Source organism: Cannabis sativa, chromosome 5 (assembly GCF_029168945.1).
Source record: "Cannabis sativa cultivar Pink pepper isolate KNU-18-1 chromosome 5, ASM2916894v1, whole genome shotgun sequence".
NCBI classification, from domain to species: Eukaryota; Viridiplantae; Streptophyta; class Magnoliopsida; order Rosales; family Cannabaceae; genus Cannabis; species Cannabis sativa.
The window spans coordinates 19,350,748-19,411,695 of record NC_083605.1 but is presented as its reverse complement, the minus strand read 5'-3'; the positions used below and the strand labels follow the sequence as shown (position 1 = coordinate 19,411,695).

Genomic DNA, 60,948 nt, shown 5'->3' with positions numbered 1-60,948 from the left:
TGAAGGCAATCCGGCCCTGTGGAAGAAATCTCTCAATGTTTTAATTAGCCTCAATGTTAACCTTCCCCTGTTTTCTGGTTGTTATTTTACTCTGGAATCGAGTGTCCAAAGGTGGGTACAATTCAAATATGGAAAACTGGGGATCTTTTGTTATAACTATGGCAAATTGGGTCATCAAAGAAGAGGTTGTTCTCTTACTTTTCCAGTCACGGTGTCAAGTGAGAATGGGGTTCCTTTCCCCTTGTTTGGGCCATGGCTGTCAATGGATTCTTCATACATGGATGTCTTCTCGGGTGCCCATTCCTTCTCTCCGGCTTCGCCTTCGGCGGCTCAGGTGGGCACTGGTTCGGTTCGTGGGGGGAGTCGACCGTTGGCCATGGTCCCTGGTGTGATGGGTTCAGTTCGACGTAGCCCAGCGTCTCGGTCACTGAGTCGCTCGATGATGGTGACGTGGCGTAGATCGCAGGGAGGTGGTCAGGCTTGCATCAGGGAGTGGGTTCCCAAAGCTCTCCCTGGCTCGAGCATGCCAAATATTGTCGTTCTGGGTAAGAAGGTACTTGGTCGTAGCCTGGATGATAGAAAGTCGACTGAATGCTTGCCTCTTTTTAATTCAAACACGGCTGAACTCAGAAAAAAGAGTGGGAAAGAGAAAGGTAATTTTGAAAGGGCTGTTGGGCCGGCTCACTCTTCTAATGGCCGATTTCAAAAGTGGGAATTTTTAATGATGGAGCTTCTTCTCATGGGCCTTTTATTAGGTGTAATGTCTCCAATTTATCTATTCATGGGACCAAGCCCAATTTGGAGAACCAAAATTCAGCTTTGCCTTTGCTTAAGGTTAGGGGGCCGTGTGCTAATATTGGGCCGAGTGGGCTTCCTGGTTTGAAAAGAAACAATAGTGCTTGTTGTGAAAGGCCAACCAAGACCATTTCCATTGAGAGTTCAACTTGTGGCCAAGAAGTGAATTTTCATCATGATGAATCTCTTGCCCTGTCCAATTTTTTTCAGGCACAAGAAACTCTTATTCATGAGCTCAAGAAGTTTGGAAACCTGGACTTATATGAGATTAAAGCCATAGGTGGTGACATTGGGGTCCCAAATGCTTCGGAGGTTAATGAAAGAACCACTCCTTTCAAAAAGAGAAAGTTTGACGGGGCCTCGGCGTCTCTTTGTTCTCGGCCTTGGAAGCTTCCTCGCCACCATCCAGGGGTTGTCAGGGATTTCCCCTGGGACTCAGATGCCAAGGTTACTGCTACCAATGATGTGGAGGAGGAGCCCACTAAAGATGCCTCCTTATCGAACAGTGCCTTTTTGGGATCGGACGAGTGGTGCTCTAAAGGTAAAAATGTGATCTCATCAAGGCCGATGGTCGGTACATTTGTGGTTGACGATTCTGGATCGTTTGGGTCTGCCCATTCTCATACCCCTGTGGAGGAGGCTACTACTCCTCCGCAGGAGCCATGAGAGGCATCGCTTGGAACTGTAGAGGGTTAGGGCAGACCTCTACAGTTTGGGAATTGAAGTCCCTGATTCGGTTGCGCTCCCCGGATTTCATTTTTCTGACCGAACTTAAAGTAGATGCTTCTTCCTTGGTACGTACTCTTCACTCGCTACATTTTTACTTTCATATTGTTGTTCCAGCTATTGGTAGTGCGGGAGGTATTATTTTGGCCTGGAAAATAGGTTTCGAGTTTGAATGTATTGCTTGCTCCCAAAATCATATCTCGGGTATTGTCTACTCAGATGCCCCAACACAGCCATGGCTTTTGTCATGTGTTTATGGTCCTCCTTACTTCCATGCTAAGAAATCTTTTTGGGAGAGCTGTATGAAGATAGGGGACAGATTTGGAGGTCCGTGGCTCATCTTGGGTGACACGAACTTTGTCCTGAGTGAATCTGAACGAGTTGGATCTAGAGGAAGAGACTAATTCATTCCGGTTATATCCAGTTTGGTGAATTCCAGGGGTCTGGTCAGCTTGGCCATCCAGGGAGACTGTCTGACCTGGGATAACCACCGCTCTGGACCCAACCACGTCAAATCGGCCCTGGATAAAGGGCTCGCGAATGGAGCATGGATTAGTCTATTCCCTAAGGCGACTCTCTGCTCTTCCCAGACTTCAAATTCGGATCACCGTCCTCTGTGTTTGCTCTCTGAGGGTTTAGAGGATAAAATCCGAAGGAGCTTCAAGTTTGAGGAAGCCTGGACTAGGGATGAAAGGAGTCAATTAGTGGTGGACTCTGCTTGGAAGTCAGTTAGCTACCCCTGGGCGCCGGCTCGGATCTTCAAGAAAATTGGGGCTACCCGAGTCGCTCTCTTACACTGGAACAGATCACAATTTGGAAAAATTGACTTTTTGATTTGTGATCTGGAAAGGAGACTGGATCTTATTCAAAAGCTCCCGGTGGGCTCTAGAGATTGGGAGACTGAAAGAAATTTGCGGAGCTCGCTTAATGAGGCCCGTGTTCGGAAGGACCTGCACTGGAAACAAAGGGCCAGGGTCTCTTGGCTGAAAGAAGGCGACAAATGCTCTAAGTTCTTTTTCCTCTCTGCCTTTATCAGAGGGAGAAGAAATGCCATTGAGTGCATTCTCGATAAAAATAATTTGTGGATCAATAAGAGACAGGAAATAGGTAATGAATTCATGGACTTTTTCTGAGGAATCTTCACCGGGGTGGAAACTAGTATTGAGATGAATTGCAGCGACTTAATCCAAGATAGACTCTCTTTAGAAGACCAGGCTGAGCTCACTAGAAGACCCTCCCGCGAGGAAATTAAGGCTACTCTGTTTTCCATCAGTAATAACAAAGCGCCGGGACCAGATGGAATGTCAATTTTGTTCTTCAAACACTATTGGGCATCTATTGAGAATGACTTCTGCGAAGCGGTTTTGGATTTTTTCCACTCCGGACGTATGCACAAAGGTGTCAATGCTACCAATATTGTCCTTATCCCTAAGGTTCAGAACCCTAAGAGACCGAGCCAGTATCGACCAATCTCACTCTGCAATGTGGTTTATAAGGTCATATCCAAGATTATTGCTAACAGAATCAAGCCAGTGTTACCTAGACTCATCTGCCCTACTCAGGCCGCCTTTGTGCCTGGGAGGAATATTCAAGATAATAATGTGATTGCCCAGGAAATTATCCACTTGTTTAATAGGAAGAGAGGCAGAGAAGGCCTGTTTGCTATTAAGATTGACCTCATGAAAGCTTATGATAAGATGAGTTCGCGATTTATTGAGCATGTTATTGATTGCTTTGGGGTGCCAGTGGAATTTTGGAATTGGGTTTCTCAGTGTATATCTACCACCACCCTCAACATTTGCATTAATGGCGGCCCCTTTGGAAAGATTATCCCCTCGTGTGGTCTTCGTCAAGGGGACCCCCTTTCCCCCTACCTTTTTATTTGGGCGGCGGACATCTTGTCTAGGCTTCTGGAAGATGCCCAAGCTAAGAAATCTATTAGTGGTATCAGGCTGAGTAGAGGGGGCCCTATTATATCCCATATCTTCTTTGCTGATGACCTCATTCTGGTTGGTAAAGCCAATCTAGAGGAGGCCAAGGGATATTGGGATTGTCTTGAGAAATTTTGCTCTTGGTCTGGTCAGAAGGTGAATAAAACGAAGACTTCCATTTTCTTTAGTAAGAATACCCCCAACAGCGTGAAACAAGGTATCAAGGCTATGTTGGGTATTGGATCGCCGGAAGGAAATGTCAGGTACTTAGGCCTCCCTCTTTTCAGATCGAGACAAAAAGATGCTGATTTTAACTTCATTCTGGATAACTTGACTTCAAAATTGCATGGGTGGAAAGCTAAGACTCTTTCAAAAGCGGGAAGAGCGACTCTTATCAAATCGGTAGGCCTGTCTCTCCCTATGTATGCTATGCAAACTACTAAGCTTTCCAACCGCCTAGCTTCGAAGATTGACGGCTTGGTACGTGACTTCTGGTGGGGCTCTGAGAAGGGTAATCATGGGCTGTACCTGAAAGCATGGGACAAACTGTGCCTCCCCAAGTCTTTAGGGGGGCTGGGGTTCCGTAAATCAAAAGAAATGAACCAGGCTTTCCTGGCTAAATGGGGGTGGAACCTTCTGAAAGGAAACCAATCCTTATGTTGTCGGATTTTGGAAGCTAAATATCTTAAAGGCAAGCACTTTTTGGACCGCAAACCGAAGGCCACAGACTCGTGGTTTTGGAAGAATGTGACTCAATCAAGAGCTACTATTCGCAAGGGTGCCTGTAGGCGTATAATGGATGGTAAGGACACTAATGTTTGGCATGACCCTTGGATAGCCCATAAGAAAGGCTTCTTACCCCGGCCAAGAGGTCCCTTTCAGAATGAGGATTTAAAAGTCGCTGATCTCCTGCTGGCAAATGGGGGATGGGATATCCAAAAGCTTAAAAGCTTGTTTGATAATGAGACTGTTTCGGCTATCTTGAATGGAGGCAATCCTTCAGGCATAGGTGAGGACAATTGGTTCTGGACCCTAAAATCCAATGGTAACTTGTCTAGCAAATCAGCTTATAGGGCCCAAGCTGCAGATCGAGTGACTTCTTGTGAGGTTGCCCCGACCTTGTGGAACAAGCTGTGGAATAGTAAAATCCCTGAGAGGCTCAAGGTTCTTTGGTGGTGTATCCTCTCTAAGGCTCTCCCTGTCCGCGCGGTCATAGCAAGAAAATTTCCTATTGAGGATGACAGTTGTCCGTTGTGTGGAGTGGAAGTCGAAACCATGGAGCATCTCTTTCTATCCTGTGACTTTGCCTCTCGTTTGTGGAGATCTACCCCTTGGGGTATCTATCCTATTTGTGATACTGGAATTAGAATGTGGGATTGGGTCAAGTTCTTATGGGACCTAAAAAGCAAAGGCATAAATGATGGGGAGGCCTTCCTTTATGCGTCAATAATAATTGATAAGATTTGGCAATCGCGAAATGATAAGGTACACAACAACAGCTTTGCTGATATTTTTAAATGCATTGACTCTATTCGCTTTTCTTTTGCAGATCACCAAGCTTACTTACTCCCTTGCCCCAAGTTGAACTCGTCGGATGTTTGGCGTCCTCCCCCTCAGGATTGGCTGAAGCTGCACTGTGACATCAGAGTAGGGTTGGATAGCATGTGTGCAGCTGTGGTTGCAAGGGATCATGTTGGCAAGGTGATCGGGGTTACTACTTCTAAACTGGAGTTTGCTGATGCTCTCTGCGGGGAAGCGGCGGCGTGCTGCTTAGCTTTAGAGGCGGCTAGGACTCTAGGTTTTCATTATATTATTGTTGAGAGTGATTCGAGGGTAGTGATCAATGCCCTCAATGGGAAAGATTCCCCTTGGGAGCTTGAGAACTATGTCTCTTTTTGTAACAGAATCTCTCCTTCTTTTATCGGTTGTAGTTTTGAACATGTTAGTAGACTTTGTAGTTTTGCGGCCCATAATGTGGCCAAGTGAGCCTTTTCCCATCAGAGGTTCGGATCTGTGCCTCTGACCTCCTTGCCCGACAATATTTTCTGTAATGACTGACAGGTCTAACTGATTATGCTAATATATTGCACGCTTTTCTTCAAAAAAAAAAAAAATATGTGTATAGTAGTTTGACCAAATTAATATCAAGATATTTTGTAGTCAAAATACAAAAGAAAAAAAAAATACAAAACAAAACCAAAAAAAGTAAAATAAAATATAAACAAAAAAAAAATGGCAAAATACAAAGGTCAAGAAAATAAAGTCAAAAAGTAATTGCCACAAAACAAAGCCAAAAGAATGATACGAAAATAAAATAAAATATTTTCCTTCTTTTAACATTTCCCTCTAATCAAAATCAAATCTTCTACCACAAAATAGGTTTTTGTTTTGGGCTTTCACCTACCACAAAATCAAATCTTCTGGAGTTGTAAATTCTGAGAACCCAACCCAAACTTAAGATCCCCTTTTCACATATTCACAAGTGAAGGTTGTTCTGCCATTCTGCAACAACCACAAGGCAATCTCTTTCCTTCAATTCTTCGCTGACTCACTTCCATGAATGACATTCCTGCATCCAATGAATTATTCATTGATTAATAAGGTTGTAAAATCCAATATAAGCAACACAAGATAGAAAAACCTTCTAACAATAAACTTTGTAAGATCACACAACCTTGTAACAATATAAAGATATTCATTAATTGTCTAAAAGATCTCTATAATTACCTACCAATATTAATAGCCAAGTCACCGCGAATGGTTCGGGGGCACAATCTGTAAGGTTTGTTGCTCCAATGATCTTCCTACCTGTGATTATAACATTCTTACCCTCCCAAACCAAACTACCAAAAAGGGGCTTGGTAAAGAGATCAACATAGTGCTTCTTGAAAAATGCACCATCAGCATGAAGAACTTCAAACCTAAAACAAAACAAAATAAATAAATCAAGCCCTCGACTTAGAAAACATCAATTACAGTTCTCAAATGTATGTATGAATTACAAACTTGGAAAGAAAAAGGTTTTTTTTAGTAAAAAAAAAAAAAAGCATTTTTGATGATATGGAAAGCTTACCTCTGAAAGTGAATCCCTTCTTCTCAAATCTGTTAATGAGTTCACCAATCTAAGTAATAATAATTTGCAAAGATTAATCAAATCTCGGTGAATTTAATTTCAAAATCTCACTAGCAAATTATTAATTTATTTTATCAAATCCTTAATTTTTGTTGTACTATCAAAAATTCAATTCAAATACATTGAGAGTAATCATTTTTTTTTCTAGGCCCAACCAAAAAAAAAAATTTCTAACCAAACCGAGATGCTTGCTAATCATCAAGATATTCTAGAAATATGAGAAATCGCAAAAAAAAAGATATGAAAGTCAAATCCCTAAAGCTAAAACAATAGTGAAAACAACAAGAAACATACCAATCCTCTTTGGACACCATCAAGCTTGATCATAATGAAAGGATGATATTAAGAATTTTCTATTAATTAAATGGAAGGATGATATCTTTACAGGGGATAAGTTCATCTTTAGATTTTCTATTGATGTTGTAGGATGGATCATGGTGTAAATGTGATGATGGAGGAGATGGGAAATCATGACAAGAAATTCGGTTGGGAAATGTCGGTACAAACAGAGTTAACTCCTTAGGTTTCCATAAAAAAAAAAAAAAAAAAAGAGTAAGAGATACAGACAGAGTTACCTTCATCATAAAATCCCTTTTGGCTGTCGAGCCTAGGTGAAATCGGCATCGAAAGACCGCTCCAAGGAAAATTCAGTTGTGTCCATCTCCATTCTAAGGTAACAAAGATTTGAATTCCAACCCTCCATTATCAAAGATAGCAAAGATTTCTGAGAGAGAGAAGAAGAAAAAGAAGCGATTGATTTTTGGGTCAAAGCTACAAAAATGAAAGTCGTAGAATAAAAAAATGAATTGATTGATTTTTGGGGGAAATACCAAAAACATGGGTTTCAATTGAAAGAGGAGAAGCAGCTGCCACAGATGCTTGGAGTTATTGTCGCAGAAGAGAAATTCATAATTGAATTGAACTATCGGAGACTTCCTCAGCCGAAATCTCCATCTGGGTAATCTGTGTGACACATAATCTTCGGCCAGCTCGAATAATCGCCGTTTAGGGGCGTAATTTAAAAGAGGAAGAAGAAGGTGTTGGGTTTTATGCCCTAAATAAAACTCTATTTCAATGTAATCCATTTTATTCAATATCAATAAAGAAACATAAGTATTTTTCATTCATTTGTATGTTTTGGTTCATCTTAGTCTATTTGATTTATAAATTCATCCAAACCCTTTTCACATACTTGATCCTGTTTATTGTGTTGTCAACACAGTGGAAAGTAAACATGACTATATGAATAAAGATTCCTAGATTTATCAGAACACAGGGTTTTACTGATATGATAATCTACAACAGAGTTTACTTGTATTTGGAAAATTGTTATGTTCTTTCCAGAGCATTGGTTAAAGTAAAGCTTGGGTTGGGTGCATGGAGTATGCATCGGAAGGGACCGATATTGAACTTTGACATAGATTTATTAAACTTACCGTAATATCTATTCAAGTCAATATCGCCTAGTTGATCCTAGATCAAATGATCTTAATCCTAATATGATTAGGTTCAATCTCAAGAGTGTTATTCGTGTTCTTTGATTTGTTATTTAAGCCTACTTTTGGGTCAGGGTGATATGTACATTTTGGGAACACGGTAGTGCAATTGAGTTGGAGTGCTAACATAAATATGGAATCTATAGCTTCTATCTGGCAAATAGAAAGTAAAGGATGATTTCCTTCGAGCTTGACCAAACGAAAATAAATGGTGGAGTACTCATTTCACTTAGCTGAAATATCATTTATACAGGTTAAGTGTTTTAAGGAAAAAATACATTGTAGGAGTAATCTAATCCCTTTACAGTGTAGATCATGTTGGGTTTTATGCCCTAAATAAAACTCATTTCAATATAATCAGATTTACTTATTAATAAAGATCAGAAATAACATTTTATGTTGCATGGTTCACATGATTTATTTCATGATTATATATATATAATGTATGAATTCTATTTAAGTCCAGAGCATATGAATTTGTTAATGATTATAGTGTTGTCAGCACAGTGGAATATAATCTTAATTATATGTTCGAAAGTTTATTCCCTGATTTATCAGTTCACTGGATTTAGACTGACATGATAATTAGCGATAGGTATTCTTACACCTTGGATAAGTGTTATGTCCTTTCCAGGGCATTGGCAAAGTTTACCAGTATCGAATGTATGGAGTATACATCGGAAGGGACCGATATTGAACTTTGATTAGATTTGTTAAAATTTATCGTAATATCTATTCAATTCAATATCACCCGTTGATCCTAGATCAAATGATCTTAATCCTGATATGTTTAGGTTCGATCTCAAGAGTATTATACATGTTCTTTGATTTGTTAGTTAAGCCTACTTTTGGGTCAGGGTGATACGTACATTTTGAGAACATGATAGTATAATTGAGTGGGAGCGCTAACATAAATATGGAGTCTATTACTTCTATAGGAATTTAGAAGTGAAACGATGATATCCTTCGAGCTTGGCTAAACAGAGATAAATGGTGGAGATCTCATTTCACTACGCTAAAATATCATTTATACGGAGCTAAGTGTTTTAAGGATAAAATACATTGAAGGTGTAACGGTAACTTAGTGCCTATTCAATGTAGATCATCTATTAGAGGGTCATTGATCAAATTAGGATTATAACAATGGATAACTAATGATGTATCTATATCGTGGAACATATAGAGCGTTCTATATGACTGAGAATGCAATTCCAAGTTATATGAGTGGATGCAATAAGTAATTAATAAGTTAGGGAATTTACTTAGTAGATTCTAGTTTTGCTTATTGGAAGCTCGGTTGTATAGGCCCATGGTCCCCATACTAGTTGAGACCATACTGCTTGTAAGACTCAGTTAATTGATTTTGATTAATCAATTATAATTCTAAAATTAGACTATGTCTAGTTTATGAATTTTCACTATGTTATGGCTTGATTGTGAAGAAATAGTGTTTTGGGGTTTATTTGTTAATTAAGAGACTTTATGGAGTCTAATTAATAAATATTATAAATGACAATTTTATTTGATAGTTATTTTAATTATTAAATAAATAGTTTGGCATTTATAAGGTTGAATTGAAAAATATGGTATTATTGAAAAGAAGAATAAGTGGTTGAAATAAAGTGGAAAAATTGTAACTAGAGATTGGTCCACTTATTGTATACGACCAAGAGGTATTTTTGCCCAATATTTTATTCTTTTTTTAATCAATTTAATTCAACCCTAACCCTATTGAAGAATAGTATAAAAGGAAGGTTATGGTCTCATTATCCAACTAATGCCTCCAAAGCTAAAAACCTAGATGAGACCTCTTCCTTCTTCTTTCTTCTTCAATTCGAAACACTAAGCCTTTCTTCACACTAAATAATTTCAGCCATTAGTGATAGAGTAGTGCCCACACACATCAAGTGGTATCTCAATCATAGTGTGTAAGACTGTAGGAGATTCCAAACAACAAGAAGGAGATTCAGCATCAAAGGAATGAGAGAAAGAGATCCAGATTCAGATCTTGATAATGCTCTGCTACAGAAAGGAATCAAGGGCTAGAGATCTGAATGGAAGGAGTCATTATATTCCGTTGCACCCAATGTAAGGTTTTCTAAACTTTATATGTGTTTATTTCATTGTTTTAGAATTCATATTAGGATGTTAATGAAACATACATGGTAGTAAATCTAGATCCTGGTAAAATATTTCCAACAGATCATCTATTTAGAGGATCATTGATCAAATTAGGATTATAACAATGGATAACTAATGACGTGTCTATATGGTGGAACATATAGAGCGTTCTATATACTGAGAGTGCAATTCTAAGTTCTATGCGTAGATTCAACGAAGAATTAATAAGTTAGTGAATTTAGGATATAAATTCTTGATCTGCTTATTAGAAGCTCGGATATATAGACCCATGGTCCCCCCACCAGTTGAGACAATATTACTTGTAAGACTCATTTAATTGGTTTTGATTAATCAATTATAATTCTCAAATTAGACTATGTCTATTTGTGAATTTTTCACTAAGCAAGGGCGAAATTGTAAAGAAAGAGTTTTTAGGGCATATTTGTTAATTAAGATACTTTGTATGGTCCAATTGATAAATATGATAAATGACAATATTATTTAATAATTATTTATAGTTATTAAATAGTTGAAATTGACATTTAAATTGTTGAATTTGGAAATTGGCGTTTTTGAGAAAATGAGATGCAGAAATGATAAAATAGCAAAATTGCAAAAGTGAGGCCCAAATCCACTAGCCATGGCCGGCCACCTTTGTAGGGTTTATCATTTAATATTTTCATTATTTTAATGTCAAACAATTCAAATCTAACCCTATGTCGCATGCTATAAATAGATAGTGATGGCTTCAGGAAAAAGTGACTTTCACATCTTGTTTCCTTCAGAGAAAAACCTGAGCCTTTCACTCTAACCTAGCCGCCACCTTCCTCTCCTTCTTCTTCATTGTAAATTTCGAACCTCTTAGTGATAGAGTAGCGCCCACACACAGCAAGTAGTACCTCAATCATAGTGAGGAAGATCGTGAAGAAAGACATTCAACAAGAAGGACATTCGGGCTCAGATCTTAATAATACTCTGCGATAGAAAGGATACAAGGGTTAGCAATTTGAGTGGAAGGAGACATATTATTCCGCTGCACCCAATGTAAGGTTTCTCATACTTTATATGTGTTTATTTATAATCGTTTTAGAAGTTCATATTTAGGGTGTTAATCAACATACTTGTGAGTAGATCTAAGATCCTGGTAAAATAATTTCCAACAGAAGGTTGCAATGAAAGAGGAGCGCAGCGCGGCTGCAATGAAAGAGGAATTCTTATTCTCGAAATTAGTTGAGTTCATCGTGGAATTACAAAAGTGCCAAAAATCGGCAGATGAACATGAAAAGAGAATGGACCATGTCAATGAGTCAATGACAAGACTAAAATGTATCGTTCATTAACTTGAGTACACTGCCAACGCCATGAGCATGCACAAGATTGTTTGCTCAAATATCCTCTCTGTATCAAATCTCCGGTTGTTTTCTTTTTAAATGGGTTGTGATTCTCGAATATTTAATATCAGTTCAAATATCAATTCAAATATTAATGGGATTGGTTTTATTATTATTTTATTATATATAAATAATATTTTATTATTTTATTAAATAAAAATAAAAAAGTCACCTATGAATTTCTCATAAACCAAGAATTTCAGTTATATAGGCACACTTTATATAGAATAGATATATATAAAGGAGAAGTATAAGGCAGTGACGTGACGCTCTAAAATCATCTCAAATACATCTATCTCTTCTCTCCTTATTTCTCTTTTTTTTTTAAATTTTTTATTAGATTTATAAATATTATTAAATTAATTAACTAATTATAAAAATATGTAGTATCGTAAATATCTCCAATTTTCTATCTTTTTATATTTTCTAAAAATTTAGATAAAAAAAATTGATTTTTTCCTATTTAGCCGTCCAACTCACCAAAATTACCATATTCACATTTTTTTCTCATTTTTTATTCTATATATTGATTTTATTAAATATCTATATCTATTCTATATAAAGTGTGCCTATATAATTGAATTTCTTGGTTTATGAGAAATTCATGGGTGACTTTTTATTTATATTTAATAAAATAATAAAATATTATTTATTTATAATAAAATAAAAATAAAACAAATATCATTAATATTTGAACTGATATTTGATGCTAATTATTCGAGAGTCACAACCCTCCATCACAAAAAGGTACGTGCTGAGGCATTAATATAGCTATTAATATTGCCCAATAGGTACTAACCACACAAAAAATCGGTTTTGGGTTTGTAATTTGTTTCTGATTTAATTTTTATATATATATTTATATATGTGCAAAAATAACATAAATAGACTATATATATTTAATAAACACACATAATATTCACGTACTTAATTAATATATTAATTACTTGATATAAATTAATATCATTTATTTAATTAATTTATTCTTTTGGGAGCTATATATCAAATAATTAAATTAAATCGGACAAATATATTATCATTTATGGAAAAATTAATTGTTCAATATGACAATGAGCATAGTTTTTTCTTTAAATTGTCTATAGCTAGCTACGTCTTTTTAATCTTTTTTCTTTTAAAAAAAAAATAGATGATCAAACCGTGGACTCTCTAAATTAATATAGGTAAGTTTTGATTATATAGTCATTAATATTTGAACTGATATTATTTATCTTTTTATTAAAATTTTTTTTTTTTTTTTGACTAACTGGAAAACTTCATTAATCAAAGAACAAACAAGCTACAACAAGGCCACAACAAACCAGCCCCAACCACACCCCAGCTGCAACAAGCAGCCCCTACAACATAAGGCGTAAAAACATGCCTTTTTCAGCTTGAAAAAACTTCCTATTCTTTAGACTATACAACCTGTATTTGACTAAATCTTTAATCTCATTTACAATCTTCAAAATGGTTAAACAACTACTATTATGCACACAATAATTCCTATTTTTCCAAATCAAATAAACAGTGGCAGCAAAGAGCACATTAACCACACCAGAAATCCTGTTAGAGATCCAACAACGCCACCTATTATAGTCCAGCGACCAAGCAGCAATACCACACCAATCAAAAATCCTCCTCACCACTTCCCTAGAGACACAACAAGAGAAAAAAAGGTGATGGTGACTCTCCTCTTCGCTCCCACATACTGGGCAGAGAGTAGAGACTAAATCAATGTGAAACTTGTGAAAGTTGTCTCTAGTTAACAAGTGTCCATGAACCACCTGCCATAAGATGAATCTATGCTTGGGCAGAGCAAAATTACACCATATAGAATTGTAAAAACTATCAATATTCAGAGTTATTGATCCCAAATACAATCTTGCAGCAACATATTTACCTTTCCTAACCGCTGCTGTCACCATAGGCTTGCTGAAGTGATTTCTCAGATGACAAAGTTTCCTCCAATACCAACTTACATCCCCTCTCAGCTCATAATCCCAAAAATCAGCACCTTTCAGATAGATATTGTTGACCCATTTGACCCAAAGAATGTCATGCTTATCCATAATAGCCCAAACAAACTTCCCAAGAATAGAACGATTCCAAGAGGCACCATTCTTGAACCCGAGACCACCAAACGACTTGGGAAGACAAACCTTATCCCAAGAAGCCAAATGAATTTTACTTCGGTCCCCCTTAACTCCCCAAAGAAAGCCCCTACAAAGCCTCTCAACCTCCTTTATAACACTTTGCGGAAGGATAAAAATACTCATCCAATAGTTACGAAGACCAAACAACACCGAATGAATAAGTTGAATACGCCCCGCATAAGATAAGTGTTTTGTTGCCCAAGTGACCAGCCGCATTTTTATCTTCTTTATAATAGCATCACAGTCCTCCCGCCTCCACTTAGTTGGTCTAAGGGGCACCCCAAGATACTTGAGAGGAAAAGAGCCCTCACTAAATTGTAAGTCATCCAAGATCATCTCTTTTTCAAGCAAACTAACACCCCCAAAATACACTAGAGATTTATCCTTGTTAGGAAATAAACCTGTAGTTTCAGAAAAACAACCCAAGGCAATCTTCAAATGGTGGGCCGCCAAAACAGTGCCCTTGCTAAACAGAATAAGGTCATCTGCAAAGCACAGACTAATCAACTGGAGACTTTTGCACATAGGGTGGAATTTGAATGTCTTCTCCGAAGCTTCTTTTAGCAATCTCCTTGAAAGATATTCCATTATTAGCACAAATAAGAGAGGAGACATCGGATCCCCTTGTCGAAGCCCTTTTATTAAAATTTCTTCAAACTAGAATTCTAGATTGCATTACTGAGAACAAAAAAAAAAATAATTTTAAGCTTTAAGTTGTAATACATATAAAATGTATAAGATTTTTTCTAAACCTAAAATTTTTAATTTCATAATAATTAACAATTATTTATCTGTTTTTATTTTTAAAAAAATACTTGAGCTTACCAAAATCTAGAAGAACAAAACCAATGAAGAAAATTTTAACAAAAAAAATGAACGAAGAAAAAAAGTGTCATAAACATTATTGAATAATGGCAATTGGCAATACAAGAATTTCAGCACAAAAATTATACTTGACCCCTAGATAAGATTATCATGATCTTCCAATCCTAATAATATAAATAATTGAACAACACCTCATTAGTTATTCTAGGAGAATGATGCATGGTAATGTCAAAAAAATCATTAGATGATAATAATATTTCTCTAACAATGATACCCTAAGTAAGAACTAAGAAGTATTGTAGCGTTTTATTTTTAAGAGCATGAATAATATTAAGACAATTGGATTCCACAATCAAACTCTTATTCTCCTATTAAAAAAACACATTAATATACATGTAAATGATTTTTAGTTTTACAATAATAAATTATTAATAAACTCACAATTTCATAAAATTATAAAGTAGTAATTTCAATTAATTTTTAAAAATAATTTATAATTTTTTCAAAATATTGGTTATAATTATTATTTCCAATTTTATAAAAAATAAATATAATTTTTTTTTTTAAAAAAAAAAAATAATTATTAGAAACTTGCCATAAAAGGTTATTAGATTGTTACCTTATTAATTTTTTTTAGTGCCCATCTATGGTTATTACCCATTTAGAAGTGTTTCATATATATATATATATATATATATATATATATATAAAGTATTTTAACTAAAACATTTCACATTATAATTTGTGAAAAAGAGATTTTTTATCTACAACTTTTAGATAGATGTTATCTTCAATTGTCAATAATTTAGAGATTGATTTTTAATTTTCTTTTTTATTTCACACACATTTAAGTTGTGTTTTCTTTAGTATTTGAACATAAATTTTTAGTTTATTTTTGGATTACCTTAAGAACATATTACACTTAAATTATCAAGTTTTCTTAAACACTATAATATATTACATCCAGTATTTACTTTTAATTGTCAAAATTATAAATTACATTATTTAGATATACATAATAATAATCTCACCTAATAAGTAAAAATATTTTTTCTTTAATTGTTAATTATATTTTTTTAAATAAAGTAAAAAATACCTAACATAAAATTAGTATACGTGCCTCGCACGTAACTTTTTACTAGTATATATATATATGTATACTAGTTAGAAGTTACGTGTCGAGGCACGTAAATATTAGTTTTATTTAGAGTTTAGTTTTTTGTTGTTTTATTTAGATTGTATCTAAATATATCATCATGCGAATGATTTATTTTATTAAAATAATATATATGCTATCATATTTGGTTAGTAAAATATAATTGAGTATATTTAAGTCATAACAAAATAATACTTATTATTTACTTATAGAAAATTTAGAGGACACAATTTGTTTCTCAGTATGTAATTTTTTGTAGCATCATTAAAGATTTGGCATCATCAATCTGTTTTGATGAATCACAAAATCCCAGAGACGGATTAAGACTGGCAGGTGCTTTAACCTCAGAAATATTCGCCAAAGAATCAATTAAATCTTCAGATATTTCTTTCAGTGTTGAACGATCATTGGTCGCAGGAATTTAGTCACTTTCCCAAGAGCTGCTTGCTTCTGATATCTCCGTTGCACGCTGTACAACAAACTATGATAAGTATGGTATACCCTACTTTAAAATTTGAAGATTTGAACAATAAAACTATTTCAAGGATAACATGAGCAGCAAAGGAAACATCTTTCTTAGCTAGAAACAGTGGGAAAATGTATATGTATGCTGAACTTAAGCAAACATCTTTCGCAAGTTGTTCATCAAGACGGTGCAGATTCAACGAGATAAATGATGCCTGAATAGCGATAACGAGCTGCTCGACGAAGATCAGGAATGCCGTCTCTTTCTCTCAAAATCTTCACAAAGCCATTGACTATTTTAAAATAAGCTTCTCAGAAGTAAAACATTTATCACTGTGATAGATACATTTTTCTTCTGCTATATATAAAAATATAAAAAGAAGTGATGAGATAAAATCTTTCTTCTTTTTTTTCTTTCATAATCTTAAGCCAATCACAAGTTGAAAAGGGTCAGAAACATTATGAAATTAGTTATTATAGCCAATGGCTATGGCTATGGCAAGAATATGAAGTTTTGAATATGAAAGCCTGTAAAGTAATTAATAAGCCAAAAGAGCTTGTGTCTTGCCTCGGGTCGGATATCAATGAGCACAGAATTATCTTTCCCTGTCAGGACCTCCAAAGTCAATTGAGGAGACAAATCTCCCGCATAACCGCTGTATGTCGACACTCAAAAGAAGACCCTGCCACCAAATCTGATAAGAAATATAAAATTTCTTACACAATAGGCTAGTACATATTCCTGGTAAACATAAAAGAAGAAAACAAAAAACTAAGCAAAATAAATAGCAATTTGGATCATTCATACCATAAAGTGGCAGAGGCACCAGCCAACAAAACAAATGGAACGATTGCATCATTTGGATCAAAGCCAAGAGTTTTCTCAAAACCCTCAATAGCAATATAAACCTGATTAATAAACACAGTTCACTCAGCATGTAGAAGAAGTAAAACAAAGATTAAAAACAAAAGGGTGCTAAAATCTATGATCACCTTTTGAAAAGCAATCTTGGCAGGTGTCAAGATATTTCATAGATTAATTTTGTAAAGTTGAGAACTTTACTAAGAAAGTGTGTAAACTTTACTAATACCTAAACAAGTTAAGTTTTAAGGAACTGACCTGAGAATGAGAAGAACAAGTTGGAGTTGCAGAGCATAGAGGCAACATTGTCATTAACAAATCTCAAACATTCATTGTTCGATCAAAAAAGAAATTAAATTGATATAAAACAAAGATAAATATCTAATTTTGGATTAAGAGGATTGGAGTGGCAAATCGTGTTGCTTCGTTGGAAACTTAAAGCTCTTAGCTTGATCCTCTTCAACTACTCCTTGCCTCTCGTTCTTCTTGTGGGGACAAACGTTTTCATTTTCATACGAAGTGAGAATTTGTTATTGCATGGCAGTTCAATTAGTACAAATTCAAAATACTTCTCCTAAATAATAAATAGAGAAAAATATCAGTGATTATCACAATGAAATTTGTTCTGTTTCTTTTTCAATATAAAGTTTAATTTTGTTCTTAATTAAGTTAATGTCCCTTTATCTTTTCCTCCAAAATGTTTTCAATTAAATATGATAGTGATTGCAATATTGGGTAGTCACCCACATCTATGGCAACCCTAAATACTAATCCTAAGTCATCTTGCTCATGTCCAATTATACATTCATAGTCAATGATCAATTATGCCTTTAAATTTATTAAAGATTAAACTCTTAGAAAAAGAAAAAAAAAACCAGACAATCCCTAGAATAATTAAAGAAAATATCAAGAACAAATACGAAAAAGAAAGTCATAGAGAGAAGGTACTCCGATTTACCGAACGAGAATCGCTGTAACGAGCGGATTGAGGAAGAAATTGAAGGAGTTGATGATCGATTTCCAATCGCTTCGGCAGAGGATGATGTCGGAGTATAAAGAAACCGTTGGGAGAAGATACTACACCGTTACAGGGGAAACTTCAAGAGATGAGGTGATTGAGAAGATCATTTTCGATGGAGGAGATCAGCAATTTTTGGTGAGGGATTATATTTTCAAATATCCTGGTACACTTTTCAAGATCGGCACGAATCGGCTAAGGAAATTAAGCCCCACCTAAACACTTTTCAATAAATAGTCACCTGCACAAAATCAAACGATCCAACACCGAAATTCTCTTTTAATGATCAACCACTTGAAAACCATTTCAAACTCAACAAGATTCCCCAAACCACTTCAATTTAAGGAGCATACAGATCAAGAACAGAGTACAAAATTTCAACGACAATTTTTTTATTTTATTTTTTTCATTTTTTCCTCCTAATGGGTAAGACTAAAATTGAGATGAGCATGGATCAAAATCAAAACGAATTCAATTACGATTGAAATTGAAGAAAATCAAAAACAAAAAACCTGATTGTTATCAAAAACAAAATCCCACTTTAAAATCAGCAGCTCTTACTGCAAGATAATCAGTTTCTCTGCCAGAAATGTGTTGCTACTCAGTTCTATAAGAAAAACATTACCATCTAACATAGCTAACTGTCCAAAGACTATCACCAGTAAAAAAAAGGCCAACTTCCCCAAGGAAAGGGAATAACGAAATGAGATGTTCATTTAAGATGAAAACCTAACTCAGATTAATCAAACGTTTCTGTCAAGAAACAACTAATTTGCAGTCAAACGTATAAGATTAGAGAAAAAGAGTACCTGGCATTCCCATCAAGAGAAGCAGATTGCAATGATTGTGACTTCAATAATTGTTCTTGCCGAAGCAGAACTACCTGATCAATCCGATCATAAATCTCACTCTGTCACAATATATAGCAGAAAAAATATAGAAATATTAAATATTTAAAATCTGGCAAGAAGCAAAAATCGATGAAAAGAAAGAAAAAATAATAACCAAAAAGGAATGAGAATATGAGAAGAGTAAAAATCAGAAAATATAGCTAAAAAGTGATGTGAATACAGTACCTGATGTGCGAAACTGATAGAATCAGCATATCTTCCAGTTGATTCATTTTGCAAGTCCCTTCCCATATATGAACTTTGTCTTTCCCCATATTGTCTTCTGTCTATAACAGGATAATCAGGAACCTTTTCCCCATATAGTTGACCCCCTTTATGAGCATACCCATGGGTTGAAGAGGAGACATAGTCACCAGAGGAGAATTTCGGTGAATCATTCAAGATCTGACATACACAGTCTCAATTCTTGAATTCTTGTTATTTTTTTAAAAAAATAAATAAAAAAAATTATTAATAAAAAAAATTATTAATATTCTCCCAAGATAAGTTTGTTAGAGAGATATATGGTTAAGATGATTTTTTTAATTTAAAAAGAGATTATTAATATTTAGAAGATTGTTTAATTTTTTGGGTTTAATTATTGGGTTTATTTGTTAATCGTTAAATTTAACAGAATATTCTTTTATTTTTAAGTATATTCTGTTAAACCAAGAATCGTTAAACCAAGAATTGCCGTTAGATAGGCATTTTTAATATATAAAGATATTAAAAAAAAATCATCTCAACTTAGACCTATACTCTAATTTTTTTCTCTCAGCGAGTATACATTCTTGCTCATTTGTGGTAAATTATTTCCCTAATTTTTTATTTATATATGTTTTACATATTATTGTTGTCTTCTTTTAATTCATTTGATGGGATTTTGTGAGAATTTAGTCTTTTCTATTTCTCATCAACACAATAATGCTTTATATTTTACAATTTTTTAATAAAATTTCTATAAAATATTTACTATAAATCAGTTATTAAAAAAAAAACTATATATCTTTATAGATCTATAGCATGTTTTACTTATTATTATATATAAATCTTCATATACATATTTATAATATCTCTATTCTCATCCTAAAATCTAATCTTCATTCTTTGCAGATATTTTATTTTTTTTGTTGTTCTCCATTCTATAATTTTTTTATTAATTCTTTTCTTCTCTCCCAGTATAATTTTATGATATATTTTGTCATATGTTGTTTTACCTCTAAGTATTATATATATATATATATATTAGGTGGATGTTACGTGCCGAGTCACGTATTGTTAGTTTTATTTAAAGTTTTAGTTTTTTTTAAGATTTTGCTAAATAAAGTAATATGATTATTTGAACGATTTGTTTTATAAAGGTAAATTGTGAGTCAATGTATTTGGTAAGTAAACATAGCTGTGTCTATAAACGTGTGTGATATGTACATTATTATTAATAATAAAAAGTACTTCTAACCCCAAAAGATAACATTGAGTAAAAGATTTGGCCACAAAGTGAAGCCAGAAGAGAACAATGAATAAGCCCACCAGTAAACAATAAGTTAAATTTGGTTTTGATGCACATAATTTGATGTTAAGGGCATCGTAGTGATGTCAGATGATGAAACATATGCTCCAAAACTTGCAAATCCACAGCCATGCAACATTAAGAATTGTTCTTAATCTTCCTCCATTATTCAAAATATTGTTTGAAAAGTTAATCATCTGCCATTTTAAATCACAGAAGCTTGATAATTATTTAAAAATTGCAGCAGAAGTAGAGGAAGATCGTGTGTATGTTTATATGTAAGGTCAAGACTACAACATGTGTAATAAATTGCAAGCTTTTTACAAAATTATTGCAAGAGCAATCAACTAATAACTAAGTACAAAATAGAAATCATGTTATATAGGGGAGCAAACAAAATTTTAGAATAAACTCACAAGAGATCTTATATGCGAAACCAAGAGGAATACTAAGATCTAAAGCATTAAGCATGTATATATGGGATTATATATCCAAAAACTCAAAATATCATCTTCAAAAATTGGAAAAATTCCATATATACCAAGGAAATATAAAAACCTGAAAAACTCCAAAGAGTTTTTAGTGTTGGCACTTTCTTTCCACTGATATGCTACCTTTATTGCATCTTCTCTCAAGTGAGATTCAATTCTTGAGATGAGATTCCCCCAATAGCTGCTCAACAAAAAAAGATAAATCGTCATGACACTTTTGTTTTTTTTTTAAATCAACATCTCTACTCTTCCAAAGTTTAGAAAAATACATGTATATGCTTAGTTTTATTTATATAATATAGTATTTAATTTTATACATGATGATATAAAGAAGAGTGGTAAGCACTCTCTATTTGTGTCAATTCATTAAGGAAAACATGGTCAGAACTCCTTTGACTTGTGGTTGAACTGGATAGAAAATTTGGATGTTTTCTCCATGTCAACTACTGATTGAAAAAAAAAAAAAATTGGAACAAAAAAATAAATCATAACAACACCACAAATTACTTGCACTACATCGTGTATTTTTAGTTCTCTTTTGTCATTTATGAGATGTTTTAACTTTTGAGCATTTCTGATATCTAACAATATTAAAACTATATGGCACTTCACTGAAGATAGTATAACTAAAACCATAAAAATTGTAATTAACTATTATAATTGCAATTACCGAATAATGAAACAAATTAATAAAAAATAAACCAGAGCAATTTTCATCCTAATGTTAATACAATACACACATTCACATGATAGTCTCACTAATAATTGTTGAATTTTAATAGTGACATTCATGTTGATTAACTTTTCAATTTATCTTCAACTCTCAAACAATGACTATTACAAAAATCATCACAAAATAAGATAAATAATTAAGTTTACCAATGTCTTAAAATGGAAGAGCATTAACCCTAAGCTATTAAATAAATAGATTACATTCTGGCTATAATGTAATGAGTATCCTCATCTCAAATAGATTATGCTAAAATAAGTTCTAAATTTTTGGAAGAGAGGAAATTCTAATATGTTGATGTTCTGCTAGTATAACTAATGAATTAAGATTTAGAAGTAGAGAAAAGCACTGATGAAGAAAATAGATGAGTAAACTTACATTAAGTCAGATACTACTCCTAAGATACCAAAGAATATAGAGACTCCAGTTCCTACCCAGAGAGACAACACTATGTGTTCTCCACTCACACCGTAATATGCAAGCTCCATTTCACCAAAAACTGACCATAATCCTTCAACAACTGCCAGTAGTGGTTTATAAATAAAACATCATTAATAGAAGAAAACTAATTGAAACACACTCTGCTTTTCTGTTTGGTAGCCGAGAAAATTTAAGGAAGAACCAAGAAATTTCAAAAACCTCAAATCATCCAGTCTTACTGCTTGCGATGCTCAAATTTTCATTTCATTATCATGTCAAATCAATTCAACTTTCAAAGATTCAACAAACTTTCTACATTGCCTACATGTTGTACGACACCCAAATTTTTGAAAGATGGATCAATATGTGAAGTTAAGGAAGTGTGCACAAAATCAATTCAACTTTCAAAGATTCAACAAACTTTCTACATTGCCTACATGTTGTACGACACCCAAATTTTTGAAAGATGGATCAATATGTGAAGTTAAGGAAGTGTGCACAGACCTGAAGCAAGAGAGTAAAGGAGAATAAAGTTCCTCTAGAAACGAGGAAATGAAGAGGAAGACGACTCCATGGTCGAAAACAACAGGAGTTCTGCTACTGCTGCTGAAATTCTTAGAGGCGTAAGGGAATAAAGCGATTGAGAAGACATAGGCCAAGAATAAGAGAGTATACAGCGATGGATTTGGCTCCCAAATGGAGCTCTCAATAACCACGACCATTGATTCTCTCCACTGAACCTCTTTTGTCTGGAAAATCATCCCCAATTGTTTACTAAATTTACGATTCACGTACCTAAACATCAATAACAAAAATAGATTATCAAAAAAATCTTTCAAGTAACAAAATTTAAGCAGGGAGGTATATGATCTAGGTTTAAAGAAAGTACGGATTCATCAGCGATGTCTTCCCAACCCTGACAAAAGAATTATACAAACCATATTTCAATACAATGATCAACCCTTCATTATTTCAAATCAAAACGCAAAATTCATTCTAATCAATACATATATAATAATAATAATAAAAATTACTCGCTGTCGCCAAGGATGATCACCTTTAGGAGCATACGCCTACGAGAAGCCATTGATGGAATTAAGGTTTTATGAAAATCGAAATAAAAAATGAGAGAAAGAGGGGTTTGAACAATGCCAAAGAGTATTTACCAATCGATGTATATTTGTTACCTTCGTAGAATTTGTGGAATAGGAAGAAGAATGCAGCAGAGATAGAAGGTAAAAAAATCGCAGAATTAATGGAACTTTGATTGTGAAGAATTGTCTCCTATTATATAATTCAGGTCTATACATTTAAATATTAATAGGTTTTAACGGATCAGGATCGTTATTTTGGGGTTAAATTTAACAGAATATTGTTTTATTTGTAAAGTATATTCTGTTAAATCAAGAAATACCGTTATATAGGCACTTTTAATATATAAAGATATATATATTAGTATATATATATATCCATAATATTAGGCGTGTTCATAAATTGGTTTGGTATGGATTTTCAATTTTTTCAAACCAAATTATTATTACGGTTTTTAAAAATTCAAAACCAAATCAGACTGATCAAACTAAATCAAACCACACAAATCTTCTTAAAAAGAACACTGTAAATTATCTATCCTTTTTTTTCTCGCTTTTCAATTTTCATCCATATTTATTTTTAAAAATAATTTTTTTATAACTAAATTTCAAAGTAATGATTTTTTCTAATAGAATGTGAACAATTTATATGTTAATAGTTACGTTTTCTACTATATTTTTAAATTATTAGTTGTGATTTTTAATTTATAGTTATCATAACAATTATGATTAGTTAGTCCAAAATTATTTTATTAAAAAAATTATGATTATTAATTAATTTAAATTGGATTAGATAATTTATGTAAAATATTATTTAATTAAATTATAAAAATAAGACTATGGATCATTGACTACTAAGATGAACATGTAAATATGACAACCCTATAATTAGAAACTAAAATTTTGAATTTTAGATGCTTATCAAATATAATAAAATCAACTTTATATACTATCATTAAATTATAGTTATTTAAATTCATAAAATTTAAAATTTATAAAACAAATGAATGATATTATACACTACAAATTAAAATTTTTAAAATTTTAGATATTTATACTGAAATTTAACTTCATATAATATCCTTAAATTATTATCATTTAAGTTTATTAGTTATTATTGTAGGTGGTATTAAGTTTATTAGAATTATTTAAAGGAAAAGAAAACAGAAGTTTGTAATAAATTATTAAATTCAAAATATAATCAAGAAATATGAATTCTACAATATTAATTCCTTTTAATTTTATAAAAAAAAAATAAAATTTGACAGGTTACTCATATTAATAAAAAACATTGTATAAAAATATTAATTAAAATCTTATTACATTTTAGTAACTCAATTATCATAAACTAAAAAAATATATTTTCTCCACTTATTAGTAGTTAACTCATAATGACTAAGACATAAAGTAATTGGGATAATAATTTTCTTTTATGACATAAAGTAATTGACATAATATTAATTAAAATCTTACTACATTTTAGTAACTCAATTATCATAAAGTAAAAACATATATTTTTTCTACTCATTAGTAGTTAACTCATAATGACTGAGACATAAAGTAATTGACATAATAGTTTTCTTTTATAGAAGTTAGCTTATTATTTGATTTATTTTATGTGGAGAACAAACCTAATTGCAATGATAGTGACAACTATAAGTAAGATACGGTGATGACATCAATTTTGAATGTAATGGCGACTATACGTGACATATAGTAATGGCAACAATCTTGAATATAGTAGCAACAACAAATGAGATACGGCGATGACAATGATTTTGAAATCATATGATGAGTTTTCTATAAATTTATCAATTTTTATTTTATATTTCTATTTTATATATACGAGGATTTTTCAATGTTTGATCTTTTTTTTTTTGTGTGTTTTAATTTTTTAATTATAACATTTGATGTCTCTTTGTTTACTTTATGAATTTTTCTAAGCAATTTTTTTTATTATTATTAAAAGAAATTATATCAAAAATATTAAAATTTAAAATTTGATATTCAGTTAAGACTTAATGATTACTAAACAAAATACAACCGCACGCGAAGCGCGGTTTGTTTCCTAGTATATATATAAAGGAGAAGTATGGGACGGTGACATGACACTCTACCATCATTCCAATTACTTTAATTTATTCTCTCCTTCATTTTTTAATTTTTTTTTTAATTTTTTAATACATTTTTAATTTTTTTATTAGGTTTATAAAATTTATTGATTAATTAATTACGATCTATCTATATATATCTATAAAGGAGAAGTATGAGACGGTGATGTGACACTCTATAATCACTCCTAATAGGCTTTTTCGATCTCTCCTTAATTATCTCAATTTTTTAATTTTTTATTAAGTTTATAAATATTAAATGATTAATTAATTTTAAAAAATATATAATTATTTTTTAATTTATATATATATAACATACATTTTTTTAATTTATATATAATATACATATATACACGTTAATTATATCTTTATATATTAAAAGTGCCTATCTAACGGCATTTCTTGGTTTCTTGGTTTAACAGAATATACTTTAAAAATAAAAGAATATTCTGTTAAATTTAACGATGTTAGTAGGTTTGATCTCCTGTTGACTTTAAAAAATGTATAAATAATTAAACCTAAAAAATTAAACAATCTTTTTTTAAATTAAAAAAAATCATTTAGCCACACATCTGTCTAACCTAGCAAACCGTATATTCCCAATTTGAGAAATTATTGGGTGATTTTTTATTTATATATAATAAAATATTTGAGAACAAATATTTGAGTATATACGATTGAGAACAAATAGCGACTGAGTGACTTTTTTAATTTATATTATTTTAAATATGCATTTAAAAATAATATAAGAAATATGCACGATACTCTCATCTCTTTCAGTCCTCTTTTACAATTTTTCTCAATCTTTTGTCAATTTTTTTTTGAAGATTACTTGTTACAGTCGTAAGGTTTTGATCAGAAATAATGGTAGATGAAGCAGGTTCCCTCAAATCGATGAAGCCAAGGATTCATATCCAATCAGGCGACATCAAATCTGGCGCATTCAAATTCGAGAAGTATTTGCCTTTGGTTTTATCAAAATGTGATGTTCCCCCAAGACCCATTCCTGGAACAAACCCTCCCCAAGAATCTCAAATCCATATGCCCAACTTCGACGCCTTCACCTTCCAAGATCTCCGAACACCTAACATCTTTAAATTTCTGCGATTGAGCTGCAAATCGAACCAATCAGACGAATTTAGATGAGGTTAGTGCTAAGAAATTTGAATTTTGTCATGGAAAATTCTAGAATAATAGCTGACATTCCAAATCATTGGTGGCGAAACTTGAACTATTCGAGTTCTTCTTGATGTATTTCATCCTTACTGTGATCTTTATTGAAGAATTGATTTTCCATGTAATGGTGATGTGTCACATTGAACTGTTCTATTTGGCTTGTAGATTTGTCCCATTTTTAATTCTAAACCATTTGAACCGAGTGGGTCGAAGTACAACAGAGTCGTTTGGTAAGATTTATTGGTCCGCTTGGTCGATTCGTTCAAGTATAACACGGTGAGCAGTCGATTAGTCGAGGCTCTTCAATAGGATGGAGCACAATTGCTACGGTTGGTCCGATTCGTTCAAGGTCAGGACGATGAGTGGTCGATTGGACAAGGCGAGCGAGTCGAACTACAACAAAGTCGTTCGGTAAGAGTTTAATTTCAGATTGAGCTTCACTGTTCAGTGTATGAATAGACTTTTTAGTTTTTCCTCTGCAATGCATTCCCTGTTAGAACACTCTCTTGGTGTATATTGGTTAGCTAGGGAAATTTTCAGAAGCTAAAAACTTATGTTTTTTTTTTGCTTTCTAATCATTTAATGTTTGCAGTTCAAGCTGAAAAAAGATTTTTTTCTCTTTTTGTTTTTCTTCACGATTTAAAGCTTGATAAACTAAGTAATAGGCACTCTTGTAATTAACTTAAAGCTTATTGTAATTATGACTGAAATAGCTTATTATTTTTCTATTTACTTGACTATTTGGCCATGAACTTGTGTTTTGGCCAGGTTGCAGGCGGTGATGGTACGGTTGGTTGGGTATTGGAATGTCTTGTAGAACCTAACAAAGAGAGTCGAAATCCAATTTCTTCCATAGGAATAATTCCACTTGGTATAGAAAATGACCTATCTAGGAGTTTTGGCTGGGTAAGCTTTCTTCTCTTGAATGTTGAATTATGTAAATTGTTGCTCTCCTTGTCTTGTTGAGCATTGATTGTTTGGATTGGATGTTTTTAACAGGGTGGTTCTTTTCCTTTCGCATGGAAATCAGCCATTAAAAAAACACTCAACAATGCTACTTCTTGTCAAATTTGTCGTTTGGATAGGTAGATGTTCTCTTCTTGTTATTCAATTAGAGATATGGTCTTGATTTGATGGCATTATCGAATTCTTTTGTTAAAGTGTTACCACATATGTAGTCTTTATGTCCCGTCATCTTCAAGAGTTTTTCCATATCTCTAATTTCAGTTTTTCTTGTTGAATTTGTCATTGTATTGGTCTTTAGATGTAGGTATTGGTGAGGATTGTGGTTTATGTATAATTTTGATCTTTAATTTAACTTAACGGTGGAATGATATTAATGAGTTTTTGTGGAATGTATATGTAAGACCTCATTTTTATCTCATACTTAAATAGTGATATTTGTGTGCATTCCTTTTGTTATTTTTGTGTTGAAATAGTTCTTGTATCAGTTGATTATTGGAAAGTATTGCTTTCAAGGACTATAGTTAATTGTATAATTGTTTTATTTCATTGTGCATATTATATTCTTCTTCAGGTATGTTTTAATAATTGTAACATAGAAAAGTTTTTTCTCTTATTTTTTCTTACAGTTACACAATTGTAATGGAGTTGTAAGGACCCTCTTTTATTAGTGTATGATATAGGGTAATGAAACATAATTTGTAGACCATCAAAATTAATGATTTTGAAATTTGTATTTAACTATCATTTTATGAAATGAGTAGTTATGGAGATGCTTTTCTTTGTCATTGGTAGGACATTTTGTGATACTTGATTAGACTTGAAACTATTTGATAAGAGAATTTTTTTCTCTTGTTGTCGCACTAGGCTCTTTAGAGAATATGTTAAAGTGCTATGAATTCATGAAGCAGTAAGACAACTTTCAAAGATACTGCATTTGAACTTATCATTTAAAATTTAATCATTTGATCCTCCCTAAATAGTTATTCTACTACTTGCAACATTTCAGTGAAATCCTTATTTGAATTGTTTTATTTTTGTTTCAGGAACATAGTTTTGGTCAAGGTAGTGACTACATGTGCTACGTTTTATTTTATGTTTAGGTTTGATAGAATCTCTCGACACTTATTTACGGTAGAAGGCTAATATGAATTTTGATGAAGCAGTTGACAAAGTTCTATTGTCAATCCCTACTAGAGAAGTTGTGGATCCGCCTCCCTCTCTGAAGCATACAGAAGAGTGTGCTCTTGATGAGGTTGAAAATTTACAATATTATTTTTCTGTTTACTTGAGTTTATTGTATGATTTTTACCTGTATAAAGTAATTACTAATCTGAGCCATTATATGTGTCATGAATAAAAAGGATGTATTCGTTTAATCGACATGAATTATAAATAAGAGAAAAGTTGATTAGATTTTATCCTTAAATATCTAATGTCAAAGTATATCTTCCAACAATTTTATTTTGGGGATGTGATAATCATTCTTTGCATTCGTTTTCTCTTTTTTAGCTTACTATATAGTTATATACGTTTATAGTGATTATCGCTTTGAAAAAATGACCTTTAAACAAATCCTTCAATCAATAGTTTTTTTAGCCCTGCAATTTATAGTATATTTTCCTTATTAGCTAAATTATTACATTTGGTATCATTATACTATTGGTTTATTGGTTTATTATTAATAACAATTTACATATCATAAATTTGCAGAAACAACTATGTTTTACTAACCAAATACATTGACACAAATTTAATTTTTATAAAAACAAGTCGTTCATATAATCATTCCTTTAGTTACAGAAACAAAAATAAAAAAAAAACCATAAAAACCAACCCTTAAATAAAACTAACATTTACGTGGCTCGGCACGTAACTCACATCTAGTTATATATTCTAAAAATCTATACAACATCTAATTTCTCTCTCTTTTTTTTTTTTTTCTTTTTTTCACTCACACAAAACATCTAATTTCTCTTCTTTTCTTTTTTTTTTACTTTTTTTTTCACTCACACAAATATTTATTGATTATTGGATACTTTCTCAGTAGTGCTCTCTAATTCTTCTACAATTTTTTTTTCATCGTTGAATCGTATTTTATCTAGATAGCTAGAGTCCGGTTCAAAGATGAGTTCTAGCTAGAGTTCGGTTCAAGGATGAGTTCTAATAATTATTAATTGTTCGATGTATGAACATGCACTTCGAAGAACAATAAGTGATTTGGATGGATAGACGATATCATGACAATAATAAAATCGTAATTTTTGAGGTGAAGGCTAAAGTGATAAATATGGTGGCAGAGCAATATGAATGGATGGACGACATCATGACAATGATAAAATTGTAATTTTTGTGGTGAAGAAGGCTAAGGTGATAAATATGGTGGCCAAAGAGGTCTAACTCTTATCATGTGGTATCTTATGTTAGTCTCTCTATTCTTTATCTATATATATGTCTTAGCTAGATATGTATTATAAGTGTTTGTTTTCTGTTTTGATGAAGAATGAATGTCTAAGTTTTGTGTTGGGTAAGAATAATTTAAAAAAAAAAAGTTAAGATTTGGTATAGATATGTTTTTTACTTACATGTAAGGATCATAAGTTTAGATTTGAAATCTGATTTTTTAGTAAAAGAATTGTTTTAGGTTATAGTTAGAGATCTTGAAATAGTATTCTTGACATTGGGTAGTTCTTTTCATGTTTTAGGTTCTTTTCTAATTTATCTCATCATGTTTTTATATTTGAAATTAATATCTTTAGTTTTTTTATCGTGCTAGGTAAATATTTACAATATTTTTTTAAGTGTATTAATTTTTACACAATTTAATCATTTGTTGTGAGTGAATTTATTTTTAAAATAAAATTGTGAAATTTTGGTACTGTTGACTAATAATATATATTTAAAATATCACAAATTTATGAATATATACCTTACTTACGAAAATAGTTACAATTATCATAATTATTAATATTATACATTACAAAATTTTGAACACTAATTATATTAAATAAAATATCTCTCATATTTTAAAAAATTATAATCATAAATATCTTCCACACTTTATGTTTTTTTTTCTTTACTTTAAAAAAGATTCTTTACATATATATAATTTTTTTTATAGGAATTACCCACATATATCAATTTTTACCATACATATATAATTAATTAATAATGTAATTTATTCTTTTTTCTCCTTAATTCTTTCATTTTTTATTTTTAATTCTATTTAAATCAATTTAAACCTATATTATAATCACTATGAACCGTATAAATGAAATTAAAAAAATCTCTCTTTAATTCTGTCATATTTTATTTTTTATTTTATTTAAATCAATTTACACCTACATAATCACTATATATGAACAGTATAAATTAGTATAAATTTATAAAATATTTTACTATTATTTTAATAATTTTTCTATAAAAATATCTATCTTAAATTAATTATTTTTTTAAAAAATACATAATAATAAATATAAACTAAATTAATAATATTAAAATTAAATAATTATTCAATTATTTATATATATATATATTCATAACTATATATATGTGAAGTTTTTTTTTTACTTTGCAGAATATATGAAAAGTATTTTTTTTATAAAAAAAAATATTATGAATCAAACATTATGAATTGAACAAAAAAAAGCAAGTGTGAGATTATGTAGAAGAAGAAAAAATAAATAAAATAAATTCATATTATTGAAAAAAGAAAAAATATTATATACATATTAAATGAAATAAAAATTAATTTTTCCATCTTCTTCCAGTCATATTATCTTTACAAATTAACAATAAACTTTTTTTGTAAGGAGATTAACAATAAACTTTGATTCTCGATTTAAATGCTTTTTTTTTAATTTTATTTTCATATATTTAAAATTCTCATTCCATAAATTTTCTACTAATATTTTTCAATCAATGCAACTAAAAGGAAAATTTTAATTCCCATATGAAAAATTAAACTCTCAATCCTAATAATCAATAGAAATAACATCAAATTTCAAGTTCTCAAAATCTATAAAAAATAAATAAATAAATAAAAAATAGATCTCATAGATACAAACTCAAACATTAGAACCATAGTAAAATACTAAAACTCAAACATTAAAAACACACACAATAAAATTCGAACCCAGAACTTAACACACACATCAGAATAAAAATTAAACCATAAATGAAAATTTATGCTACTATTTTTGAAATTTCGATATTTATTAGCAATAAATTTAATATTTTAAGTATTTATGTCATAAATTTTTAATAGTAAAGTTAAAATTTTAATATAATTTTACTAAGTAATTATTATTAATTAAAATACACAATTTATTATTTATATATAATTTAAAATATTTAATATATCCGCCGCGAAGCGCGGGATGTTTACTAGTATATATATATATAGGAGAAGTATGAGACGGTGACATGGCACTCTACAATCATTCCAATTACCTTAATCTATTCTCTCCTTAATTTTCTCATTTTTTTTTTAATTTTTTATTATATTTTTAATTTTTTTATTAGGTTTATAAAATTTATTGATTAATTAATTAAGATTAATAATAAAATGTATTCTAAAATTATTCCAATTACTTTTATCTATTCTCTTTTTAAATTTTTCATTTTTCTAATTTTTATTTAGATTATAAAATTTATTAATTGATTAATTAAAAAAATAATAAAATCTAAATTATTAAGCCATAAATCGGCTGTTTAGGTTTATAAAATGACCATCTATTTTTTTTTTTTTTTTATTAACTTAACTTAGTAATATTCACACAATAATCTTAAACCTATATACATGCCTACTTATCTCCTCTCCAACAACACTCTTCCTCTCCCATTCTTTTTCTGTCGTTAGTTTCTTAGCTAGCTTGTAGCCAAATTTTTTCACTACTACTTAAAAACATCATATAATAATACTACATCTTCTATTTTTCTTTCAATAAACATTATATTTTAAAGTTATATATTAGTTTAACGCACATATTTATTCATCTATTTTAGGTATTCACGTTAAACTAGAAAAAATAACGGGCTAGTTTCACAAATATGCATTATATTCTTAAATAAAATAAGTATTTTTTTTATCTAATTCTTACCCATTTTTTACAATAATACGTTTACATTTTTTTTTTCTGTAGATCCAATATTTTTATTTTCTTTTTATATTTCTCAATTATTATTAATCTTTCGAATTTAGATATTCTTCATTTAATATTGTATGAGTTCTCTATGTATTTATCAATTTTTAATGTTTCATATATCTATTCATTCTTTAATTTTCTAGATCTACTATTACTTGAAGTGTTAATTTTTATTTAAAATCATTCAAAATACATCAATCTTGTTATAAAATAATATAAAATAATATAAAGTAGATGAGAAGAAAGAAGAAGAAAATGAAGAGAGAAAGAGAAAGTGAATGAGAATTTCTGAGTTGTTTATTCCAATGGGGTGAACCCCTATTTATACAAATACAAGAGTGAGATATTAAGAAACTAAGAAAAAGGGAAACTAAGGAAAAGAGGAATGTTCATTACAATTCATGGTAATAAATAAAAGATTTGGACATCCACATAATTATTAATATTTATAACACTCCCCCTTGGATGTCCATAATAACTGCCTTATTAAAAATCTTGCTGAAAACTTGATCAAAAGGAAAAGAGTATAGTGTAAGCTAACTCCCCCTCATTTAGGCATTTGTGGAGATCTTCTAATCGACGAATTTCGATCTTGTCTGCCATCTTCTCAAATGTTGATGTTGGTAATAACTTTGTGAATAAGTTTGTAACATTGACACTTGATTGAATATGTTGAACACCAATATGCATTTTCTTGAAGCGTATAAAGAAGAATTTCGTGAAATGTATTCTAACTCTATCTCCTTCAATGTACCTCCTTTTAGTTGAACGATGCAAGCAGTATTATCCATAGAGAATTGCTTGGGTTGATACTTCTTTATTGAGTGCAATCCATATATTTTCCGAATATGCTATGTCAATGATCTCACTCACACACATTCTCTACTTGCTTCATAAAATGCAAGTATGTTAACATGATTTATAGTTGCCTCGTTAAAAACCTTGCCAGAAAAACCCAGTGGGACAAAATCTGAGCTAAGGGAAAAAGAGTACAATATATATTTCATATTCATAACTATTTGTAAGTTGCCTCGTTAAAAACCTTGCCAGGAAAACCCATTGGGACAAAACCTGAACTAAGGGAAAAAGAGTGTAACATAAATATGTCTCTCCCTCATGCACATATGATCCATAATTCTTTTGGTGATAATAGATCTCATAAGATTATTGTTATCTTTTAAAATATCACCATACATAATCTTTGATCATATATTTTCTATAACTCTTCCAGAGTATGTATGGACTTCTAAATTATAGATGAGGGGTTCGTGGAACATTAATATTTATCCAAGTAATTGTATCATTCATGTGTATATACAATCTTGTTCATACGAAATTTAACATTTCAAGTAGATATGAACATAACACATTAATGATAATATAAATTTTCGTTTGTAACAATGATGGTACTCCAAGACCATATATTTGTTCCATCTTGTTGTATGATCTTAATTTCCATATCAAATGATCATATATCTATAATTCTTAATACATATGAAGTACTTCAGGACTTCAATACTAATGAACAAACTTTATACATTAATATTTCTCGATATACAAAAGAAATAAAAGTTTGTTTTGCAATTAATCAAAAACTCTTCAAGAGTCTATCACAACGTATAATTTACGTATTTATATTGCATAGACAACCATACGTATTTTTCAAATAATAATTTACTTACATGTCTTTATTTCATACAAAGATCTTTGTCATATAGTGCGCGCGACTTAGAATTTATATCACTTAAGACATGTATTAAATTCTTCTAGAATTTTTAGATAAGGCTTATTTCAAATTCTCACTATATTAGGAGCTCCAAATAAATAACTTTTTGTGGCAACATTTATGTGACGCTTATAAATCCTCATAAAATATATTCCAGGCTATAATCAAATCATGATTATATTTTCTCAATATTTAAGCCTTACTTCAATCAATCTCATGTCTATGCACACTTTGTACAACAATTCATTATGTACAAATACATATATGCAAATTTCTCATTAGAAATATTAATTTGCACACCCTACAGGTCTTACTTCACTTTATGTGAGTAAATTTGCCTGGACTGCGTCATAATATTTTGGCCAAAAATCAAAATGTATGTCGATAATTCTCGACAAATCTAATACAATGATCCTTGCTATCTCATGTTAGTTTATTGCATATGCACACATTCAATATTTATTGTCGACAAAAATTTCAATAAATGATAATTTCCTCCCATATTGACATAACTTATAGAGATCTCTTTAAATTACATATTTTCAAATATGTTTATCATTTATAGGTACCTATATAGAATCACTTCAGGGATTCAATTATGATCAAATGTGTTATGTCTAACTTCTCTTGGGAGTCTTTTCGAGTACCGTTTTCATCACAGTTATCATTTTAATACTTTATAACATTAAGGTATCACCATGAGTACCTCTAGATTTAACAACTTCAGGGCAAATCAAATGAACATTTATTAATAATTTCTACATTGTTCATTTACGCTTCAGGCGTTTTCAACTCATTCTATCTCAACTTTGAATAATATTGATTTGCAGTTGGTATATATCATTTTGAACTATATTGTTCTTATATACTTTGTGCAAGGATCATTTTTCAAAAATTATCATCGATCCCAACTGCTTCTCTCCCCCTGATCGAGAGATTTTTTTAAAAATTGTGATATCTAATAATATTAATACACCTGTAGGGATTTCAATATATCACAATGAATCAATATTTGTTTAAATCATATATACTATATGACATTGAACTTTAGGTTCAATAAACTTTAGTTTCAAGTTCAATCCTTATGAACTTAATTCATTTCTAAGAATGAGTCATACGTGTATAATTAGAAATACATAAATTTACACATTTTATAAATGCATGATTATATAATCTTATCACATCGATAAGAAACTATGCAATACAAATCTAACAATAGCTCAAGATTGTTAAGGAAATATAATTTAAATATTTTCTATGTGCAAATATATGCACATTCTTCTTTTGAGCCTTATAAATTAACAATGAGAAGAATCTTCTGGTTCTTCAACAAAATTTAGTCAAATTTTTTGACAATTTATTGCATATGATTGATCATGTCAAAATAATTCAATTCATGAACTTCAGGTTCACTATAATTTGTATTTCAATGAAACTTTCAAAATGTAATGTAAATTCATTACAACATAATCATTACAAGTTTCATTTTTATATACACGAATAATATAATTATAATATTCTCCAAAACATATACACTCTTCAGGAATCACTATCATCAATTCAATGATGTGTATAATTTAAAAGATACATGACAACTTCATCATGTTATTGTAATGGTCAAATAGATATAACCATAACATATCATTCATTTTTCCTGATATCTTTTTAACAAGTCGTCTAATTTATTAATAGACTATTCATCAGTCTAATTATCATGACTTGATATATTATATATTTAAATGTACAACAAGTACATATAATAAGTTATTTATTATCACTTTCAAAACTAGATAAAAGTTACACATCTAGGTACATAAAAAGACATTTTACTACTAAAAGTAGCAATTGTATGTAAGACTTCTTCAGGAAGTTTTTCAACTAATCATTTTGTGATTCTTTATCACTTTGATTATATTGGATCACTAACAAATATTAGTAAATTATATATCCACTTTTGGGAATATGCAAACTGAATTATATAGTAACTATATATTTACATATCATGTACCAACAATAGTTTGAAACTATTGATTTTAAGAAATAATAAAATATGTATATATTAATTTGCTTCTGGCATTACCAATATATGTGAAATCTATATTCTTTGAAATAGAATTTCATGTCTATTCATTCTCTTTAGGTAATGATATTTAAATATTCTAAATGTACAATAAGTTTGTACATTTCACATTCTATTAAATAATCAAGTATACTTTTATCTTGATTATAAGTATGTCCGTACTACAGGTACGCGACCACTATTATTCAATTCCACACATGATATATAGATTTCATGCACTTTGATTGTGTGTGGTATCTCATCTTTTGGTTGTTTCCACTTTTTTCTGGAAATATTTGAGTAGTAAATAATGTCATTGATTATTTAAAATCATTACATTCACTTCGGGGAATGACGTTGAACAAGTAGAACATTATTATAAATTTCTTAAAAATTTATTACTTGTTCATCCATAAAAATATAAGAAATTATTCAACAATTTCTTTTACGATATTTCAAAGAATATATGAATGTAATTTTTGCATAGTCTCCAAGATGTATGCAAAATTTAATCTTTAATATATGTCAGATTCAATAATTTCCAACATTGCAAGTAATAACAATGTATAATAACATGACTAATACGAGGAATCTTTAAAAGTAATTGACTTCAATTCTGTAAAGCCCGCTTAGTTAATTTGGAAATTAGCAGTTGTTTATGTTTAATCATGAAATTATTTATAGCTATTTAAATAATTTATTACTGTTATTTATGGAATTCAGAAATGCATGATTATGTCATCAGTAGCTTTTATATTTCGCATTTTCGGTGTCCGGTATTTTGGAACTCGGCGTTTGGCTCAGTAGAAATCACAACTTAGTATGTTAGTATTTTGGGGACGGGTTTTAGACATTGGGAATGTCGGGAATGGCCGGGAATTTAGAATTTCCCAAAAATACCCCCTTTAGTATGATTTTTGTGATTTTATGGTGGAGGGGCAAAATGGTCTTTTTGCCCCATTAGTGTTTTGTCTTATGTGAGCTTTTTATTTGAAAGTTTAAATGCTTAAGTGTTTAATTGTTGGCTGAATATAATGAAATGCTATAGCTTTTATTCATTTTTCCCAAACTTAGAAAAAAATTACATTTTTATCAAAAGAAACTCTCTCAACTCTCTCTCTCTCTTTTCGGCCATTTGAGGCAGCTCCTAGGGTAATTTTTCCTCTTGAATTTCTAGTAGATTTCAGCTTGTTGTGTGTCTCTAATCAAGGTAATTCTTGTCTTGCTTTTTCTATTTAGTTTTCTTGAGATTTTTATGAAATTGGATGAAATGCATGCATGATTTTGATTATGTTGCTGCTGTGATTTTGTTGTTGATTTATGTGGATTAAAGCATGCTAATTGAAGTTAAATTGGGTTGTTTGAAGCATGATTAGTTAGGTTGTTCAAGCTTTTAGTTTTTATGTGAAAAAGTTATGAATTTTGGAAAGAAATGGTTCATTTCGTTTCTGTGAATTGCTGGGTGTTCTTGTATGTTTTCAGAGGTGATTTTATGCTTATTTGAGTAGGTTTAAATAGGTTTGGATGCATGTTAGGTGGATTTGCTCAAGCTTGAGTTTGGAACTCAAAGCTTGAGCTCCAATGGTGTTTTTCATTTCTGTGCATTCTGGGTAGGTTTGATGCTTTAGAAATGTTATTTGGGACATATGGAGTAGGTCTGGAAGGTTTGGTACCAATTGGGGTTGAATTGGTCGAGTTATGAATTTTTGAAGTTGCTGCCTGCGAGGAACCGGAATTCCGGTTGTGCATCCGGAATTCCGGATGGGGGTTCAGTAATTCCCAGAACCGGAATTCCGGTTGGGCAACCGGTCTGCCGGTTGGGGAATTTTTTCCGAACCCTAGTTTTCCTCGTTTTTATGTTTTTAGGGGTATTGCCATGCTTTTTATCGATAGGGAAACTTTTAGTTTCGAGTTTTAGTCCCCGGGAAGTGATTTAGCGTGTCACTTATAGCGTTGTGATTTTTATGGTTTAGGAGCCAGTAATCCGCCGCTCAGCTTCAGTTCCAGTAAAGTTGATAAGCACACCCGAAATCGGAATCCAGGTAAGATTAGTATAACAGTATGCATATGTAGATTACATGTTTAGCGTGCATGTAGGAAGCCTATTAGATTACATTAGTTGTATGTTGGCTTCGAACCATCCAACCCTGTCACGTCGGTACAGGCTGGAGTATGACCAGCAGCCGGAGTATGACCGGTTTGACCGATCAGGCTGACACTTGGTTGGTGGTTCCGTGCTATTGACGTATCCCGTCGGTACAGGCTGGAGTATGACCCGCAGCCGGAGTATGACCGGTTCGACCGATCAGGAGGATATAGTAACACGTTCTGGTGACAGTGCCGGAGTATGCCCAAGAATGAGTATGACCGGTTCGACCGATCAGGTTGTTACGTGTCAATAGTACCGTCCCTATGAACGTTCAAAACTCAGTACCATGTTGGACATGGCAGTAGTGCTCAGTACCATGTTGGACATGGCAGTAGCGGGACTCAGTATCGTGTTGGACACGGCAGTCAGTTTTATGTATGATATTATTATGCTTTTCTTACTGAGTCTGTCGACTCACAGTTTATGTTCATGTGTAGGTAAAGGCAAGGCTGTAGCTGATGGACCGTGAGCGAGCTTATGAGATTGTACATGTCGGGGCGGTTAGGCCTGGAGCGTACGATCCTCGGGACAGCACGGCTGAGATTTTTGTAACTGTCGTTAGACGACTTTCATTTTGATGTAAAAGTTAAACAGTTAAAACGTTTGTAAATGATTTTATAAATCGGGATCCCGAGACTTTTATAATATGGTTTATAAGTTTAATTAAAAAGCAAAATTTTAATTAATCACGTTTTTCCATAAACCTCGTTGATTAGCAACGAGCTGCACAGTACGTTTAAAAATCACGTAATACGCCTAAGATAGTTAGGGTGTTACAAATTCGTATCATTCTCTGCAGGGAATGATGAACAATAAATACATGCCTCATGTATTTAAATAACATTAGTCATGCTCATTGTTATTCGTATACTTTAATGTTTCAATGCAATTTTCTTAACATTCTTTTTGGGTATTCAAAACCCACTATAAAATTGCATCAATAATAATCATTTTTAATGATTCTTTAGTTGTATTCATATAAATACAATCATTTTTTTTTTGACAAATATAAAACATTTACTTCAGGAAATGTTTGTCAAAATCTATATCGATATTAAATTACTTTTCATTGTCCTCAAAGAATACAAGAACATATATATAAATATGTATTCATCTCTTTCATTATATATCCATCAACTATATAATGAATATTACGTTTGCATAATCTTCAGGATATATGCAAGATTTTATTGAGAACGCATAATCATCAGGATGTATGCAATATTTTATCGAGGATGCATAATCTTCAGGATATATGCAATATTTTATCGATGATGCATAATCTTTAAGATATATGCAATATTTATCGAGGATACATAATCTTCAGGATATATGTATAATTTATATAGATTTTCTTTATCATATCATAGGCAAACATATATTGTAAATATTATGAATGATAAGTACATAATATGTATATATATATGAATCAATAATAAATATATAAAAACATATACATACATATATAATATATAGATATATAGATAAAAATAAAATAAAAAAAAGATCATTGAAATTGTTTCAGTCAGATGAGTATATATATAAATATATATTTAGTGTATCGTGACTTTGAAACAATTCAAGAACTTTAACAAAATACTTACATTGGATCTTAGGCAGAGACTCATGCTTGAAGCTGTTGGAAATTATTTTACCAGGATCTTAGATCTACTCACAAGTATGTTTATTAACACCCTAAATAAGAACTTTCTAAAACGATGAAATAAACACATATAAAGTTTAGGAAACCTTACATTGGGTGCAGCGGAATAATATGACTCCTTCCGTTCAGATATCTAGCCCTTGATTCCTTTCTGTAGCAGAGCATTATCAATATCTGAACCTGGATCTCTTTCTCTGAATCTTTGATGCTGAAACTCCTTCTTGCTGAAAGTCTTTCTTCACGATCTTCCTCACTATGATTGAGGTATTGCTTGATGTGTGTGGGCACTACTCTAATCACTAAGGATTTCGAAATTGAAAGGAAGAGAAAGAAGAAGTGGTAGCTAAAGATAGGGAGAGAGAGAGGGGCTCAGTTTTTCTGAATCAGAAGTCTATTTTTCCTGAAGCCTTCACTATATATTTATAGCATTCCACTAGGGTTAGGTTTGAATTATATGACATTAAAATAATGAAAAAATCAATTTAAAACACACACAATAGGTGGCCGGCCATGCCTTAGTGGATTGGGCCTTGGGTTTTGCAATTTTGCAATTTTAACACCTTTTGTATCTGATTTTCTCAAAAATGCCAATTTCTTAATTCAACCATTTAAATGCCAATTCTAACTATTTAATAACTCTAAATAATTATTAAATAATATTGTCATTTATCATATTTATTAATTGAACCATACAAAGTATCATAATTAACAAATATGCCCCTATAAACTCTTTCTTTACAATTTCGCCCTTACTTAGTGAAAAATTCACAAATAGACATAGTCTAATTTGAGAATTATAATTGATTAATCAAAACCAATTACATGAGTCTTACAAGCAATATTATCTCAACTAGTGGGGGGACCATGGGTCTATATAACCGAGCTTCCAATAAGTAGATCAAGAATTTAGCACTAAAATTCACTAACTTATTAATTCTTCGTTGAATCCACGCATAGAACTTAGAATTGCACTCTCAGTATATAGAATGCTCTATATGTTCCACCATATAGACACATCATTAGTTATCCATTGTTATAATCCTAATGTGATCAATGATCCTCTATATGAATGATCTACACTGTAAAGGGATTAGATTACCGTAACACCCTACAATGTATTTTATCCTTAAAACACTTGACCCCGTATAAATGATATTTCAGCTTATGTGAAATGAGTACTCCACCATTTATGTTCGTTTGGTCAAGCTCGAAAGAGATCATCCTTTGCTTACTATTCGCCAGATAGAAGCTATAGATTCCATGTTTATGTTAGCGCTCCCACTCAATTGCACTACCGTGTTCCCAAAATGTACGTATCACCCTGACCTAAAAGTAGGCTTAACTAACAAATCAAAGAACACGAATAGCCTTTCAAGATTGAGCCTAATCATAACAGGATTAAGATCATTTGATCTAGGATCAACTAGGCGATATTGACTTGAATAGATATTACGGTAAGTTTAATAAATCTAAGTCAAAGTTCAATATCGGTCCCTTCCGATGCATACTCCATGCATCCAACCTGAGCTTTACTTTAACCAATGCTCTGGAAAGAACATAGCACTTCTCCAAATGCAAGTAAACTCTGTTGTAGATTATCATATCAGTAAAACCCTATGTCTGATAAATCTAGGAAACTTTATTCACATAGTCATGTTTACTTTCCAATGTGTTGACGGCACAATAAACAGGATCAAGTATGTGAAAAGGGTTTCAAATGAATTTATACATTATGTATATATAATCATGAAATAAATCATGTGAACCATGCAACATTAAATGTTATTTCTGATCTATATTAATAAGTAAATCTAATTATATTGAAATGAGTTTTATTTAGGGCATAAAACCCAACAGAAGCTTGGGCAGAGACTCATGCTTGAAGCTTGGGCAGAGACTCGTGCTGATAACGTGTTATAAAATAATATAAAGTAGAGGAGAAGAAAGAAGAAGAAGATGAAGAGAGAAAGAGAAAGTGAATGAGAATTTCTGAGTTGTTTATTCCAATGGGGTGAACCCCTATTTATACAAATACAAGAGTGAGATATTAAGAAACTAAGAAGAAGGGAAACTAAGGAAAAGAGGAATGTTCATTACAATTCATGATAATAAATAAAAGATTTGGACATCCACATAATTATTAATATTTATAACAAATCTATTATTTTTTTTAATTCTTATATTTTTTAAAATTTTTTTATTGGTAAGGCAGTTTAAGTGATTTTTTTTTTTTTAAAAAAAATTGAGTATGAGTAATCATTACAAAAAATTGCTACTTTTAGTGACAACTTTTTAGTCACAATATAATTTTTTTTGTGACTAAATGTGACTTTTAGTCACAACAAAATGTTACTTGTAACTAAAACATAGTATTTAGTTACAAGTTGTCACTAATTTAGTTTTAGTCACAATAAGTATTGTGACTAAAAATACATTTAGTTACAACAAATTATAATTTTGTGACTAATACTTTTATCTACGGACCTTTTAGTCACAATATAAGAATCTTGATTTATAATTAGTCACAATTTTTTTTATTTTTAATTACAAGTTTTGTTGTGACTAAAAGTAAAAAAATTTGTAGTGATATAATTGCTTGCAATGCAAAGAATTTATAATTGGTCAATAATTTAAAATTAAAAAAGATATTTGTTAATACTTAATTTTTAATTATTATAAGTTTATAAATATATAGATAATTTTAGGGTACCTAATCTTAGTTTTAAATATTCAATTGTTTATTAAATTTAATTTAATAAAAAGTATTTCTAACTAATAAATTCTCTTTTTTTTTCTTCTCTTTTTATAATTTATATTAATTACTAATTAATAAACAAAAAATATTACTAACTAAACGGCATAACCATCTCACCAACAAAATCATTACAATATTATGATTTATTTTAATTATTTCCAATATTATTTAATTTTAATTATTCCAAAAAATCATATTAAATTACTATTTTTTAAAAATATCTTAATAATTAAATATTTTATTAAAAACAATCTAAAAAAAGTACGTAACTATTTTATTAAATATTTATTTCAGATTCAAATTTTGATTATTGATGATTTAAAAAAATAAAATTTAAATATGAAAATTATTTTATATTTCATAAAAACAAAATTCAAATAAGAATAATCTCAAAAAAAATGCAATCTACTAATATTTATTTCAGATTCAAATTTTTATTTATTGATAATTTAAAAAACAAAATGCAAATAAGAAAAATATTTTATATTTCATACTTACCACTTATTTGGGTTTTAGTTTATTGTATTTATTCTTTCTTAATATTTGAAATTTTAATTTTTAATTAATGGTTTTTTTATTATAGTATCTAGTTTTGATTTTCCCCATTTTTCTTTGTTTTAGATCTCCCCATTTTTGGATGATTTCTCAATTTTATTTTTCTATGGTAAAAATTTCTTTTTATATAAATATATCAAATTTTTTCTGGTTTAAATATATGAGTGTTATGTCAGCAAATTATTTAAGAAAATAAAGATAGCATTTGTAATGATAGTTATAGTTAAAAAAAAAATAAAAAAAAAGTTTAAAAAAGCATAGTTTAAGAAAAAAAAATATCCTATTTATTATTCTAATTGTTACATTTTTTGTATTGTCTTTCTCAATTTATATTATAATTATTATACTTTTACACATCAAGAGTCTATACTCATTGTATTCAAAAGAAAAAAAGTTTATACTCAGGAGACCCATTCATAAATAACCTAATAATAGTAAGGTTATTATAATCGGGGGCATATTTATAAAATTAATTGAGTAAATTATTATTATTATAATATTGTGAATTATGTTAAAAATCTTACTAAAATAAAACTCAAATATTAAAAATACACACAATAAAATTCGAACCTAGAACTTAACACACATCAGAATAAAAATTAAACCATAAATGAGGATTTATGTTACTATTTTTTTGAATTTTAGTATTTATTAGCAACAAATTTAATATTTTAAGAATTTATGTTACAAATTTTTTAATATTAAAGTTAAAATTTTAATATAATTTTATTAAGTAATTATTATTAATTACAATACACAATTTATTTTTTTATATATAATTTAAAATATTTTATATATCCGCCGCGAAACGCGGTTTGTTTCCTAGTAATTGAATAAAGCTAATGGATTATGAACTTTTAATTATGTTTACATTTGAGGAAATTACACATAATATAGAATTTTTAAAAGAGTAATTTGCGGCATAAATACTTAAGTTTTATGTCGTGTAGCAGATAAGTACCTAAGTTGCATTTCTGGCGGTAAAAATACCTTCCGTTACACTCTTGGAACTTTCGTAGGTACCTCTCCGTTAACTGCCAAATTAGTACCTACGTGGCAGCCCTTGATAGGTCCATGTCATTTAATTTTTATTTTTTTCTAACAATTTTTAAAAATTAAAAAAAATAAATAATTAAAAAAATAAACATATATTTTCCTTTTTCTCTTCTCCAATCTCTCTCTTTCTTCTCGACTTCATCTCCTTCAATCACCATCTCATTTTTTCATTAATAATCATATCATAATACAAAAATTTAAAATCATTAAACAGATCAAATCCTCATCTTACCAACCTGTTTTCTTTTTTTTTTTGTCTCTCTCTCTTTTTCTTTTACACTCTCTTGAACAGTCAACAAAAACCCAAAAAATAAGTATGAACAATGAACACAACTATAAAACAAATTCAAAATATTGGAATGAGCCTAAAAGAAAACTTACGCACAAATTTAAAAAATATTTTGGCACTAAACCTCATCACACCATAATATATTTTGGCACTAAAATTACACTATCCCATCCTTATCTTCTTCTCCATTTTTTTTTTGAACAATATCTTCTTCTCCATCTTAGATTGACTTGGAACCCTAAAAATAAAAACATGAATTAGAACCCAGAAAAAAAAATTGATTTCATGTTCTTCAAAATCACACTCATCCCCATTCTTCATCATTTTTAAAATCAAACTAATCTCTAACTCAAATCTCAGAAAGCTCAATAATCATTAGCCATAACAAATTAATCAATACCAATTCTTTCCAAAATATACCATTCAAACCTATTACTCATTAATTATTCAAAAAAAAAAAAAACCCTATTACTCATTACTACACCATACATTTTTTTTCTCCATATTTATTATCTAATGGAATTGAGAGCATAAAAGTAGTCAAAGCATTTAAAGGGAGAGAGCTCACCTCAGTCGATGCAGAGTGAGAGTAGAAAGATAGCAATGACGTGTTTTTATGATTGAAGCTCGACGGTGGAGAGCCATTGAAGCTGACAAAGATATAGAGAGAAAGGGATACCACGTGGGGAGAGTGAGAAAGTACAGGAGACCCAGATCTTGGGATTTTCAAGGGTTGGGAATCTCGTGGTGGGGTCTGTTTAGTCCATAGAAGGTCAGAGATGCTCCGTCTAACTTCGAGCAGTGAGAACTAGAGAGAGAGAAGAGAAAAAGAGAGGAGATACATAACAGGAAAATAAAAAATGAAAAAAGAACTAAAGGTATTGATTAGTTTTGAGTGATTTTGGGTTTTGTCTTTGATAGTGTGATATCTTGCCATTGATGGAAAAAGAGGTGCAGGTCGAAGAAGAAAATGGAAGAGGAAGAAGATTCTTTTTTTTTTCTTTTACTTTTTTTAACTTTGCAATAATTTTAAATGATTTTTTAAAATATAAAATTAAAAAAATTCATGTGGACCAATCAGATAGTGATATGCAAGTACTGATTTGGCATTTAACAGTGAGGTATCTACGGAAGTTCTAGAAATGTGACGGAAGGTATTTTTACCGCAAAAAATATGACTTAGGTACTTATCTGTTACCCAACATAAAACTTAGGTATTTGCGCCGCAAATTACTCATTTTAAAATTCTTTTCATCTTTTATGGTATTTATTTGCCATATTTTTGTTATTATAAGTTTCAAATACCATAATTTATCTGTTTTATTTTTTCTACCCCAACTCTAATTTTTTAAATTTGTTTCTCTCTGCTACCTTTCTTCTCTCTCTTCTCATCGGAGCTCCTGCCCATGCCATTTTCAGCTACCATAAACCGTGGTCACTGATTCCTGGTTTGCTCCCCCTCCCCTCTCTCATATTCTTTCCCTCAACCCATTCCTCACCTGCGACCGTTGCTAGCTCCGGTGGAGCTATTATTGCCATTTATAGACGATCCAGAACGCAGACCAAGCTTCCTTGCACCTCGAAACCTCTAGCCCGAGGTTCTCCTTCTCACCCTCGTCTCTTGATCCATTAATGTATGACTCAGCTGTTGCTGATGCAGAAAGATTGCTTCCAAATTTATCTTTAAATTTTTTATCTTCAAATTCTTGTTCAATTGGGCCATGATTTTCTATTTTTTTTTTGTTTTTTTGATATTTTCTAGTTGATTTTGATAAGTTAGCGTTGATTAGTAAGCTCTAGTTATTTTTTTTTAATTGTGTGTTCGCTTTATCTATTTTCGGGTGCTTGAGTTCAAGTATCTTCCTTTAATTTTGATATAATTGTTTCGACCTAAGTGAGTAATTGATATGTAATCAAAGGATAATTAGAATCTTTTGGATAATAAAAAAAAAGATGATACCACACACCAACATTATTGATTAAGCGAATACAATATGTCTTTTTAATCTTATTTTAAGCATATTAAAAGATGGTGTCACTTAGGGCCATTTATGGATGGAGAATTCATTTCATTTGACTTTTGAGTAAGGCCTTTGACTTTTGTAGCCTTGACCATGAATCTCTAGATGTAATCCTTCAACGTTTCTCCTTGTCCCTATTTGACTTTGACAAGGTCTTCTAGCTGCGATAGTACAAGCCTCGAGGACGAGAATTATGTGTACAATTCTCGAGAGAACTCGGCCCAAGAGTTGAATCTTCCTGGGGTGAGTTTGAAGTACCATTCTTGAATTGTTTCTGACAAAGTGACTAGGAATATGCGATATCACACATCACTAGTAACCTTCTGGAGATCGAGTTGCATCTCGAAGTATTTGAGTGCGGCAACAAGTTTTCTCGTCCGGTATCCATCTTCCATACCAACATCTTGAATTTGGGCAAGGGCAAGGCATTTATGTATGCCGAGAATGGTGATCCCCTTGACCGGTCTAGTTTAAGATTCGAAGGTTTTGGACCAGCTATGCCTTGAATCATGTCCCTTAGTTAGTCTAACTGTGCTTGCACAGAAGGATCTGTTGCTGTAGGGACTTGACTGACTGGCCCTCCTTGGAGGGGTTGCAGATTGTGGTGCGACAGGGTCTGGCCGACCATACTTTGAGAGAGTGTATGGTGGAGATTGGCCAGACTTATGTATTTTATAATCCCTGGTCGGCCACTCCCAAGTATGGGTGCTGGGTTTGGCCGACCAGGCCTGCACTGGGCAGCTGTCCATGGCTGGCCACACGTGCATTGAGTAGGGTCTAGCTGCCCATAACTCCTCCATGGCTAGCCAGACCTGCATAGAGAAAGGTCTGGTCACCTGTGACTCCTCGATTGATTGAATTTGGCAGTGTGTTCATAGGAAGTAGATCGCACCAGTTGTTGGAATTTAGTGGATCTAGGTGTCTAAAGTGATCGATTTCACTTCTCAAATCATCGTTTTGGGTGTTTCCACCCGCTCCCATTCCTTGTCGGTTGAAGATTGACCTTTGGTACCTTGCTTCTCTTGGGGAGGAAGTGCTCCTCTCTGGTCGGCCAAGGGAACTCATCCAGATGGCTAGCCAGCCAAAGGTTAATGATGGGGGATGTTGTTGAGCTTGAGATCCCTGGCTGGCCCCCCATGCCGTTAGTTGCTAGGATCTGGATGTTTTTCACGTTAGATCTTTGAGGCAAGCTCTGTCGTGCCTCTGGCAAGGGAATATTTGTCCTAGTCCCTGAGGGGCTAGGTTGTTCAGCTTGTTGATAGACCTTCCTCGATCTATCTGTTATGTTATTTTTAATATTAATTTTAGATTAAGTTTAGTATATTTTTAATTGAGTTTTAATCGTGTTTGGAGCATTTTTACGCTTGTTATCTCTTATTTTTGTAGATTTAAAATAGAAGAAGATTAGAAAAATATCAGAGAAAAAGATGGGAAAAAGCCAAAAATATCATGATATTTAAAATAGAGAAAACTGTGCAAGAAAATAAAGCTGAAACTTCAAGCCTGACTTCGACTGTCTTTTGATTGGATTTTGGAAAAGGTCAAAACATAAAAGTTCTAGATCTCTCTTTTATCTTTCCGGAACATCTTGAATCGTCCAATTCCGAGCAATATTGAGAGAGTTATGGCCAAAATACTATCAGTCGACGTAATAGAAAAATCACTTCCAACACGGGCCGCGGCATGGCTTTAGCATGCCGCGGCCCGCCTCCCTAAACAGCACAAAAATCGTATTTTTATCTCACGTGGGTGTTGGGGGTTTCCTAGTTCGAATAGGCATTTAACATGTGCGTTTCTCCATCTTTTTAGGCCCTGAATGCCTATATAAAGAGCAGAAGAGAGTTAATTTCATGAAGCAATTGCAGAGAGAAAAAAGTGAGAGTTCAGATACAGAGTAGAGAGATCAGCTGCAATACTGGAGACATACTGCTCAGGATTTTTTGCATTCTTCTTTTCTTCTCTTCTTTATTTTTCATCTCTTTTCTATCAGTTAATATGTGTATTTGTGCTTCATTGAACATGAGTAGCTAAACACTTTATTAGGGTTAGATGGATATTGTTTGATATTGTTTATGGTTTTAATATGATTAATTTTCCCCCTAATTTCTATGTATTCTATTTTATTTGTGCTTAATTACTTTTAATTGTCTGGCCACCAATTAACTGTTTATAATTTTGATGCGAGATCTGAGAAGTGAGTGTCAAATATGATATAGTAAAATAGAACTGAATTTCGATATAGGACGAGAGTACCTATATGGTTTAGATAGCTTATAGGGTTTCTGTGTTTAATGCCTGTTGCATGTTAAATTTATCACGAGAGTAGAAAGTTTACATGTAATTGAGGTTTACATATCTGAGAAGACTATAAATTACCTTAGTAAACCTGCTATTGCATTGGAATTAATATTAGGAAAATAATCATATTAGACCATATTCAATAGAAACAATTGAAATCGACACCTTGTTTATTAACTATCAATTTTCTCGAATCGTTGCTTCTAACTACTTTTCTTATACTTCATTGTTCTTTTCCTATCTTTTACTTAATCAAATAGAAGTAAAAGTTTAATTTCAACGTACTTAACTACACTCCTTGTGGGATCGACCTCACTCCTAGTGAGTCTACTACTTGAAACGATACGTACACTTGCGTGTGCTAAATATCGCAACAAGTTTTTGGTGCCGTTGCCGGGGAGTGATAGCTAATATTATTAAAAATTAAATTTTGTTCTAATTTTGTTTTTCTTTTTAGTTTTAGTATTAATTTTGTTGTTTCAATTTTTTATCTTTTTAGTACTAATTTAGTTTTATTATTATTATTTTTTTTTTAATTTTACCAATGTTTTACTTATGAGTTTGACCTGCAAGACAAATCTAGATGTTATATCTTGAGGATTTTGCCCAACAACACAATGAGCCATTCTATTCTGCTTGGAGGAGATTTAAAGAGTATGGAGAGAGATGTTATCCCACTTTCTCAAGTGGGTGTTTTACGTGGCTATTTTATAACGGACTTAACGATGAAACAAGAAGTTGGGTTGATTATGGAGTAGAGGCAACTGGAGCGCCTCTATTAATGAGAGGCTATGGCGTAATCGATCTATTGAATAATATGGCAGATTTTGATTATGACTGGCATTGGGATCCATCACTTCAGGGTTGGAGTCACCAATACCCACCTTATTGCCCAAATTCATCTCAACAATCTGAAAAAGAGGAACAACTACTAGCACTTCTACAATCACTTCCAGGAGAGATTAATCGCTTAACAGACATGGTGAGATCCTTATGTGATAATTTAGTGGCTCTTGATTCAGAATGTAATAACTCCGATAATGAAAGTTACGAGAGTTATTGCTACAATGAAGAAGGGTCATTAGTTGAATACAAGGAAGACAATGAGCCTACAATTGAAGATCAAGATCCTTGTGAAGAAGAACTCATTGAATATGAAATCACAAGCAAGGGTATGGATAGCCAAGTGGAGAGTGAGCAACAAGAAGAAGGGTTTGTTGGGTTTTATGCCCTGAATAAAACTCATTTCAATATAATCAGATTTACTTATTAATATTGAAAAACCGTGTTTTTGCAAATGTCAGTTGTATATAAGAAAATATAAAAACTGTAAGCGTTTGCAGCAGCAGAAAGTAATTCTGCTACAGCAAGAGCGAACGGGCGAGTAATATAAAATATTTGCAGAAAAATAAATAACTTGACACAAGAGATTTACACGTGGTATCAGTGTTCTCACGAACACTCCTAGTCCACGGGGCCACGCCCAGAGAATGAAATCAATTAATAAAGTATCAAAATTACAAAGACAATTGACTTAAACAAGTTTAGACTCCCTCTAAAGTATTGCCGCAATCCTTTGTAATCCACTTTATGAATCTGACTTCTTGAAACACCTTCAAGCCCGAACTCCCTTCGTCTTTGAAGTGTGAGTGCTTACTTCCTCCCGAAGTAAGGCTTTAGCAAGTCTTCTCCCGAAGACCAAGTGCTTACTTCCTCCCGAAGTAAGGCTTTATCAAGTCTTCTCCCGAAGACCAATCTCTTGTTCAGTCAAGTAGTTCTTCACAACCTCTAGGATAGAGTAAGAACAGAAATAGAACAACTAGAACCTAGGTGAACAACTAGGCTCTCACAAAACAAAGAAACACTCTCTTCTCTCAAAAGATAAATGTAAAAAATGAATAATGGAAGAGGTAATCCGAATGGTTGCTCTCTAGGCTCTATTTATAGATCATAGAAACCAAAGAGGCAACCACAAGTTCGAATTAGCAGCTGTACAAAAACTTTCCAAAAACAAACACGATCTGCTACATTAGATTCGGTTGCTGACGAAGCAGATCTGCCCAGAAACGGGAAACTTACTAAAATCAGGTCCGATCTTCTTTCAAAGCTTGATTCCTGCCAAAAACAGATTAGATATTCTGATTGTATCAAGATACAATCGAAATTAATAAGGAAAAGGCAATAATCAAAGTTTCCCTTAAAAGGACAACTTTCCAAAAGAGAATTCCTTCTCTTTTGAGAAGTTTTCAACAAAGGAAAGTTCAGCTGAAAGTGCAACTTTCCAAACAAGGAAAATGGCAACTAAAACCGAATAAAAGAGGTAAGATTTCGAAAATGAATGCAAGGCAATCTTACCATAAAAAGGAAAAATTATTTTGTCACCTAACTTGCCAAAAAAGGACTTTACAATCTCCCCCTTTGGCACTTTAGATGAACAAAATAATTTTTACCATAAAGTACCTGCAATGCAAAGTTAGCAAGAGCAAACGATACTACTCCCCCTGAGTAACACAATCGAATATCACAATAAAAACAAAGAACATGCTAACTTTAAACAATAAGTTCACAAGTACTAACAAACCACAACTCCCCCTGGAAAAAGGGTCCAGAGTTGGGCAACAAACCAAAAGATAAATATCTCTCCCCCTTTTTGTTTATCGGAGGGCCAAAGTAAACAAAGAACAAAAATTGACCAAAGTTTAAGTAAAAAGAAACAAACTATAACACTTTAATTTTTGGAGAGTTTAATCAAGGTGGTCAGTTGCCTGGACATGTCAAGCTGGACATCAGCCATTGCTTCAAGACGAGTGTACACATTCTGAAGTTCAGACTTGACTTCCAAGAGCTCTGCAGCAGCAGAGCCGGAACTTGCACCAGCAGAAGCAGCAGCAGCACCAGCCTTTGGCCGTTTTTGGAACACACCATCAAAATATTCAGAAGGTTGGAATGTAGGGCCAGTGATGGGAGGCTCAAGAGTTTCATGTTCTTGGGCCACATTCTTCTGAGAAGATAAAACCTTATAGATGAGATTTGGAAATACAAGTTTAAAAGTTGGCTTTTTACCTCTTCGAAAGGAGACAATCTGGTTGAGAATATGAGAGGCTAGATCAATGGAAGTTCCAGAGGTGATGCGGTATAGGAGTGTAGCCACTTCTTGAGACACCACGGTCTTGTTCGAATTTGGAACCCAATTGCTTAGTGCAAACCGCATAAGGGAAGCATGAGCAAAAGTGAGGTGAGTAATTCGAAGACTCTCCCCTGGTTTCAATTCTGAACGAGCTCCAGTGAGTTCAGAGTGCATCAAGTCACGATCCATGGACATCACAGCATTGGAAACATTCTCAGGCAATTGCAGAGCCTGAGCAATGTCCTTTTCAGAAAATGAGAACCAGTGACCTCTAACATACACTCTTCTATACAGTCTAGAGTTCTCATCAAGGAAATCATCAGTAAGATTAGCATAAAACTCTTTAACAATGTTAGCAATGAATCCAATAAAACCAGTAAGAGTGTGTTCCCATTGATGAAATTGAATGAACTTTACAATACCATATACACGATGGGCATGCAAATCATAATTCCTCTCACTTTCAAACTTACGAGTTGCATAAAGATTCCAGTCACGCTCATTGTCTCGATAGTAAAAAGTTGGACAGCCAGAGATAGAGGAAGGGATATTACCAGATGGAGGATCTTCCATGGGCTGCTTGCCTTTGGCAAGCGGCAGAGGCCTTTCTTTGCAGAAGCGGTTTTTGAACGAGGAGGCTGCGGCTCGAGTTACGTGTCTTCACTGTCCTTCTCAGTATGCAGAGATACTGATTTGTCTGAAGAGACTTCCATTGGATCCTCTTCTTCTGAACTGGAACTCGAGGAAGCCGAGGGAGGATTAGTCTTGAGTTTCTTCTTGGCTGGAGGAGCAGTTTTCTCTCGAGATTGAGAGGCTTGAAGTTCTTTCTCAGCCGAGGCTTGCTGGGCTCGAGTTCGAGTGGAAGGGCCTGTTGGAGTGGTGCCAGCCATTGATGCAGCAGGAGGAGGAACAGCCAAAGGAGGAGGAGATTCCTTCGAGGATTCAGAAGAGGAAGTCCAGGTGCGATAGGGCCTTACCGATTTGCGAGCTACTTGCTTGGGTGGACGTTTTGGCTTCACGGCTTGAGATTCACGCTGGGGAAGCGATGAATCTCCAGGCTTTGCAACAGCAGGAGGAGGAACTGAGGCAGCAGGGGGAGCACTAGAAGGAGTTGGAACGGTTTCTTCTAATTTTTTAGAGTGCCCTAGATTCTTGGTTCTCACCATTTTGAAACTGAAAGAGAAGATGAATAGTGTCTGACAGAGAAACAAGACAGGGGGTTCGGGTAGGTGGTGAAATAAGTGACAAAATTTGGTTTATATAACCTTGGAATCAAAACAAGAAAGAGGAAACCAATTTTGAAAATTCAAATGGTAACCGCCAGCCCATGAACCAAAAGAGGAAACCGCCCACTTCTCAACTCCTTTCCCCTTTCCTTTTTTTTTTTTTTAAAAAAAAATAAAATAAAAGGAAACTAGAAATGCCAACAAAATTTTCAAAAAATAAAGCAATCTTTCAAGAATAAAGACACATTACCATATAAAGATTAATCTTTACTTGGAAAAATATCATAATAAATCAAGGAAAGAATGAATGTTGATACTTACCATTTATGCACAAGATTTTCCTTGACCCATGAAGCAAGTCACACGCCTCCCTCTTTTTTTTTTTTTTTTTTTTTTTTTAATAAAATAAAAGGAAACTAGAAATGCCAACAAAATTTTCCAAAAATAAAGCAATCTTTCAAGAATAAAGACACATTACCATATAAAGATTAATCTTTACTTGGAAAAATATCATAATAAATCAAGGAAAGAATGAATGTTGATACTTACCATTTATGCACAAGATTTTCCTTGACCCATGAAGCAAGTCACACGCCTCCCTCTTTTTATATTTTTTTTTATTTTAAAATAAAACCGAAAATAAAGTATAATGTGTACAATAAATATATGTGATTCGAACCAAGAAAAGGAAATCAAATATCATTGACAATTGACAAAATGAATTACATGTTATGCTTTTAAGGAAAATAACTAATTAGTATCTCATGAAATAATCATACTTAATTGATGTTGTGGAAAAAGATATGCATGTTACTGAAAATTGTGAACCAGGATTATCAATTTAATTTTAATAGAGGAGACTTACAGATTTGAACACACTTGTCAGACATAGGTGTGTGCAGTGAAAATAGGATCATTGTCCTTGGCAAGATTTTTCATTTTCGCCTTTTCCAATTTGATCCCGCAACTGGATGCTTTCACACCATACTGAAGGTAGCCCTTTTCTATGGTAGTGCATCCTCATCATAGTTGCTAATTACAATGTTCCAGCTTACTCATCAGATGGCTTTCACACTTCAGTATGGGTAGCTCTATTCCAGCAAGGGGCCTGACAAGCATGAAACAAAAATTGCTCAACTCTGTATAAGAACATTATTTAATCCCAGACACAAATAAAGAGTAACATGAATCTTTTAACACAACATCACAAAGTATGATCAGACTGAGATCCTAACTAATTATATTCCAAAAGCATAAACATGATTTGTCAAAAACAATGATAGAAGATTAAGAGCTAGAGAAGAATCACACAACACTATTGTACACGAATGATGAACAGATAAAATTAAACAATGCAAACTCCCAAAGACTTTCTGAGGGAGTCAAAGCGACTTGCATCTAGGGCCTTTGTGAAAATATCAGCTAATTGTTTTTCAGTATCAACATATTCTAATTGCAATGATTTATTTTCAACAAGTTCCCTAATAAAGTGGTGTCTTATATCAATGTGCTTTGTTCTAGAGTGTTGAACAAGATTTTTGGAAATATTTATGGCACTAGTATTGTCACAAAAAATAGTCAAAACACCCAAATCAAACCCATAATCAATCAACATTTGTTTCAACCACAATAGTTGAGTGCAACAACTGCCAGCAGCTATGTACTCAGCTTCGGCAGTGGATAAGGAGATGGAATTCTGTTTCTTGCTATGCCAAGATACTAGATTATTCCCAAGAAAGAAGCACCCTCCACTTGTGCTCTTTCGATCATCAGCATTTCCTGCCCAATCTGCATCACTGAAACAAGCAAGATTTGAATTGGTATCTTTCGAGTACCAAATTCCATAATCAGGAGTGCTATTAACATATCTAATAATCCTTTTTACAGCTGATACATGAGATTCCATAGGATTACTTTGATATCTAGCACACACTCCCACACTGTAACATATATCAGGACGACTAGCAGTTAAATACAAGAGACTTCCAATCATGCTACGATAGAGTGTAGTGTCTACCTTTACTCCATTCTCATCTTTTGTTAATTTCAGAGTGGTGCTCATAGGAGTACTTACCTGCTTAGCTGATTCAAGGCCAAATTTCTTGACAAGGTTCTTAGCATACTTGCTTTGAGATACAAATGTACCTCCTTCCATTTGTCTCACTTGAAGACCCAGAAAGAAATTAAGCTCACCAACCATGCTCATTTCAAATTCACTTTTCATTTGATCAACAAATACCTGCACTTCATGGTTAGATGTAGAACCAAAAACTATATCATCAACATAAATTTGAGCAATGATAAAATCAGATTTTATATGTTTGATGAAAAGAGTTTTATCCACACTACCTCTGTGATAGCCATGAGAAAGTAAAAATTGAGTCAACCTTTCATACCAAGCTCGAGGAGCTTGTTTCAGACCATACAAAGCTTTTTCAAGTTTGTATACATGGTCTGGAAATTGAGGATCTTCGAATCCTTTTGGTTGCTCAACATAAACTTCCTCATTCAAAATACCATTTAGGAAGGCAGATTTCACATCCATTTGAAACAATTTAATATTCAGAATACAAGCAATACACAAAAGTAAACGAATTGATTCTAACCTTGCAACAGGGGCAAAAGTTTCATCAAAATCAATACCTTCTACCTGTGTGTACCCTTGTGCCACCAAACGAGCCTTGTTTCTCACAATTGTACCGAACTCATCACTTTTATTTTTAAATAACCACTTTGTTCCAATAACATTTATACCTTTTGGTCTTCGGACCAAAATCCATACCTTGTTGCGAACAAATTGGTTGAGTTCCTCTTGCATTGCATTGAGCCATTCCTCAAAGGTCATGGCTTCCTTCACATTTTTCGGTTCATATTGAGAAACAAAGCAAAGAAAGCTGATTAAATTAATATACCTTCTGCGAGTTACCATGCTTTCTTCAGGATTTCCAAGGATGAGATCTTTTGGATGATTCGGTTTGACTCGGTGCTTGGTTCTTTCGAATAGAGTCGGTGATGATGTTTGGATGAGTCAAGATAGACGGTTATGGTTCTCCAGTTTCAGTTGCAGCAGCAGATTCGTCATTTGCAGCATCAGCAATGGGTTCTGCTGCATCAGGATCTGTTGTTACAACTTTTGGAGGAGTATCCATGAGACTATCTATCTTGGCTTCTGTGGAAAACTCTGAAAAATCTCTAAAATCATCAACAACCACATTAGCTGATTCCAAAACAGTTTGAGTTCTCATGTTATAAACACGATAAGCTCTACTGTTTAAGGAATAACCAATAAACACACCAACATCACTTTTAGCATCAAATTTACCAATATGCTCACGATCTCTATAGACATAACACACACATCCAAAAACATGAAAATGACTTACATTGGGGCGCTTACCTTTCCAGATTTCATAAGATGTTTTTGAGGTACCTGGACGAATAAACACTCTGTTTATTATGTAGCAAGCTGTGTTAATAGCTTCAGCCCATAAGCGCTTTGTCAATTTCTTGCTATTTAACATCACTCTTGCCATTTCCTGCAAAGTTCGATTCTTCCTCTCAACAACTCCATTTTGTTGAGGAGTTTTGGGAGCTGAAAATTCATGAGTTATACCTGTAGACTTGCAAAAATCATCATACACAGAATTTTCAAACTCCTTACCATGATCACTTCGAATTCGAACAATTTTCCCAATATTACAACCTTTCTCAACTCTTAATCTCAGACAAAGAGTTTTAAAGGCATCAAAAGTGTCAGATTTTTCTCTTAAGAAATCTACCCAAGTAAAACGAGAGAAATCATCAACACACACAAAGATATATCGTTTACCATTCAAACTTTCAACTTGGATTGGACCCATAAGATCCATGTGAAGCAATTCCAATACCTTTGAGGTATTGATATCAGACACAGGCTTGTGAGTGATTTTTAATTGCTTCCCAAGTTGACACGGTTCACACTTACCTTCACTTTCCTTACCAAGCTTGGGAAGACCTCGAACAATACCTGCATTTGACAATTTTTTCAGGTTTTTAAAATTAATATGCCCAAGCTTGGCATGCCACAGATCTGTGGTGTTGTTGATAGCTGAGTGACAAGTAAACACAGGGGTTAGAGTGTAACAGTTATCATTGGATCGAAATCCTTGCAAGATACATTCATTGTCATCATTCAGAACATAACAATGATCACTATCAAAAGAAACAACAAACCCTTGATCACAGATTTGACTGATGCTAAGTAAATTAGCCCTCAGTCCTTCAACTAACATCACATTTTTCAGTCTAGGTAACCCTTCAAAATTTAGAGTTCCCATACCAACAACTTTTCCAGATAAGCCATTGCCAAAAGTGACTTCTCCACATTGCATAGGTCGAATGTTAGTCAAAAAATCCTTGTCACCTGTCATATGTCTAGAGCAACCACTGTCAAAATACCACATTTGAGATGCAGCAGTTTTATCAGAAAAACCAGCTAGACACTTCTTTTTCACCCATATTTGTTTCAAACCTTTATGTTTCTTTTGAGATTTTTTCAAATTATCAAAATAATTTTTTTTAAACAGGTTGTTCAATGTGAAACATTTAGGTTTGATATGTCCTTTTCTACCACAAAAATGACAAATGGGAACAAATCTTTTTACCTGAGATCTTACCCTTTTCGAAAATCCTGGAGATTTTGCAGCATCAGAAGCTGTTCTTGCTGCCACAGGCTGTGAAACTGTTACGGCAGAGTTTGTAGCCTCACGGTGATTCGTTGGAACACTAGATTTTACAAACTTCGTGACTCCAGAACTTTCCATTCCATTAGAACCAAGGCCTGCAAAACCTCTCTGACCTGCATTCTGAGCTTTTTCAAAAATAGAAGATCCAGGATTAAGCATTTGAACATTTTTCTTAAAGTTTTCAAGTTCCTTCTTCAATAGAGAGATTTTTTCATCTTTATCACAAACACTTGTCTCATATTCTTTTATTTTCAACTCACACATTTCAATCTGATGAGACAATTTTTTATTCAATTTATTCAACTCTCTATTTTCAGAAGCAACCTGAATCCATTTTTCATACATGACTTTGTATGATTCAGCAAGAGATTCTTCACAGATTTCAGATTCATCTGAATCTGATTCCTCTTGTTTGGTGGTATTATTCAAACATACCAATCTATCTTTCACCTGTGAATCACACAACACATTAGTCATAACAGAGGTTAGGGCAACATTTTCAGTAATATCTTCATCACTTTCGGTTTCATCATCACTCCAAGTGACATTGAAACTTTTCTTATTCTTTTTCAAAGTGTTTGCACACTCAGATTGAATATGCCCAAAACCTTCACATTCCCTGCACTGAATTCCCTTTTTGTTAGAGACAGATGGTTTAATGAAAGTATTACCTTTTGAACCTTTCGAAATATTCTTTTTATTTCCCATCTTTTTCATATATTTCTGAAAATTCTTAGTTAATAAAGCAATCTCATCATCACATTCACTATCAGAATTTTCATTATCAGCAACTTTCAAAGCAATACTTTTACCTTTATCAGCAATGGATTTGGGTTTGTCCTTTTGTTTAATCTGTTGATTTAATTCAAAAGTACGTAAGGAACCCATCAATTCTTCCACTTTCATAGTGCTAAAATCTTTAGCTTCCTCCATTGCTAAAAGTTTTGTATCAAACCTTTCTGGAAGAACTCTAACAATTTTTCTCACAAGAACAGAGTCATCAAGCTTTTCTCCAAGAGCAAAATATTCATTAGCAATGTCAGATAATTTTTCATAGAATTCAGTCAAAGTTTCACTATCAGACATTCTAAGCTCATCAAATTTAGTTTGAAGCATGATAAATCTAGATCTTTTCACATCAGAAGTTCCTTCAAACTGAGTTTGAAGAATCTCCCAAGCTTCCTTAGCAGAAACACAAGATGATATAAGTTTAATGTAACCCTCACCTACACCATTAAAGATAGCATGCAATGCTTTGCTATTGTAGGCAGATAGTTTATCATCTTCAATAGACCATTCCAGTTCTGATTTTATAATAATATTACCTGAAGAATCTGTCTCAACTGGAGGAGACCAACCTGATAGAACCATTCTCCACGCCTTCTCATCTTGAGATTTGATGAAGGCTCTCATTCTAACTTTCCAGTAAGGATAGTTAGAATCATTAAGCAATGGTGGTCTAGAAATAGAACTTCCTTCTGCAAAAAATGACATTCTAACAAAAACGTTATAGGACCACACTAAGAGTTTAGTGTCCTGCTCTGATACCAATTGAAAAACCGTGTTTTTGCAAATGTCAGTTGTATATAAGAAAATATAAAAGCGTAAGCGTTTGCGGCGACAGAAAGTAATTTTCGCTGACAAGAAATCGAACGAAGCGAGAATATAAAATATTTGCAGAAAAATAAATAACTTGACACAAGAGATTTATACGTGGTATCAGTGTTCTCACGAACACTCCTAGTCCACGGGGCCACGCCCAGAGAATGAAATCAATTAATAAAGTATCAAAATTACAAAGACAATTGACTTAAACAAGTTTAGACTCCCTCTAAAGTATTGCCGCAATCCTTTGTAATCCACTTTATGAATCTGACTTCTTGAAACACCTTCAAGCCCGAACTCCCTTCGTCTTTGAAGTGTGAGTGCTTACTTCCTCCCGAAGTAAGGCTTTAGCAAGTCTTCTCCCGAAGACCAAGTGCTTACTTCCTCCCGAAGTAAGGCTTTATCAAGTCTTCTCCCGAAGACCAATCTCTTGTTCAGTCAAGTAGTTCTTCACAACCTCTAGGATAGAGTAAGAACAAAAATAGAACAACTAGAACCTAGGTGAACAACTAGGCTCTCACAAAACAAAGAAACACTCTCTTCTCTCAAAAGATAAATGTAAAAAATGAATAATGGAAGAGGTAATCCGAATGGTTGCTCTCTAGGCTCTATTTATAGATCATAGAAACCAAAGAGGCAACCACAAGTTCGAATTAGCAGCTGTACAAAAACTTTCCAAAAACAAACACGATCTGCTACATCAGATTCGGTTGCTGACGAAGCAGATCTCCCCAGAAACGGGAAACTTACTAAAATCGGGTCCGATCTTCTTTCAAAGCTTGATTCCTGCCAAAAACAGATTAGATATTCTGATTGTATCAAGATACAATCGAAATTAATAAGGAAAAGGCAATAATCAAAGTTTCCCTTAAAAGGACAACTTTCCAAAAGAGAATTCCTTCTCTTTTGAGAAGTTTTCAACAAAGGAAAGTTCAGCTGAAAGTGCAACTTTCCAAACAAGGAAAATGGCAACTAAAACCGAATAAAAGAGGTAAGATTTCGAAAATGAATGCAAGGCAATCTTACCATAAAAAGGAAAAATTATTTTGTCACCTAACTTGCCAAAAAAGGACTTTACAAATATAGATCAGAAA

The 60,948-nt window shown here is 32.3% G+C and overlaps 2 protein-coding genes and 2 long non-coding RNA genes across 6 annotated transcripts; 2 read left to right on the top strand and 2 right to left on the bottom strand.

Moving 5' to 3' along the window:
* Window positions 1–1,457: 1,457 nt before the first annotated feature.
* LOC133038202 (uncharacterized) lies at window positions 1,458–2,654 on the top strand. Its single transcript, XM_061116288.1, has 3 exons — window positions 1,458–1,589; window positions 1,649–1,656; window positions 1,961–2,654. The coding sequence occupies exons 1-3, from the start codon at window positions 1,458–1,460 to the stop codon at window positions 2,652–2,654; spliced, it is 834 nt and encodes a 277-aa protein (XP_060972271.1).
* A 10,294-nt stretch (window positions 2,655–12,948) lies between these two features.
* LOC133038201 (uncharacterized) lies at window positions 12,949–14,334 on the bottom strand. The gene has a single exon (XM_061116287.1). It carries the CDS (start codon window positions 14,332–14,334, stop codon window positions 12,949–12,951), a length of 1,386 nt encoding a protein of 461 aa, XP_060972270.1.
* A 2,426-nt stretch (window positions 14,335–16,760) lies between these two features.
* Window positions 16,761–19,414, bottom strand: LOC115724496 (uncharacterized). 3 transcript variants are annotated; one of them, XR_004013203.2, is made up of 6 exons: window positions 19,149–19,414; window positions 18,882–18,982; window positions 18,013–18,313; window positions 17,186–17,628; window positions 17,001–17,101; window positions 16,761–16,887 (listed from the first exon to the last, which is right to left on the bottom strand). It is a non-coding gene; the product is annotated as an uncharacterized LOC115724496 (long non-coding RNA). The 3 variants fall into 3 exon arrangements; XR_004013204.1 differs by having other exon boundaries at window positions 17,313–17,628; window positions 19,149–19,413; XR_004013202.2 differs by having other exon boundaries at window positions 17,001–17,628; window positions 19,149–19,413.
* A 6,276-nt stretch (window positions 19,415–25,690) lies between these two features.
* Window positions 25,691–28,883, top strand: LOC115709930 (uncharacterized). The gene is made up of 5 exons (XR_009687814.1): window positions 25,691–26,462; window positions 26,657–26,902; window positions 27,260–27,397; window positions 27,491–27,576; window positions 28,501–28,883. It is a non-coding gene; the product is annotated as an uncharacterized LOC115709930 (long non-coding RNA).
* The last annotated feature ends 32,065 nt before the right edge of the window (window positions 28,884–60,948 follow it).

Excerpts from the sequence above, each read along its gene's own strand:
- LOC133038201 (XM_061116287.1), bottom strand. The coding sequence starts at position 14,334 with ATGGAATATCTTTCAAGGAGATTGCTAAAAGAAGCTTCGGAGAAGACA.
- LOC133038202 (XM_061116288.1), top strand. The coding sequence starts at position 1,458 with ATGAGAGGCATCGCTTGGAACTGTAGAGGGTTAGGGCAGACCTCTACA.